Below are 72,089 nucleotides of genomic sequence, written 5' to 3'. Positions count from 1 at the left end.
TGTTTTCGGTGCATTTTCATTTTTGATTTGTGTGTGTGTGTGTTGGTACACGTTTGTGAACAAAATATCTGAAGAATGGCTGCACAAATGTGTGGCGCATTATGAAACGCAAAATATGACAACGGAGACCCCGAACTGTAGAACAACTGAAGTCGTACATCAAGCAAGAATGGGAAAGAATTCCACCTACAAATCTTCAACAATTAGTGTCCTCAGTTCCCAAACGCTAATTCACCCTATTGACGTTTCAAAACCCGGAAAACGTCAGAGAGGTCGCCGCGCTGCGAGATCTCAGTAACACTGAGATCTGCATTGAGACGCTCTGATCACGCTGCACTTTAACCGCTGCACACGGACAACACCATTAACATCGCAACATAAAACTATTTTTATATTGTGCCTAAAACTCTGATGAATATATTCTCTGGGTTTATAGACGTTGTTATTGTGTTTATTTTATGTAAACGTGAGAATCATAGTCTGTGTCTCTGTTATTTTCAATGGGAGCTGCTGTGAGCGACAATCACTTCCTGATCATGTCGTTCTGGGGGAAAGTGAAGTTTGCTCTTTAACGTCTTGATTATTGTTCTTTACAACACTGTTTGTCCTCTTTGTTCCAGACTAATATATATAATATGTCTGAAATTCGGTTTGCGTTTATTAAATTCCACGCAGATTAAACGTAACAGACACGGATTATTTGTTATAATTGTTTTAGCAGGTTTTCAGGGTATCATGCAGCAGTCTCTTATTAACGTGACGAAAAGCATAAAAAAAAAAAGACATTTTTGTAGTATAATAGTCGTTTACAACGGTCATCGTGTTGATTCTGTTGTTTCACTGCAGCGACTCTCTGGAACGCAAGGGATTATGGGATACGTCAATAGGGCGAAATGAGTGTTGTTAGAAGGAAAGGTGATGTAACACAGTAAACATACCACTGTCCCAGCTTTTTTGAAATGTGTTGCAGGCATCCATTTCAAAATGAGCAAATATTTTCACAAAAACAATAAAGTTTATCAGTTTGAACATTAAATATCTTGTGTTTGTGGTGTATTCAATTGAATATAAGTTGAAGAAGATATGCAAATCATTGGATTCTGTTTTTATTTACATTTTACACAACGTCTGAACTTCATTGGAACTGGGGTTGTAGTTCTGAAGCCGATTAGCTTTTAAGATACAAAGGTCAAAGGTCAAGGTCACCAATCTAATATTAGGGGTATATAGCGTATCTCCAAATCCCAGCTATTGAATTTCACCAAACTATAAGGGCTTGTAGTACTTAAGTAAACACAGAAAATGATATATAATGTTGAGCGAAAGGTCAACTCGAAGTCACAGGGGTCATTTAACTTCTCATTTAAATTCACTTAAACACTTAAATTGGCTCTTGCTTGCCTCTACTGGTGGTTGGCTCTCACTGCGGTATTGTATCACTTCCTGTTCCGGAGCACAGCGGTCTTTTTCTGTATCTGTTAGCCGTTTAATCTGCGCAGTTAGATTGATCTAGATAACTAGATAACGATTTGTTTCACAGTGTAATCTTCACGTGCCTTAACTAAAGCACTCCCTCTGCTGAATCACCTCTAAATTATTTACACATTATTCACTTTGTCTGTTTTTAGGAATCCGCTAGTTTAGCACAGCTACTAGCTCTTAGCCGGTTTAGCATGGCGGCTTCTCCTGTCTCTCCCGCACTTTTCTGCTCTGGGTGTGAAATGTTTAGTTATTCCTCAGCCTCCTTTAGCAGTAATGGTACTTATAAGGTTTTGAATAATCAGGTCCCATCTTATCTTAGGGACCTCGTAGTACCATATCACCCCAATAGAGCGCTTCGCTCTCAGACTGCAGGCTTACTTGTAGTTCCTAGGGTTTGTAAGAGTAGAATGGGAGGCAGAGCCTTCAGCTTTCAGGCTCCTCTCCTGTGGAACCAGCTCCCAATTCAGATCAGGGAGACAGACACCCTCTCTACTTTTAAGATTAGGCTTAAAACTTTCCTTTTTGCTAAAGCTTATAGTTAGGGCTGGATCAGGTGACCCTGAACCATCCCTTAGTTATGCTGCTATAGACGTAGACTGCTGGGGGGTTCCCATGATGCACTGAGTGTTTCTTTCTCTTTTTGCTCTGTATGCACCACTCTGCATTTAATCATTAGTGATTGATCTCTGCTCCCCTCCACAGCATGTCTTTTTCCTGGTTCTCTCCCTCAGCCCCAACCAGTCCCAGCAGAAGACTGCCCCTCCCTGAGCCTGGTTCTGCTGGAGGTTTCTTCCTGTTAAAAGGGAGTTTTTCCTTCCCACTGTCACCAAGTGCTTGCTCACAGGGGGTCGTTTTGACCGTTGGGGTTTTTCTGTAATTATTGTATGGCTTTTGCCTTACAATATAAAGCGCCTTGGGGCAACTGTTTGTTGTGATTTGGCGCTATATAAATAAAATTGATTTGATTTACTCTGTGTGCTTTTGATGGGCCTGTGAACAAAATATCTACAGAACGACTGCATGGAATTTCATGAAACTTTTCGGCTAAATGCCCTTATACTGGTTCTCAAGCTGGTTAACTTTCCAGACACAAAGTTCAGAGTCCAAATTTGTATTGTGGGTATATAGTGCATCTCAATTTCAGCAACTGAATTTCACAAAGGTCATTAATCTTTTATTGAAGGTATGTAAGTATCTTAACAACTCTTATATTGATTTTTATCAAACTAAGTAGGTTTGTGGTCATTTGGTTTAGTATTAGAAAACATCAATAAATATTGAATCAGTCTAGGACAAAGAGGTACAGAACAGGCTAGCGGCCGATCATTGTTCTTTTGACACCAATTTCTAGTTAGACTTTGATTTTAATTTGATGTGGTCCATGATGGATAAGCAGATTTATAATCCAGTCTTGTAATTTGGCTGGCTGGGTTCAAATCCCACCAGAAACAATCTGCATTTACATGGATAAATTTCCTTGGGCAAGAACTTGTGATTGCCTCTCTCAAATAATGAGTGCCTGATTGGATGAAAGCTATCTTTGTGTAATGAGAATAGTGCTGGGTGAGTATAAGTGCTGTGATGGCCTCAGGGTGAACTGTCCAGTTCTCTTCCAGGGGGTAAATTGTGACGTTGGTTGAGCTCATATAACAAGAATATATGTGAACTTTAACACCCTAAAAAAAAATCTAAATTGTGTAAGTTTTTTTCATGACGACATCATCAAATGATGTCATGACTTAAAACCTTTGCTATATTCTGGATCCTCTCATCAAGTCTTTTAATTTTATGTTTTACACATCATGTTTTATTGTAATCTGAAGTTTGACCTAACTTAGGTGACACTTGACCTCAAGCGAAACCCTGAAGGTCACGGTCAATCACTTGTCCCTGGTAATGGCTTATAAGCAAGGTCTATCACTATGTGCATGCCAAATTTGGAAGCAAAATTTCAAAAAATGTGACCAGGAAAGTTGTTTTGTTGAATTTAGTGTTTGACCTAGGAAGATACGAGGTCTGTTAGAAAAGTATCGAACCTTTTTATTTTTTCAAAAACCTGATGGATTTGAATCATGTGTGCTTGCATGAACCAACCTTGAACCTTTGTGCGCATGCGTGAACTTTTTCACGCCTGTCGATTGCGTCATTTGCTTGTAAGCAGCCTTTGTGTGAGGATGGGTGGAGTCTCTCGTCGTTTTTTCTTTGCAAAGAAATGGCGGAACGACTGCAGCAGCGCCGCATCAAATTTTGCCAGAAACTGGGCGACAGCCAGGTGGAAACCATTTGGATTATTCAGACGGCTTTCAGTGACGATCCTATGGGCATCACACAGATTAAGGAGCGGTACAACCGGTTTAAAGACGGCCACACAACGGTGGAGGGCGAGCCGCGCTCCGGTCGGCCATCAACATGCTGAAATGACCAGATCATTTCCAAAGTGAACGCTGTGGTGATGTGGGACCGTCGTGTGACTATCCGAGAAATTGGGAAGAGGTGGACATCAGCACATTCCACTGTGACAGAAGATTTGGCCATGAAAAGAGTTGCAGCGAAATTCATCGGCATGAAGCTGATGGCGCAGCAAAAGCGCCTCCGTGTTGAAGTCTCACAGGACATGCTGTGACATGCCCAGCTCGTCCACCATTCGGAAGATTCAGACGGCTTTCGGTGGCTTTTCAGTTGTGTGACTATCCGAGAAATTGTCAGGTTTTTGAATAAAATAAATAGGTCGAATACTTTTCTAACAGACCTCGTATACTAGGGGGAAAGATAAACTGTTACACCGGAAAGGATGCACAACAGGTTACGGTAGTAAAGGATTCAAATGGTCCAAATTCAGATCCAAATTATTAGAGTGTGTTAAGAAGGTCAAGGCGACATTTTGAGGAACTGATGAATGAAGAACATGAGAGAAAGAAGAGGGTGGATGATGTGGAGAGAGTAAATCAGGAAGTACAACAGATTAGTAAGGATTAAATAAGGGCAGCTATGAAGAGGATGAAGAGTGGAAAGGCAGTTTGTTCAGGTGGTATTCCAGTGGAGGCATGGAAATGTGTAGCAGAGATGGCAGTGGAGTTTCTAACCAGATTGTTTAGTAAAATCTTAGAAAGTGAGAGGATGCAATGTGCTGGATATGATTTTTAACAAGGAAGATGTGCAGTAGCATTGGCCACAGCACAAAGTTATGGGAAAGACTAGTAGAAGCTAGGCTTAGAAAATAGGTGAAGATCTGTGTGCAGAAATATAGTTTCATGCCGAGAAAAAGAACTACTGATCCAATGTTTACTCTGATAATACTGATGTAAAAGTATAGAGGACAGAAGGAGCTGCACTGTTTGTGGATTTAGAGACAGCTTACAACCAGGGTGCTTAGAGACGAGTTGGGATATTGCATGAGGACATCTGTAGTGGTAGGTAAGTATTTGAGGGTGGTGCAGTATATGTTCAAGAATAGTGTGACAGCAGTGAGATGTGCAGTGGGAATGACAGATTCATTCAAGGTGGAGGTGGGATTACACCAAGGATCAGCTCTGAGTCCTTTCTTGTTTGCAGTGGTGATGAACAGGTTAACACAAGATCAGATGGAGTCTTCATGGACTATGATGTTTGGAGATGACATTGTGATTTGTCGTGAGAGTAGAGAGCAAGTTGAGTTTAGACTGGAGATGTGGAGATATGCTTTGGAGAGCAGGGGAATGAAAGTTGGTAGGAGCGAGACTGAGTATGTGTGTGAATAAGAGGGAGCCCAGTGGAATAGTATAGTTGCAAGGAGTTTAAATACTTGGGGTCAACTGTCCAAAGTAATGGAAAGTCCACTGGACAGAGGAAGAAGAGAGTGCAGGCAGGGTGGAGTGAGTGGAGAAAGATAGAAGTGATTTGTGACTGAAGTATATCAACAAGAGTGAAAAGGAAAGTGTACAGAACAGTAGTGAGACCAGCTATGTTGGACGGCTTAGAGACAAAAAGACAGAAGGCAGAGCTGGAGGTGACAGAGCTGAAGATGTTGAGATTTTCATTGGGAATCACGAGGATGGGCAGGATTAGGAATTAACATCAGAGGGACAGCACATGTAGGATGTTATGGAGACAAAGTCAGAGGCAAGATTGGACATGTACAGAGGAGGGACCCAGGGTATATAGGGAGAAGGATGCTGAGGATGGAGCCACCAGGCAGGAGGAGAAGAGGGAGACCAAAGAGGAGGTTTATGGATGAAGGAGGACATGCAGGTGTTACAGAGGACAGGGCGAGATGAAAACACATGATCTGCAACAAGACGCTGTGAAGTTTGTTCAACTCCAACACTTAGTTTGAAGAAAATAAACAATTTCAGCTATTAAACACCTGCATTATAAATGTAACAGTGATTTGTGTTACATTAACTGCATTACAGTCACATCTTGTTTCACTTTAAGTCTGATGTACTCAGACAAAATAACACAAATGGTCACTGTCCAAATACTTGTGGACCCAACTGTATGTGCAAAAATGCATCAAGTCTGGAAGAAATAAAAGTCTTTTTTATTGTTTGGGTCATGATCAGCTCAAGATGACCTCTGTGTTCTCATCACCTTCACTTTTAAACCCCAGACATATATACAGATTGTGTTTTTAAACGTCACTTCACTCTTTGTTTTAACTTTTCTTTATAAAAATTCATTTGAGTGAGCTAGCACGTGTATTCTTCCCCCCGTCTCAACAACAAATAAACCAAATAAAGCAGCTTCGTAAGCAGGGTGCAGGCCTCAGAAAGACAGACGGTCGAGTCGGCAAATTAATTTGGGTGGTGAAGAACATTTACGGAGAAAAGTAGCTGTGTGGGGAAAAAGCTGTGAAACACTTGGTGTTTAGGAGGTAAAGTGCAGTTCATACTTGGCTCACTCACAGCAAACACACACACACACACACACACACACACACACACACACACACACACACACCCTGGAGACAGGCTGCACTGGTGATACAGCTGAGCTAAGCTGTTTGCACACATACCAACTCCTCACTAATGTGATTGTGTACGTCGCCAACATTAACAGAGAGTCACAGCAGCGACCTGCCAGGATATGAGCCCACAGCCACAATCAGATTACCAGGGTTATGAAACACGACGACAGACCACGAGTAAAAAGGCCAGCAGCACAGAGCGGCGCGGTAACAGTGACATGACCGCCGTGAGATCAATTTGATCGTGTTAGAAAACACTGCTGGTGAGGATAAATATTGATCTGATAAAACCATCGAGGCACAAATATGAGCCGACGTGAACACAAGCAGAGGAGATATGAGAGCTGCACAGACCACCTTTAACTTCCCATTTCACACATAAACATTAAAATCAAGCTGAAGCCTGAATGGATCCACTCATGAGCACGACCCACCCAAACCCACCCACACTTCAGAGCTCTTATCCTGCACAAGGTGGAGTGAAAAGTGGGCGTTTACATATAATCACACATTTATCATGGACATACCAATCAATCTATGAGACAGGAAGACTAACTTTATTAAAAATAAAAATTAAATTTGCAGCAATTTGATTTGGACTCATTTCCCCTCTTTTAGAAAATGCAGGTATCATGTACTTACCTTAAAAGGTACCATATTTTCTGTAATGTAAATCACTTTTTCTTTTACTAATTTAGAAAGTCCTGCAACTTGTACTCTGATGCAATATGTAACAAACAAACAAAAGTTTCTTAATAATGACTATATAAGGGTTTCCTATTTAGCTTAGTTAGTAAAGCAGCTTTATTAATGTTCCAAAGCTCAAGTTCAAGTCTGGCATAAAACAGTAAAAAATAAATAAATAAATAAAATAAATTACAAAAATAGTTATTTAAATAGGCCACTAACAGGAGGCAGAAAACTAAACAAACTGTCACATGTATTAAAAAAAAACTATAGGGTTTTCCCAGGAAATAAAGCACTAAACCCATGTTGTGATTTGATGCTACATAAATTGAATTAAACAGTTAAGTCAAATAATAAAAGAATAAATGACAATAAAAATAAGTACACAACAATGCACAAAAACATCAAATTTAAGAGCTGATACAAAAAAAGGTGCAACTTCGACACCAGTGGGAATGAAATTACACCCCCCCAACCCCCACACACAACCAGAGGCCTCTTTGACAGACGCAAAGTATACTTTTATATAAATAAAAAAAAATTAAAAAAAACATGGTACTCTGTCACTTCCGTGTGTGTGTTATTTCCCACGATCCGTTCACTTTGAAACCACCTCATCTTACAGGCTTAATGTGTCCGATTCAGTTGTCTGGTGTAGTTTTGGTTCAGTATGTTGGTAGGATCAGTGTGAGAGAAGTTACAATCTTGCACCTGTGCAAAACCTTGCAAACAAGAAGGAAGCTGGACATTCGTGGTCATAGAACAGATTGGAAGGTCAATAAGCAAACGAAAAAGTCTGAAATCGTGTTAAGAAAGGAGGCGCTCAGTTCCATCAGGGATACATCTGAAGTAGTGGTTGGAGGGGACTGAAGTTTTGTGCACTGACACGGATTTGAAGTTGTGTAGTTTGGATTTTGCTGCCAATTTAATGGATGCATGAGTACATGATCGAACCTGGTCAGGCAGGCCTTTGATTTGATTGTGGGTTTTTTTAAATACACACAGTATCACAATTGGACCTCAGACTAACTGGTGCACAATTCATTTAACGATTCCAAAAATTACATTACCACTAAAACCATAAACATGTTATACTGTAATTTATCAAACAAAACAATTACAAAATGCAGATCACAGACGTAGAAGCAGAAGAAGAGACCAGAACCACTGAAAGACAGATGACTGTTGCCACCAGATAGAGGGCGCAGTTTCTATTCTTGAGGCTGCCAATAATCGCACCCAGTGCAGCTTTTATCCCCACATTTGTGCAGGAGTAAACAAGTACTTTAAGACCAAAATCTTGGCAGATATATGTCCTGGAGAAAACAGTGCATGTTGTGTATACTTTATGTACCAAGAGATGGATTTGGGCATCAAGTCCAAGACAGGAAATTACTCTTAAACTACATTACAGAAGACCATCGTGAGACAGGTTAGTTTTACCCTACTGATGATGTGGTGTTTCAATAGTAATCCTGCTCAGTACAAGAGGAACCACAGATTCAGATATTTGGTGTATGTGCTTGGCTGAGGAGCCAGTGGTGCCAAAAAATTAGAGTGGAGAAGAAAACAACAGCACCACGGCGCAACCAAGCATGTCCAACCAGTTGGTACTCTCAGCCTGGAGGTGCGTGTGAAACGTGAGCCACAACGGTGGAGGTTGGGACCCCTGTCAACATCCTGCTGGCACGGGCCCAGGAGCCGGCACGGTCTGAGCATAATCGAACCAAAGGTGTCCCACCAGGTCTCGCTCTCGGCTGGGGGTTTGCACGCCTCCATAGAGCCTGGGGGAGAGCCCCAGCACTTGGGTGTGTGAGGACCCCATCGGAAGGCAGCACAGCTCTCTTACTCACAGAACCAGGGCAGAGGGTAGTTTGGCTCCAACAGACAGACTCCTTCACTCCCTTTCGCTTTCTGTGGGATTATGACTGAACGCCTCTGAGTCAGAATCCTGCCTAGACTAACTGATACCGAAGCAGCGTGGATTTTCGGTTGGCTCCTGATAGCTGGGCCCCAGGGGTCCCAGGGCCTGGTGAGCAGAGCCGCTGGTAACTGGACTGGGGCGCGGCCAGTTATGTGGCCGTCCCTCTCCTCCTTCACACTCCATGTTTGTGGAGAACCTGGTGCTAAATCACTTGCAGAAGACCTGATTACAAAATGCAGACATGCTTCCATTTGTATTAGACTTCTACATGTAGTTTTGCATAAGTGCTCAAAAACTGAAAACAGTCAAAAACAGAAAATAAATAAATAAAAAAAATTAATTCATTCCACATTCCAAGAAGTAAATGTCCCTCAGACAGCTCATGGACAAAGTGGCAAATGCACAGAACAGTCACACACCAAATTCTCCCAGTAAGCACGTACAAACGCCTGCTGCATACGAGGAAGAAAAAAAAAAAAAGAAGAAAAACTGACAGGCGAGATTCCCACAGGTCCATCAGCTCCCTCTCACACTTTGTGAGCACAAACTGCATCGCAACAGAAAAGTGTGGACGAGCAGCAAAATGCAATGTGTCTCCAGGACAAAAATCCATAAAAAAAAAAAAAAAAAGCCTCAGACTGATGTGAGCACAAACCCTGAAAGAAGGTAAGAAGTCAGGTTTTGGGCTGCAAAAGTTGTTTTATTTGTACAAACAAAGTGAAACACAAATATATTAAGAGCGTATCCTTGCCAAGCTGTGATCTGAATGATTTCTGCAGCATTTATTTTTTATTTTCCCTGAGCTGGAGGGAAAGCTTCATGCCTGAGCTGCAGCACAGATTTGAAGCTCGAAGCTCAGATCATTTTTCCAATGCCAGCAAGTATCTGCACAACATTCAGTTGTTTCTATTGTTCTAGACATGTTAAATATGTTGGAGGACCACAGCTAACCAATCAATCAATCAATTTTATTTATATAGCGCCAAATCACAACAAACAGTTGCCCCAAGGCGCTTTATATTGTAAGGCAAGGCCATACAATAATTATGTAAAACCCCAACGGTCAAAACGACCCCCTGTGAGCAAGCACTTGGCTACAGTGGGAAGGAAAAACTCCCTTTTAACAGGAAGAAACCTCCAGCAGAACCAGGCTCAGGGAGGGGCAGTCTTCTGCTGGGACTGGTTGGGGCTGAGGGAGAGAACCAGGAAAAAGACATGCTGTGGAGGGGAGCAGAGATCGATCACTAATGATTAAATGCAGAGTGGTGCATACAGAGCAAAAGAGAAAGAAACAGTGCATCATGGGAACCCCCCAGCAGTCTACGTCTATAGCAGCATAACTAAGGGATGGTTCAGGGTCACCTGATCCAGCCCTAACTATAAGCTTTAGCAAAAAGGAAAGTTTTAAGCCTAATCTTAAAAGTAGAGAGGGTGTCTGTCTCCCTGATCTGAATTGGGAGCTGGTTCCACAGGAGAGGAGCCTGAAAGCTGAAGGCTCTGCCTCCCATTCTACTCTTACAAACCCTAGGAACTACAAGTAAGCCTGCAGTCTGAGAGCGAAGCGCTCTATTGGGGTGATATGGTACTATGAGGTCCCTAAGATAAGATGGGATCTGATTATTCAAAACCTTATAAGTAAGAAGAATTTTAAATTCTATTCTAGAATTAACAGGAAGCCAATGAAGAGAGGCCAATATGGGTGAGATATGCTCTCTCCTTCTAGTCCCCGTTAGTACTCTAGCTGCAGCATTTTGAATTAACTGAAGGCTTTTAGGGAACTTTTAGGACAACCTGATAATAATGAATTACAATAGTCCAGCCTAGAGGAAATAAATGCATGAATTAGTTTTTCAGCATCACTCTGAGACAAGACCTTTCTCATTTTAGAGATATTGCGTAAATGCAAAAAAGCAGTCCTACATATTTGTTTAATATGCGCTTTGAATGACATATCCTGATCAAAAATGACTCCAAGATTTCTCACAGTATTACTAGAGGTCAGGGTAATGCCATCCAGAGTAAGGATCTGGTTAGACACCATGTTTCTAAGATTTGTGGGGCCAAGTACAATAACTTCAGTTTTATCTGAGTTTAAAAGCAGGAAATTAGAGGTCATCCATGTCTTTGTCTGTAAGACAATCCTGCAGTTTAGCTAATTGGTGTGTGTCCTCTGGCTTCATGGATAGATAAAGCTGGGTATCATCTGCGTAACAATGAAAATTTAAGCAATACCGTCTAATAATACTGCCTAAGGGAAGCATGTATAAAATGAATAAAATTGGTTCTAGCACAGAACCTTGTGGAACTCCATAATTAACTTTAGTCTGTGAAGAAGATTCCCCATTTACATGAACAAATTGTAATCTATTAGACAAATATGATTCAAACCACCGCAGCGCAGTGCCTTTAATACCTATGGCATGCTCTAATCTCTGTAATAAATTTTATGGTCAACAGTATCAAAGCAGCACTGAGGTCTAACAGAACAAGCACAGAGATGAGTCCACTGTCCGAGGCCATAAGAAGATCATTTGTAACCTTCACTAATGCTGTTCTGTACTATGATGAATTCTAAAACCTGACTGAAACTCTTCAAATAGACCATTCCTCTGCAGATGATCAGTTAGCTGTTTTACAACTACCCTTTCAAGAATTTTTGAGAGAAAAGGAAGGTTGGAGATTGGCCTATAATTAGCTAAGATAGCTGGGTCAAGTGATGGCTTTTTAAGTAATGGTTTAATTACTGCCACCTTAAAAGCCTGTGGTACATAGCCAACCAACAAAGATAGATGATCATATTTAAGATCGAAGCATTAAATAATGGTAGGGCTTCCTTGAGCAGCCTGGTAGGAATGGGGTCTAATAAACATGTTGATGGTTTGGATGAAGTAACTAATGAAATAACTCAGACAGAACAATCGGAGAGAAAGAGTCTAACCAAATACCGGCATCACTGAAAGCAGCCAAGATAACGATACGTCTTTGGGATGGTTATGAGTAATTTTTTCTCTAATAGTTAAAATTTTGTTAGCAAAGAAAGTCATGAAGTCATTACTAGTTAAAGTTAATGGAATACTCAGCTCAACAGAGCTCTGACTCTGTCAGCCTGGCTACAGTGCTGAAAAGAAACCTGGGGTTGTTCTTATTTTCTTCAATTAGTGATGAGTAGAAAGATGTCCTAGCTTTACGGAGGGCTTTTTTATAGAGCAACAGACTCTTTTTCCAGGCTAAGTGAAGATCTTCTAAATTAGTGAGACGCCATTTCCTCTCCAACTTACGGGTTATCTGCTATAAGCTACGAGTTTGTGAGTTATACCACGGAGTCAGGCACTTCTGATTTAAAGCTCTCTTTTTTAGAGGAGCTACAGCATCCAAAGTTGTCTTCAATGAGGATGTAAAACTATTGATGAGATACTCTATCTCACTTACAGAGTTTAGGTAGCTACTCTGCACTGTGTTGGTATATGGCATTAGAGAACATAAAGAAGGAATCATATCCTTAAACCTAGTTACAGCGCTTTCTGAAAGACTTCTAGTGTAATGAAACTTATTCCCTACTGCTGGGTAGTCCATCAGAGTAAATGTAAATGTTATTAAGAAATGATCAGACAGAAGGGAGTTTTCAGGGAATACTGTTAAGTCTTCTATTTCCATACCATAAGTCAGAACAAGATCTAAGATATGATTAAAGTGGTGGGTGGACTCATTTACTTTTTGAGCAAAGCCAATAGAGTCTAATAATAGATTAAATGCAGTGTTGAGGCTGTCATTCTCAGCATCTGTGTGGATGTTAAAATCGCCCACTATAATTATCTTATCTGAGCTAAGCACTAAGTCAGACAAAAGGTCTGAAAATTCACAGAGAACTCACAGTAATGACCAGGTGGACGATAGATAATAACAAATAAACTGGTTTTTGGGACTTCCAATTTGGATGGACAAGACTAAGAGTCAAGCTTTCAAATGAATTAAAGCTCTGTCTGGGTTTTTGATTAATTAATAAGCTGGAATGGAAGATTGCTGGTAATCCTCCGCCTCGGCCCGTGCTACGAGCATTCTGACAGTTAGTGTGACTCGGGGGTGTTGACTCATTTAAACTAACATATTCATCCTGCTGTAACCAGGTTTCTGTAAGGCAGAATAAATCAATATGTTGATCAATTATTATATCATTTACTAACAGGGACTTAGAAGAGAGAGACCTAATGTTTAATAGACCACATTTAACTGTTTTAGTCTGTGGTGCAGTTGAAGGTGCTATTATTTTTTCTTTTGAATTTTTATGCTTAAATAGATTTTTGCTGGTTATTGGTAGTCTGGGAGCAGGCACCGTCTCTACGGGGATGGGGTAATGAGGGGATGGCAGGGGGAGAGAAGCTGCAGAGAGGTGTGTAAGACTACAACTCTGCTTCCTGGTCCCAACCCTGGATAGTCACGGTTTGGAGGATTTAAGAAAATTGGCCAGATTTCTAGAAATGAGAGCTGCTCCATCCAAAGTGGGATGGATGCCGTCTCTCCTAACAAGACCAGGTTTTCCCCAGAAGCTTTGCCAATTATCTATGAAGCCCACCTCATTTTTTGGACACCACTCAGACAGCCAGCAATTCAAGGAGAACATGCGGCTAAACATGTCACTCCGGGTCTGATTGGGGAGGGGCCCAGAGAAAACTACAGAGTCCGACATTGTTTTTGCAAAGTTACACACCGATTTAATGTTAATTTTAGTGACCTCCGATTGGCGTAACCGGGTGTCATTACTGCCGACGTGAATTACAATCTTACCAAATTTACGCTTAGCCTTAGCCAGCAGTTTCAAATTTCCTTCAATGTCGCCTGCTCTGGCCCCCGGAAGACAATTGACTATGGTTGCTGGTGTCGCTAACTTCACATTTTGCAAAACAGAGTCGCCAATAACCAGAGTTTGATCCTCGGCGGGTGTGTCGCCGAGTGGGGAAAAACGGTTAGAGATGTGAACGGGTTTCGCGGTGTACACGGGGCTTCTGTTTAGGGCTACGCTTCCTCCTCACAGTCACCCAGTCGGCCTGCTTTCCTGGCTGCTCGGGATCTGCCAGGGGGTAACTAACGGCGGCTAAGCTACCTTGGTCCGCACCGACTACAGGGGCCTGGCTAGCTGTAGAATTTTCCACGGTGCGGAGCCGAGTCTCCAATTCGCCCAGCCTGGCCTCCAAAGCTACGAATAAGCTACACTTATTACAAGTACCATTACTGCTAAAGGAGGCCGAGGAATAACTAAACATTTCACACCCAGAGCAGAAAAGTGCGGGAGAGACAGGAGAAGCCGCCATGCTAAATCGGCTAAGAGCTAGTAGCTACGCTAAGCTAGCGGATTCCTAAAAACACGCAAAGTGAATAATGTGTAAATAATTTAGAGGTGATTCAAGCAGGAGTGCTTTAGTTAAGGCACATAAAGATTACACTGGGAAACAAATCGTAATCTAGATAACTAGATCAATCTAACTGCGCAGATTAAACAGCTAACAGATACAGAAAAACACCGCTGGCAACAAACTGTCAAACACAGTGCGCTTAAGTGTGGAGGAGATGCACACGTCTTTATCTTAAGAGATGCCTCTGGAGGTTTACACGCTTCTGATCGTCTGCAGGCAACTATGTTTGTATGAATGACAGCAAGAAAAGAACACTTCATATGATTTTGATCAAACTTGGCAGGTACATTGGCTCTATGGAAGAAGTGCTTTGATTTTTGTTTGGAGCCGTCATGGTCAGAGGTCAATGTCACATTTCCAGCCCTGTGCTTAAATAGAGGAAAATGTCTCATTTTATGGAAACACAGCTGAAACATTATATTACTTGTAACCTTGACTGTGGTGACATCACTGTACTTTGTGTACTTCTGGTCTACCTTTAATACTTTCTCTGTTCTAATGGTGTTTTTGAGCAGTTTAATAGAATGGAAAATGATCAAATTAGCAAGATCCAGCTGAAATTGAAATCAAGTGCAAACAAAGTCATGTTTAGTGCAAAAACCATTGCAAAGTCCCTTTTACACACGCCACTGCACCGGCACAAATCCCTGAACACAGATCAAGAACATTTGTTCTATATTAAGTGGTGTGGCTAATAATCAAATTCATTACCTTCTGAGGTGCTGTCAGTATTTTTTCAGAATATTTAAACAGTTTTTAACAACTGGTCATGATGTTATGTCATGTCGATGGAGGACTCACTGACATATAGTCTGGGTTTCTGACGTCCACGCATCCTAGGGACATCTTAGTAAATGCTGAACATGAGCAGAGCTCATTTCCTGGACTTGGGCAGATGAAGAAACTCAGAAGGGTGAACATCCTCAAATGATTCTCTCCTTTGTAATAACACGAGGCTGCCACAGAAATTCTGTACACATCTGAAAACATGAGCCTGGACACATTTCAATATTAAGTTCGAGGACTCCTATCCATCACCAGTGGTTTTTTCTACTCATCTCCATCTGTCCATCTGTTGTGCCGCAGTCTCACCGTCACACCTTCCTGCTCGTTTTCATCCCCGATGTGAAGTAGACGAGCTGCAGACTCAGTCTCTTCTGCAGAGACATAGTCTGGACAATACGTACAAATCACAGAGTCAGTTATTCAATACATGTGTTTAAAAGAAGTCAATAATCCAAACGAGTACCTCATAAAATGGGCATGACAAACATTATGTATGTACGAGGGCTGTCCATAAAGTATAGGTCCTTTTAATTTTTTTCAAAAACTATATGGATTTCATTCATATGTTTTTACATCAGACATGCATGAACCCTCGTGCGCATGCGTGAGTTTTTCCACGCCTGTCAGTGACGTCATTCGCCTGTGAGCACTCCTTGTGGGAGGAGTCATCCAGCCCCTCGTCGGAATTCCTTGTCTGAGAAGTTGCTGAGAGACTGGCGCTTTGTTTGATCAAACTTTTTTCTAAACCTGTGAGACACATCGAAGTGGACATGGTTCGAAAAATTAAGCTGGTTTTCAGTGAAAATTTTAACGGCTGATGAGAGATTTTGAGGTGACACTGTCGCTTTAAGGACTTCCCACAGTGCGAGACGGTCGTGCAGCGCTCTCAGGCGCCATCATCAGCCTGTTTCAAGCTGAAAACCTCCACATTTCAGGCTCTATTGATCCAGGACGTCATGAGAGAACAGAGAAGTTCAGAAGAAGTCGGTTTCAGCATTTATCCGGATATTCCACTGTTAAAGGAGATTTTTTTTAATGAAGACGTGCGGACGGGTCCGCGCGTCGGGACGCAGCCGACGCGGTGCGGCGGCACAGGAAAAACACCTCCGTGTTGATAACCATTTGTAAAATCCAGGCGTCTTTTGAGTGGCTTCAGTGGAGTGAGTATATGAGAAATTGTTTAACAGCTGGACATGTTCCAACTTGTCCTTAAGGCTTCCTAAGAGGTGTTTTTCCTGTGGCCGAGCGTCGCGGCGGCTGCGTCCCGACGCACGGACCCGTCCGCACGTCTTTCATTAAAAAAATCTCCTTTAACAGTGGAATATCCGGATAAAATGCTGAAACCGACTTCTTCTGAAACTTCTCTGTTCTCTCACGACATCCTGGATCAATAGATCCTGAAATGTGGAGGTTTAAGCTTGAAACAGGCTGATGACGCCGCCTGAGAGCGCTGCGCGAACGTCTCGCACTGTGGGAAGTCCTTAAAGCGACGTGTCACCTCAAATCTCTCATCAGCCATTAAAATTTTCACTGAAAACACTTAATTTTTCGAACCATGTCCACTTCGATGTGTCTCACAGGTTTAGAAAAAAAGTTTGATCAAACAAAGCGCCAGTCTCTCAGCAACTTCTCAGACAAAGGAATTTCCGACGAGGGGCTGGACGACTCCTCCCACAAGGAGTGCTCACAGGCGAATGACGTCACCGACAGGCGTGGAAAAACTCACGCATGCGCACGAGGGTTCAAGCATGTCTGACGTAAAAACATATGAATGAAATCCATATAGTTTTTGAAAAAAATAAAAAGGACCTATACTTTACGGACAGACCTCGTACGAGCCGTTTTTCTGTAAACGTACATGAGGAAGGCTGGCCATCTTCCTCATCATCACATGGTGCTCACTCTCATTGTAGACATTGTTGTCCTGGCCGGTGTCATCTTCTAAGATGTACAGCTCTCCAGCATGGACATCAGACATGTTGACCTACAACAGATTGGTGGAAGATGAATCTGATCAGTTATGGTCAAAACGGTTCTCACTGTATCTTCACAACAAACCAAACACTTGACAGAAGTCACGTTTATGTTGTGCAGGTACAAAACATATTTACAGGCTGAATTCCTACCTGAAATGTTTTGGGGTTGAATCCCAGCCAGAGAGTGTACCTGTAGTCCCAGGAGCGGATGGAGTAGCCCATGATTTTTATGTCCTTAAGGTCAGGAAGGTCAGAGTTTTCCTGATCCAAGAACATTACACTTTATTAGCAGATGCAAAAACCTCTGCGGTACTCTGAACATTTCACCTGCTCACTCATGCCTGCCAAGCTGCCGATGAGCCAATGTCAGGCTGCCAAGCTGTTCTGTACAGAGATTACACAGCAGGCTCAGTATTCATCTGGATATTTTAATTCAAAGACAGGGAGTGTTTCCACCTGCCAAAGTTAGTACAAGCCAAGTCCTGCAAAAGCCAGAGAGTCAAAGACTCTCAGTATGACGACAACCGCGCAAGTGGCTGCGTTGGTCATCATGACCTCGAAAACTATCCATTTAAAAGTTTTCCATGAAGAATGACCTTGTGCTCCTCCTGCTGGAAAAGGTCTTTGATTTACACAGAAGCCAGGCTAAAAGGAATAAACGTCTGCAGTGCACTGATGGCTTTAAGGACCTTGGTAAACTAGTGGACCTGAACAGAGAATCTTTTGGTCTAACTTCAAGGCAACAGCCACTAAAGTAAGCATTCAATAAAAACCCGTCACCACTGCCCCATACCTGTGGGGTGTCAGCAGGTCTCGGGTACTGGCTATAGGATATGGCTTCATGCAGCCTTTGGGTCTCTCTCTGCCAGAATGTGTGTGCCAGGTTTTTTCCCTCTGTGCACAGCTCCTTCTGAAAACAAAGGCAAGACATAAATGTCAGTCACATCACAGTCATGTCAGTCATGGAATAGATTTGAGGCTTGTTTCATTTTCCTGCAGTGACCTAACAGAATATACTGCATAAAAAAGCAAAAGTAAGGTGCAATCACATTATGAAAACTGCAGTAATTTGAAACAATACCTGGAAAGAAACTTCAGGACAATGTCTGGGTGTTCTTAGACCAGCTAAGTGGGACACGGTGGGAAAGACATCCACTAATTCTACAACATTTCTGATAACTTTGTCGTCTAGGAGAGAGAAGAGTCACAGTCAGTTATATTTATCTGCTTACTGAGAGAAAAATATCTGCAAAATGTTACCAGACATCCTGCACTTACATTTCATCATCCTTGCACAATTTGCATTTGAAGTGGATTTTTTTAAATAATGTCTAGATGCAAAATATCAGCATGTGATCCTGTCTAAGGGCTTCTGGGGTTCCCTACGTTTATCAAAGAGTTCATCTTGGCAAGTTGGCATAATAATAAATATGATTTATATCAGCAATCAAGAATAAAAATGTTAAATCAAACTTGAGTGCCACTTTATAACTTGGCATGCACTGTGCTTTAACAGAACATAATGTTTTACGTCAGCAGGTGGCAGTGTGGAGCTCTTACTCTGGAAGCTCTGCTGTGACCTGCTTAAGGCATCAACAAAAGGGAACGTTGACCCTCTCAGCCAAGTGCCATCGGTGGTGATGCCAGGAACATAGAAGATAAGAGGAACGCCTGTGGCAACGTCAAAATTAGAGTATTTTGCCCATTCACCGTGCTCACCTAAAGACCAACCTGCAACATTCACAGAGGAGCAGAAACAAACAAAACTGTAAAAATGACAGCCAACTGAAACAACTGTACTGTTTTAAGCCACATGGTCTCATCAAAAGTAAATCCTATATCAGGCCAGTGCTCATCTCCACATTCTGTAGCGTGAAGTGGAGAGTCTCCGACTTCCTGTGGCTCCAATGCCAGTATGACATGTTACTCCCCCCAGCCAAGGCAGGTACCCATTTTTACAGCTGGGTGGACTGAGGCATTGTAGATTAAGACTATTATCCAAGGACACATACAAGGAGCATGAGCAGGATTCAAACCCAGGTCTACAGATTGGCGAGCCAGCAATTTCTACACTAAAATACCTGCTCTACAATTATTCTCATGAGAAAGATTATTCTCATTAAATGGTGCCCAGGAATTAAGTGATGTCATTGATCAATCTTCATTCCTGGGTGAAAGTGCAAATAATTGTGCACAATATGCCCTTATTAATTGTGAAAACTGTGGTGTTTGAGTTGGCTTCACTAGATATAAATCAGTCAAGGATTCACACCGGTATTCTTAATTAAAGGAAGACTAGAAGAAAATTAGCTACAAAGCCACCAACTGAAAAAAGAAGAAAAAGGTTATTACAGAAACAGCAGCTGGGTCATTTCATCTCAAACTGTGGTTGGAATTACCAATATAATACTGGTACATCACTGCCATCTAGTGATGAAAGATAAGTTGCTGAATACCTGCATAAAGACTGAGCTTCCAATCTAATGATTTTACTAAATGTTGCCAAGAGAACCGCTTGAAGTGTGAACACAGTATAACACCATCAACCAAAGCCTGTACCTACTGACCATGATCTGATGTGAACACCACCATAGTGCTGTTGGCCAGACCGAGCTCATCCAGAGCACTGAGCAGCCGTCCAACCTGAGTGTCCACATAAGACACAGCAGAGTAGTAGTGTTGACGGATAAGCAGCTACAAAAAAGACAGAGTTACAGAATTTTGTTTAGTTTCTTCTGCTGCTCCACAATCCAATCCAAGCGTGACCACGTTCATACCTGGAAGTCTTTTGGAATAGGACCATATGGAAAGCTAATATTCAGTTTTTGGACATCATCTCGCTTCCTCACATCAGTCCAAGGGTTGTAAGCCACAGGTGGAAGACGTTTGGGAACATCTGGGTCAGGCACCAGAGTCATTTGTTCTATGGAATACAGGCTCAGGTACTCCTACAACATACAAACACGTCTCAGACAGGCTCCAAAGGAGGACAATCTGTGCAATAAATAAACAGTCCTTTTGTTTTAATTTTCCAGTCCTGAATCAAGGACTACATTAAATTATAAAGTGTTACCTTTACACACACACACACACACACACACTAGAGTTCTTGGGATGCTGATAATTAAATCTGATAAAGCACTTTCATACATTTCAAGTGCTTTACAATCAAAAACAGAATTCACATAAAAATTTACAGTCACATGCAAACAAGAAAAGTCAAAAGAAAACAACAGTAAATTTTAAGTCATGAACAAAATCAAATACTATAAAACAACAGAAAAAAGGTACTACTGGTAATGGTATAACATAAGCCAACTGGAGACCTTGGAAACAAATGCTCAGTAACAGAGTAGAGGGCATGACTCAATGTCTTACACTGACCTTAGACAGAGGAGGACTAAATCAGGAGACGCCAGTACGACATATGAATCATAAAACGGCCTGATGGGAACTCAAAGATTCATAGCTCTAACTAGGTGGCGTACCCGGTGCTGCCCAGGTTAACCTGTTTTAGACACCGGCCAAATGCCAATCATTTTAATCAAAGCAATTGCCCACCATTTGTTTTTGTAATGCTGATGTCTTACAAATGTAATATTTAATGGGCTAAAGTTTGTCCAGCTGAACTATAAGAGGTGGACTCCCCAAACTAAGTGGAAGTACTTTTTTTTTTCTTCTATTTATTTATCAAGGGACAGCGCATGTTAAAAAAGACAATGTACAGAGACACATCCATAACACACAGGATTATAGTCTAAGCTAATTTCCATCCTTAGTCCCCATATGGGCACATGGCCCGACATAAACATGGGAAAAGATATCCATAGTCACCCTATCTCTCTCTCTTACACTCCAGGCACACACACCCAGCAACACACTCCAGACCTACACACGCAGATGGACAAATAGTATTAAAAAGGTTAGGACAAGTCCTTGGTTAAAAGACAAACATATTTGAAGTCCTTTATGCAGACTTTGTTTTGGAATCAAATTTCTAACAAAATTACACACAAAAGATAGGTAACAGTAAATGTAAATATTAGTTAGTATTAATGGAGAAATATTCATTCATGAAATTCACTTAGTGTTTTCTGACCATTAGTTTTGAAGAGCCTCTTGATAGACAATGTTCCTTGTCATGCCACCTGGCGAGTGGATATACAGCTGTCCTGGGTTACCAACCCTGGAGCAGCCGACATACAACTGGCTGTGGAGGAACACAGGCTGTGCCAAATTCAGTCCAACCACCTTAAGGGACTGTCCCTGAGCCTTGTTGATGGACATTGCAAAGCTGGGTTTGACTGGGAACTGCAGACGCCTGAACTCAAATGGCAGGTCTGATGGGATAAGTGGAATCCTTGTTATAAAGACATCTTCTCCCTTGGCCTTGCCTGTCATTACTGTGGCCTGCAGGACTCTTGGCATCAACTTCTTAATTGTGAGTCGCGTTTCATTGCAGAGCTTGGGTGGGTCGAGATTCCACAGGAGCATGACTGGGGCACCAACTTTGAGCACCAAGCTGTGTGGTGGGCGGTCTGCTGGTGCCAGGCTGTTAAGGAATTCAACTGGGTAGTTAACCACCTCATCTGGATCGGGCACTGTGTCAATTGACATGTAGCTGGAGGCCTGTCCTGGAAGCAGGGCCAGAAGCTTAGCATTGGAGTCATCCACTGCCAAGTTCTTTGGAGCAAGGATAGCAAGAATAGCACGCTCACTCAGCCAGTTGTGGTTCTAGTAGTTACGGTGGAGGTTTGGAAAGACTTTGGCCACCAACTCACATATGTCATGAACAGTGTGACCAAAGGGCAGCTTGACCTGGTCATCCAGTGTCAGGGTGCCCAGTAACCATAAAAGAGAGAAAAAGCCATAAAAGAGTGAAATTGTAATTCTGACCGCTTTATAATTGTTGTACTCAGGCTTTCTTGATGACATCAAGTAACCATAAAAGATAAAGAGAATAGATTAAAGCATTAAATTATTGGTTGCCCAGAAGTTTTAAAAACAATGGTACCAGTTTGTTCCCCATGTCATGAAGACTCAGAATATATATAGTTTTTCTACATATTATAGTGAGGGAGTTTATCTCGGACGGACAGACAGAATTAGCCCTTTATGTATATAGATACAGTATTGAATTACGCAATCAACAACAGTGACCATCGTCTCAGTTTTTTGAGGATTCAAAAATAGATGTTAAAGCATTCAGCACAACAGGTCCCAGATATAACCACACAATATTGACAAGTCAACGTGGCAGTGAATGAACATTTATATATTTGACACCCATAACAACATTAGATAAATTCTGTAGAGAAACAAATTATGAAGTTTTGAGTCAACCCATAGTCTGGAGCAGACAATGATAAATATTTTTCCAATGCAGCAGAGGTGTATCTTATTTCTAATACAGTGTCCTCCAAAAGTATGGGGCTACTTCATATTTCACACATTTTAATTTCTTTATGCCATTTCAAATACAAAAAGTAAACTAGGCTTCTCAATATCTAAAATTTCTAAAATTATCTTCCTTAAACTCAAACTCAAAGCAAATCTCTACAACATGATGAAATTTAATAAAAAATCGAAAAGCCAATATGATGGATTGCACACGCAATGGGCTCCTTTGGCATAACACCTGTAAGTAATCACTTTTATTGTCAGTTTTCTTCAGATAATTCAGAGGGATGCATACATGAACATTTCCAAGTCACTGAATATGTCATGGACTTTATTTACATCAATTATGAAGAAATACAAACAGTATGGCACTCTATGATAAATGTGCATGGAATAGACAGTTCTCAAAAACTGAGTGACGGTGCAAGAAGGAGAAAAGTGAGGAAAGCCACCAAGACACCCAGACAACCAACAATTATTTACAGGTATTATACCAAAGTGGCACATTACTCATGCAACACATATTCTTGGCTTTGTGGAGATTTGCTTTGAGTTTAAGGAAAATAATTTTAGAAATTTTTATATTAAGAAGCTGATTTACTTTCTGTATGTGAAATAGCATAAACAAATTAAAATGTGTGAAATATCAAGCAGCCCAACACTTTTGGTGAGCAGTGTATCTTCAGTCCTCTCATTACAAATAAACACAACGTGGCAATCCCAACTTTAAAAGTAAATGATTACAAAAACCTGATGTGAGGGGAAGAACTACAACTACTTCTACACACCAAGTTACAATCAGGTTCAAGATATTGCCACTGCAGTGAGCAGGACTAGGAATAAACTGGTGAAAGCCAAAAGCATTTGACAGAGATGGAAAATCCCTGCACAAGGTCAATAAGCTCTTTCATAGGCATTTCAGAAGTCCACAACAACCAACAGTTCTGCAAGAAATTCACTCAACGAGGTACTTTGTAAGTTCAGGCATCCTGTGTATCATTGGTGCGATCATTTCCCCTCATTGTTGAATTTAGGAAAAATAAAGTTACGTATTCACAAAGTGCTAAATCTAAAACACCAAATTAAAAGCCAGCTAAAGTCACAGCCCCCTCTGGATACATATCTTGGCACAGCCGGGCAAAGTCAAGTCAAGTCTGGCAGCATGTGCTGGTGCTGCACCACACCACAGAACGGCCCCAGGTCCTGCACGGCAGACATTCCCACCCTCAGAGGTAACCATGTATTTGCCAAGCCTTAAAATACCCTTGCATTTACATGAATCCATGCTCTCAACACAGTCATATGAAGACACTGAATTAATTACTGCACAACACCTTTTAACCTCCCATCATTACAAATTTAAACAATGTGTACAAGTTTATACCAACTATATTAATTACCTGGTAGTGCTCAATTACTCAGCAGTAGAGACGCGTAACATGTAAAAACTCATCAGCTTTCCTCTGCACATACCTAAATCGTATTAGTGTATCAAGAAAATAGAAGCATTGTAATCTATTCATCTGATTGACTGACTGAAAATGATTACTACTGCAAATCTGCAGGCCACTGGAATTGCCCAGTTTTATTATCACACTTAAAATGGGGGATGCTAACTTAAAGCATGCTGAAAATGCAAAAACCAAACTCCTGGTCATGATCAAATTAGTTTGGCAAATGTGTTTTACATATCAAAGTATGACTTCTGTGATACTAGTTATTTCTGCAAAGACATCTGTGTTCACTCTGTCATAATCAACTTTTCAGGCCCTCGTCCTTCAAGTGACCTCATATTCATCCAGTCCTCACTAAACTTTGTTCACAGATGGCATATAATGAAGCTCTCTCAATTTCCTTTTCTTCAGGTTTCAGCCTTTTCCCGCACACATGTTCACAAATCAGTTTTTCCAACAGTCATGCTGTCCTCATCTCCTGACTCAGTCACAATTTTATTTTAGCTTTTAAGGGAACATATTCTTCTTGGAACTTGACCCTCATCCTTTTCTCTTTTGAGGGTCATCTGCTCTTTCCTTCTCCATGTCATACCCACACGTCATTTTGTAAAATTCCAGGGTCCACAATAATCAACAGTGTGTAGGAACATATATACATGTGAAACATGCTCACAACCTTTTCCAAACAAACTCTGGGATTTATCAGTTTGCACTCTTAGGCACACCTCTGCCCTGACCATATGAAAGCACAGCATCTTGTGGAACAAAAGTTCACCTCTTACTGAAAAACAAGCATCGTGCATGCTAGTGCATGTACAGATGCTACAGGGCCTTGAAAAACAATTCATCCAGTGGTAAGTCACAGTTTCATTTGTTTATGCCATTTCAAATACAAAAAGTAATTCAGGCTTCTCAATATAAAAATTTCTAAAGTTATCCTCAAACTCAAATCAAATGTCTACAACTTGATGTAAGTTAAATGGGCTGTTTTATAATCTGGGTACATTAGTGGATTTCAAAGATAAAGTTTGGTTTAAAGACAAGTTGGAAGTGACCAACAATGTTTAGTTTGACATACATGGATAACTACTACTGGTCTATCAGAAGCAATGGTCATTTACCAGCAGAGCTCTAATTATACCTGTTTTTACCCATTTTTTTTTACCTGTGTCATTTCCATGATGTCTAATTTTGATGGGCTGCCAGAACTATTATTTAATTAGTAGGTAACCACTAAATGGACTAATTTCCCTGTCAAAGCCTATTGTATAACAATCTAACTCCCAGGATCATTGCCCAGTGGGGAAATGACTTGAAACAGGCATTCAAAAATAAAATGTCTTGTCTGTCAAAAACTGTCCTCTCTAGAAAAAGACTATTTCAGACTCAATCATCAGTGTTATGTGAATAATAATTTTTTGTTTGAAAGAGGTAAACACTGTCTTTAATATTGGGGTGTAACTCTCCGTCTGTCAAAAACTGTCCTCTCCAAAAAATGCTTATAGTCCATCACTATATGAGAATGCAGAAACACAACAGCAGTTGTGTACTCTGAGTACATACTTACCATCAGCTGTTTTAGTAGATAGTATATATGGGTAGATTGCACTAATCTTAGTCTGCATAATTTACACAATTATTTTAGTCAAAACATATCCACTCTGGAAAGTATAGCAGATCACATCTGTGAGCTCATATCTGCAAACATCTGACAGGTCTGAGACTTTGGCCATTTAAGTACCCAGTTAGCGGTTAGATATGGATGAATTGGGCACCGCAGTCTCGTTTGAAGGCGGATGCTAAAGGGTAAAATACGACACATTTTCTTCATCTGGGGACAGCCTTCAACTGTCCCCATCAGAAACATGGCACTTTCTGAGTTTTTGGGGAAATTACATGACAAACAATGTGAAAATGCAAAGAAAAAGTGATGATACTGATGAAAGTGGACATGTGTTGTGGTTTGTTTATAACCCGGAGCTCAAACATGTCGAAGCAGTTGTGCAGGCGAAAGAATGCAGCTACTCTGGTTAGCTGTGTAAGCTAACACTTACCAACACAACGTCTCCCATTTGCCTACTCAACCCTTCTCCACTGGGAACCAAAAAAACTGCACATTTCACGACTGCTTCGGTGACTGCAGCTGAAAACAAAACAGTACACCATCTTTCTGTTACAAGTGATGCTGTTTGTGGGGAGAGACTAATCCCCGGGTGGAGTGTGGGAGTGTCAGCACAAACCATTCGGAGGATGGGGGTTTCAGCGGAAGCCATTTTAAAACGGCACGTTCACTAGGTGGTGGCGAGCATGCTTTTAAATTTAGTGAGCCAGGCCGAATAGTTTCAGCAGGCTGTCAACTGATGTGGTCAAATCCCACAATATCATGCAAGGGTTCAAATGAGACTGTGCTCCCCTATTACTTGAGCAAAGTAACCCCTTTAATTTCTTGGTGCCAGTGACACATGCTTGTGTACCCTGACTGTGAAACAGCCCAAATACAAATATAAAAACCAAGACAATGGGTTGCATAAATAACGGTCCTCTTTGGGATGACGCACCTACATAATAAGTAACTTCGGCTTCTCCCTTGTTTTCACTTGGGGTCACCACAGCAGATACGAGAACAACATGCAGATGCATGCTGATTTGGCACACGTTTTACGCTGGATGCAATTTCACATTACGTGGAGAACGGGCAGGGGTGGGGTTTGAACCTCAGACTTTCTGCACTGGAAACAAGTGCACTAACCACTTTGTCTTCCTTTTCACACAAACTCGAGGATAGTGTTGGAAAGACAGGCGTTTAAATTTAATTCAATTAAAAAAACATGGATTTTACTGGTATCCAAGCAGGTTATTTAGGTTAGTTCTGAAGGAGACACCAGACTGTTGGAGGTGTGAACTCTAATGCATGCATTATGATCATATCCAAAGATCCAGACATGTTGGAGAAGGGTACATGAGATTAACACTGAAAACACAAGCGTGAACTACAATTTTTGTTTCAGTCTGTACATATTCAGTAATCTAAACCTATGGCCCATATTACAAAACCTCTGACTAACTGGATTTAGACCAGTATAATGATTGGCAAACAGATGATAATGAGAAAATGGAAAGATCTGGAAGGCCCAGTGTTTCAAGAATGGCTTACAGAACTAACCAAAGTTACAGCATTTGAAAGAATATCTTGTAATATAGTAAACAATGCTGAAAAATATAATGAGAAATGGAGCATGTTCTTATGATGTGATTCCTGACAGGGCAGTTGAATCGCATGTTTGTGCACTCTGACTGTCTTGGTCTAAATGCTATAAAGTCAAGGAAATGAGTGGTTCCAGTGCAATATCAGATTACTAATTGAAATATTTTTGTCGACACTGAATTTCACATGAATGACAATGAACGGGCAATCTAAGGAAAAGCAGTCTGCTGAATCTAATAAATATAAAAGGCAATCTATGTATGTATGCGGCACAGTTTGTGTTCAGGGTGAACTGTGATGTGTGGCCTGAGACACGTTACGTTTGTTATGCCAGACCTTCACAGCAATAGGTATGTTTTAAGAAATACTTGCGCCACGTGAGTGGTGGTATTTTTTTTAGTTCATCTTCTTTAGAAGATTGGCAAAACATCGCCGATCTCCTTGACCCTCACCGTCATAGGGCATCTGGGTGCTTTTCTCTAAGAAAGCAGCACTCCTTGTGGTGTATAACTGCATTAGCATGAGCCAGGGAACCAGTGTATGGAATGTATGCCCTCCACAGCCAACCAAAAGTCAAGTGAAGTTGAGATGTCTACTTTGAAAAATACATATGTAAATATACATTTCGTCATTCATGGCAGAATGAATGGCACCATTTCATTGAAATATTGGCTTTTTGCCTGCTTATAAAGTATCTTTGACATGCAATCTACAACTGTTCAGTGGACATTCCCTACCCTACTCAATTTTTCTAAGAACCTGACTACTGTAATTGTTGTGTACAGAGTAGTGAGATGTTTCCAGGTGTTAAATATTTGTACTGTATATTTCCTATGGTGTTGGGGAAAAAAAAGGATTGGACCCATCGAAAAAAAGAAAAAGAAAGAAAGGAAAGGGATTCAATTGGGATTCAATTCGTGTAACACTTTTTTGGAGATATGCCTGACTTTTGGAATTCAGACTTCTTACATTTGTACAGTAAGATGACTATTTAGTGCAGCAGATAACTGAAACAATCCTTCACACGGTGATACAAGCATCAGATTTGGCATGAAGGTTCTTCATAAATCAGTGTTTGAGAAAAAAGCACTGGCCACGTGAAAACCCAATATGACGGCCAGGTAGGGGTCAATGAAGAATTACACAGGGGTCAAAATTTTAAAATGCTCCAATCATATTGAAAGACACACCACATTATGTGTCTGATCACAAATATTCCAAAAATGTATAGTTTGGGCTATCCATGACTGAATGTTATGGAGTTATGAGGTAAAAACAGCAAGAATGGTGACAAAGGTCAGTTTCAGTTTGTACAGGAGTCAAAAGTTAAAGCTGCTCCAATTTTGGTAAAAAGTGGTGCAAGTTATTGGTTGAACAAATAGGATTGATGAATGGAATAGTTTTGACTGTGTTGAATGCTTGGTTTGCAGAGTAAATGTCAAACAATGTTGACATACATTGGATTCTATGACATGTGACGTATGTTACCCTGTAATGTGACAACTAAGCATGACACATGGTGCAAACTATTCCTTTTTAAAACCCTATTAACTCAACCAATAATTTGCATCACATTTTACAAAAATTGGAGCAGCTTTAACTTTTGACCCCTGTACAAACTGACCTTTGTCACCATTTTTGCCATTTTTACCTCATAACTCCATAACATTCAATCATAGATAGTCCAAACTATACCTTTTTGGAATCTTTGTGATCAGACAAATAATGTGTTGTACTTTTCAATATGATTGGAGCATTTTTAAGTTTTGACCCCTGTGTAATTCTTCATTGACCCCTACCAGGCCACCATATTGGATTTTCACGTGGCCAGCACTTTTTTTCCTGAAACACTGATTTATGAAGAACATTCATGCCAAATCTGATGCTTGTATGACCAAGTGAACAATTCTGGCCAAAAGTCATACTTATCTGCTCCGCTAATTGTAATTGATATTACTACAACAACATGCTTTTGGAGGGCGGTATGCATTTTTAGAGACCTTCAGTCCATGCCCAGTTGCCCAAAATGACCGATACATGCCCGAGTTAGACGAGGGCGAATATTGAATATCTGTTACTGCCTGCAGCTACATTACATAGCTACAAGATGAATGGTTGTAGAATTGCGCTTTCACCACATGCACAAAACCATTTGAAACCTTAACCAGGCAACCTCAGTGCAGAGAGACACGGGCGTGCAGTATTACAGGGCCAAGGCATTACAGGTAACCTCCTTGCATAAGATGTATGGGTTTGGGACCCCCCAAAAAAAATCAATCCAGATTACAGCATGAGATTAAACTTTAAATGGTCTAGGAAAGGGACCACAAATTTCATTCGGATTATGGGAGGATCGGGATTATGGAAGGTTGCCTGTATTGCTCTTGTCGGCTCCTGCTGGACACAAAACCAACTTTCAAGCTTTATCCTATTTAATGGAAGAGATATTTTCTTGGAGTGTAGTTGCTTTGCAGTGGGTATACCTGCTAGTACAACCCCTGGCAAAAAATTATGGAATCACCGGCCTTGGAGGATGTTCATTCAGTTGTTTAATTTTGTAGAAAAAAAGCAGATCACAGACATGACACAAAACTAAAGTCATTTCAAATGGCAACTTTCTGGCTTTAAGAAACACTATATGAAATCAAGAAAAAAAGATTGTGGCAGTCAGTAACGGTTACTTTTTTAGACCAAGCAGAGGAAAAAAATATGGAATCACTCAATTCTGAGGAAAAAATTATGGAATCACCCTGTAAATTTTCATCCCCAAAACTAACACCTGCATCATATCAGATCTGCTCGTTAGTCTGCATCTAAAAAGGAGTGAACACACGTTGGAGAGCTGTTGCACCAAGTGGACTGACATGAATCATGGCTCCAACACGAGAGATGTCAATTGAAACAAAGGAGAGGATTATCAAACTCTTAAAAGAGAGTAAATCATCACATAATGTTGCAAAAGATGTTGGTTGTTCAGTCAGCTGTGTCTAAACTCTGGACCAAATACAAACAACATGGGAAGGTTGTTAAAGGCAAACATACTGGTAGACCAAGGAAGACATCAAGGCATCAAGACAGAAAACTTAAAGCAATATGTCTCAAAAATCGAAAATGCACAACAAAACAAATGAGGAACGAATGGGAGGAAACTGGAGTCAACGTCTGTGACCGAACTGTAAGAAACCGCCTAAAGGAAATGGGATTTACATACAGAAAAGCTAAACGAAAGCCATCATTAACACCTAAACAGAAAAAAACAAGCTTACAATGGGCTAAGGAAAAGCAATCATGGACTGTGGATGACTGGATGAAAGTCATATTCAGTGATGAATCTCGAATCTGCATTGGGAAAGGTGATGATGTAAATTTCCACAGTCATTGATGATATGGGGCTGCATGTCAGGTAAAGGCACTGGGGAGATGGCTGTCATTACATCATCAATAAATGCACAAGTTTATGTTGATATTTTGGACAATTGAAAGGATGTTTGGGGATGATGAAATCATTTTTCAAGATGATAATGCATCTTGCCATAGAGCAAAAACTGCAAAAATATTCCTTGCAAAAAGACACATAGGGTCAATGTCATGGCATAGGGTCAATGTCAATGAGCAGATCTGATTTGATGCAGGTGTTAATTTGGGGGATGAAAATTTACAGGGTGATTCCATAATTTTTTCCTCAGAATTGAGTGGTTCCATATTTTTTTCCTCTGCTTGGTCTAAAAAAGTAACCGTTACTGACTGCCACAATTTTTTTTCCTGATTTCTTTTAGTGTTTCTTAAAGCCAGAAAGTTGCCATTTGAAATGACTTTAGTTTTGTGTCATGTCTGTGATCTGCTTTTTTTCTACAAAATTAAACAACTGAATGAACATCCTCTGAGGCCGGTGATTCCATAATTTTTGCCAGGGGTTGTATATAAATATATATAAATAAAAATGACTGCAAGTGTATGTGTGTGTTTTCACTATGCACAGCCATAGTAATTAAGCAATCAATACCAAACTTGCTATGGTGAGTGGGGGCCCGTAGGTTGAAAGTGTAGGTGTGCTTTAATTACGCGCACGACCCGCTCAGTGGAGCCCTTATCTTTGCAGTTCAAGTGGTACTCAGGTCAGGTAGCAAGTATGACTCTTTACTTAGTATGTAGCAGCGGCTGGCTAGGGTGCACTTTAATTAGAATCTGAGCGGGCCAGTGCACGCGGCGTGCAGGTTAAAGTGAGCCTTTTTCCAATTATGCTTCCCAAGAAGTCACAAGGACAGTCACTGAAAATGGTTGGGCTAAATACACCTTCTCACATGGTGAGCTATCTGTAGGATGCTCCTGAGTTGGTCATCCTGGCGGACCTTTCATTGGCGCACCTCAGGGTCACACTAAGAACATTATACATGCCAGGGCACTGCAGTGATATATGACCTGCTGTCACCTTTCATCATCATTCACTTGAGTCTCATGAATGACACAAATTACTCTGTGAAAATTAATGACAACATACACGCAATGCAGTGCAACTTACTACACCTTAACTAAAGTGACATGAAATACACAATGCCTCTTCATGCCAGTTGAGATGGAGAATCAGACTAAATTGCCTACCCAGCAATATTTTTGCCCTCCAAGCCTAACATTATTAAAAGTGCAGGTGAAAAACCTTCATCTACTATTTTTAAAAGAATAGATAACATCTGCAAAATGAAGAAAGGACTGACACACTGGACTAAATCATAATACATTATTAAATTCATGAGTCTCACAGGTCATCATGGACATTCAAAACATAATCAAATCATTCTGCTCACAAAGTCTTTTTCTTCACAGGTGAAAGTCCATTCTGTGTGAGGGCTCCCAATCCTACAGTACTAAAAAAATTGGCTGCTTGTACTTGTGATCTAGTTCTTCCAGTCATGACTCAATCCTCGTGGCCATAGGTGTGAGTAGGATCGAAGACTGAGCGTGAGATTGGGAGCTGCACCTTTTGGCTCACCTCCATTTTGTCACAACAGTACGGTAAAGCAAATGCAATACCACCTCTGCTGCACCGATTCCCCAGCCGGCCTCATGCTCCACTTGTTAACAAGATCCCGAGGTACTTGAACGCCTTTACTTGAGCAAAGACCTCATTCCCTATACCCAAAGTGGGCAATCCATCAGTTTCCCGCTGAGCACCGTGGCCTTGGGTTTAGATATGCTGATCCTCATCCCAGCCACTGCACACTTGACTGTGAACCGACTCAGTGGGTGCAGGACGTCAGGCACATCATCTGCAAAAAGCAGTGATACGACCCTGAGCCCACCAAACTGAAGACCCTCCTCCCTGATTGCTGCCTGCACTGTAATATGGTGTTACGTTTCACACAGATATCCCTGGGTGTAGCGAACCAAAAACAACCACTTTAGATCAGAGCCCTCTGCGTGGCTGCAAACCCTACCTGGAGCCTGACGCGCACCTGCTTTAACAACGGAGGGCACGAGGGCTGCGATTGGTCACTTTTACTCCTTCCTCTCCCATCATATTTTAAAAGTTTTTGCAGTGCACACACTGATTACATTTCAATCATGGATCAAATAGAGGAACGTTTGGCAGCAAAGTCCACAAATATGAGCAAATTTACAACACAGAGTCTAAAAACTACAAAGACACTCAAACGAGATGCAATTAATGGAGGGAAACTTCACATGCCGTACTCAGGCTGCAGCTATCGAATATGTTTGGAATCGAGTATTCTTGAGATTATCTTATCGATTAACCGAACAATTGGACAAAAAGTACTTTTGTGTTTTTAAACAGCATCAGTAGTGGAAGGGCTCTCCCTAAGTAATGGCACAATGTCACTGTGCCTTCATGCACATTTTTAAGTTTAGGGTGTTCCCTCTCTCTCTGTTCCCGGGTAAAAAATTTTTTCCCCATTGTTAAGACTTTTGGAGCCATAAGCCCAGGCGCTCTGTGAAATCTTCAGTCTGCAGACAGGACATTCTTTTTTTTTTTTACTCTTATTGCACATTTCATTTGCACTTTTTATTACTGAGACCTATTCAGTGTTTTAGTGTATATTTCTACATGCCGTACAGAGCAGCTCAAACCAAAGTCAAACTCCTTGTTTTCTGTGGATACTTGGAGAATAACACAGCCTTTGAAGAAGGGCTGTGGAGTGCAGCGTTTCCACAAAAGCTGCAACTGTACAACTGTACAGTCCTGTTGATAAAAACTCATCAAATCTAAATAAAAGTTTTTTGTTTTCAATCGTTAAACATGATTCACTTAAAGTGCATGTCCTTTTGCTTCATCTGCGGAGGTGGATAACGGCCAGTGGACCACACCGTGTTTTTTTTTTGTTTTTTTTCTTAAATAGGAACACATTGCTTCACTTTAAATGCACAATAAGTCCATTTCAGACTATCAGTGGTGACCTGCTTTCGCTTAAAAGGCTTTATTTTACTCAGCGTGTGGCTTTGTAAAGTTGTAGCATCGCCTGCTACATTGATTAGCTCTTACATTAGTTATGCACATTACTTATGGACTTCATTTTTTGTGGGAGCGTTACAGCGCCACACACAGGCCTGGTGTATATAATACAGTATTAAATGAAGCCTCAAGGCAAAGAATTTGCCTCAAACATTTTTTGTAATTGAATTATTTGAGTTACTCAATTAATCATTTCAGCCAGATACTGTACCATTGGTTTGGAGGTTGATGATTATATAACGTGGAAGTCATTGAGAGAAACTGATCCAGAAAAAAAAAAAAAAAAAAAAAAAAAAAAACACTACTGCCTGTGGTAAAATGCATTGACACCCACCAACATGACAGAGAACTTTAAAAGGGTCACGTGCCATCAATGGCCATGGAGTTACGGAGTTGTAGAAGCATAAATCAGGCTTTATGATTTTAAAGGGACCACTCTGCAGTGCACTTTTTAATGCACATAATGGCCAACGCTTATTTAAGGCAGGCATTTATTTTTTTCAGACAAAGTTTTGGACTGGCCATTAAATGAAGGCAGGGCCCTACTCAAGGACACACTTTAAACAAGGAAATACAAAGCCTAGTTGGTGCTGGAGATTCCCCGTATACAGTTTGGTGCCTCCTGACTGTAACCAATCTGTTGTTACATATAACGGATTTTGGTCATATATATATATATATATATATATATATATATATATATATATATATATATATATATATATATATATATATATCACATTCTGTCTGTTTTATACATATAACAGATTTCGATTATGTGGGACAAAATTCACTTGCCCACCTGAATCCATTACATGGGAGTTTTACTGTTTTTACTGCCGTTCAGTGCATACAGACAAACAACAGAGTCCCCCCCCCCCCCCCCCCCCCCCCCCCCCACACACACACACAGAAAGCGCAGCAAGGTGACCACCTCATCTAGCGGGGTAAACTCCGACTCAGCGGCGCTCAGCTGGGGACTCATTTTTGCTGACTTGTCAGAGCCAAACTGCACAATAACCTCTGTCAGTCTTAAATTTAGCAGCACTTTAAAACTCTGTTAAACACTTATGCAAGTAGTGCACTGAAGGCTGTGATATTTGTGGCAGTTTGATAAATGCAGCTGATCAATGTTAGATTTACTATGTGCTGGTTTTCATAATTACTACTTCCGTGAAGCCGATGACTAAAGCATATTAAACGCCGACGACTAAAGCATATTAAACTGTACATTCTCTTGAGTGTCTCGTGGAGGATTCAGGTGTATGTGGACAAACCACTGTGTACCTGTGGTATCCTGAAAGGTATGTGTGGTTTGTGAAAACCCACAGCCAGGAAGAAGGGGGTGTCATTATGGGTCCGGCTCTTCAATATCCTCACTGCCTCCTCTGTGCTCTCCAGGTCTGGGAGGGTTCCCCCAGGCTGCTCCGTTACGTTCACTGCACACAGTAAATTGGCGTGCAGTTTACCATCCTCTCCTCTACACATCTGAGGGGGAGAGAACCAGAGTTAGTATCACTAATAGCCCAGTCTGTTACTTTTACCACATGGAATGAGAGGAACCTGACGTATAATCATATATTTCCAGACTACAAGTCACCTTTTTATTTACTTATTTACTTACTAGTTTGGGAAGTCCTGCAACTTATAATCTGGAGCAGTTTATTTCAGAAAAAAAAAGCTACATTAGCTATGACCTCAGTCTACACACGACAAGCTGCTCGTGTGTACTGAATGAGGTACTATGATTCACATTCCGGAACAGAAGGGGGCAGTAATGCAACATTAAGCTGGATGCCAACTAAAACAAGAAGAAGACTGTCTGCATGAGAAAAATATACATTGTCTTCTAGAACAAGCAGATTTAATAAATCAAGCTATCGATGAAGAGCTACACAGCACATGGTTTGATTTGGGGTTTCAGTTACTTTAAGATAATAGGGTTTAAAAGGAATAGTTGCCACCACGTGTCATTCTTAGTTTTGTTACAAGGTAACATATGTTTGGTGTATGCCGGGTACCCCAGGAGACACTGCGGGAGTCTTTCTCAGGGCCATCCAATCTCTGCACTCACAGAGCGAGAGCTGTGTTTGGGTTCTCGGCAGCAAGTCAGACTCATTCACGGGGGTGTTGGCCTCTAGCAAGTAAAGGCCCCCTCTGATTCATGCACTTGCACGACCTGTGTCATGAGGGAGAGTAAACCCGTCTAACGGGTGTACACTGAACATGAGAGGGGTGCAGGTGCGTGCTATTGCACAAAGAGAATTTTAAAATGTTCAAAAAATCCTGCACACATAAATGTCGTGCTACGTGGCGCGAGCTAATCTCCAACACGACATGCAGCTCATCAAGTCAAGTAAAGAAGAAGTGAACAGAGTGAGTGGTGACGTCAGCGGATCACAACAGAGCGCAGCTCGTCTGAAGGATTATTACAAGACGTTAAATCTGTTATAAACATACTTTAACAGCTGCACACAAGGAGGAAAGAATACACAGCTGTTTTACCAAGCCATGACAATGTAAACATGTCAAATAATTACCTTTTAAGACAACTCAAAATGCTTTCTCCAGCTTGTTCAGCGTGCGCGAACAGCTCCGGCTGCAGCCTCCTCTGTGATACAGGAAGTGATCAGAGCTGTTTACAGTGCCAAATTTGCAGAGAAAATGATTAATCGGCCATGAAATAATTATTTTATATACGCAGCGTCCAGCACAGCGCACGTGGCAGGCGGTAGAACAAAGCACGGCAGCCAGTTGGGATCACAGCGGGTGAGATCGTCACAATGACGGGCATGCAAGTGCGTGAGTCAAAATCATACTCATGTCAGGGGGCCTTAAGTAAGTAAAGTTTATTTATATAGCACCTTTCAAGATAAAATCAAAATGTTTCACATAAGAACAAAAATTAAAAACAGCAGAAACATAAAACAGATAAAGCTAGGTAAAAGCCAGCCTAAACAAATGCGTCTTGCGCTTCACTTTAAACACTTCTGAGTCCACAGAACATAGGTCTAAAGGTAATGAATTCCACATTTTAGGAGCCACCACCTCGAAAGCACAGTCTTCCCCCGGTCTTCAGTCTTGTCCTAGGCACAACCAACAGGCCCAGAGCCGAAGACCTAAGAGGCCTGCTTGTCATGTACGGATGTAGTAGTTTGGCGATATCAAGTGGCATTTGACCATTGAGTGCTATAAAAGTCAGGACCAAAATTTTAAATACAAGTCTAAAATAGATGGGGAGATGTGCAAAGTGGAAATAATTGGCGTTACATGTGTCCTCTTTGATGACCCCATAAGAAGCCTCGCAGCCACATTCTGGGCCATTTGTAAGTGGTCCAGAGAGGAATTGCAAAGACAAAAACAGCCAGTTACGATAATCCAGATGTGATGAGACAAACGCATGAATGATCATCTCCATCTCAGCCCGAGATACAATCCTGCACCAATGGCCAATATTATGCAGATGAAAAAAACAAGATTGTGCCAGGGGGGTAACATACGCTTATTTCATAAGACGGTGGGCCGATCAGAGCACACAGCAGCTGCTGCGGCGCCTATGTCATTTCAGAGCGCCAGTAACGACTCGCCCATTATCACCTCATTTTCTGCTTAAAACTGCCTTGTTTCTGCTTAAAAGTGACTTTAGAATGATTTAAGAGGTTTTACTTTGTCATCTGATGGATTATAATCCCATTAATCCATTTGATTGCTTTGGGTGTAGAGAGTTCGTCTCAGATGAGCTGCTGTGGTCCCAAATGACACATGCGCAGTGAAGGTAGGGTGGACCAATATTTTTGGGGGGGGGAGGGGACCATTCGGTCTGCAACACCAGCCCAGGGCAGACCCAGAAATGCACACCCAAGTCTTTAATTTATCATTTAAAACCCCCTGATCAACCATATCAAAAGCTGCAGAGAGATCCAAAGGACAAGTACGGAATACGAGGTCTATTAGAAAAGAAATCGGTGCCGCACAGCAACGCCATGATGAAGCCTCACGGGACATGTTCTGGCATGTCCAGGCACATCCACAATTTCGCGGATAATCACTCGATGGAAAAACCACCGACAGCTGTCTGAACGCCATCTCAAAGTTGTCCTGTGAGACCAAAACAGACGTGGTTTTGTCTCGCTCCAGTAGCGAATCCATTGTGACGCGCGAAGCCTCCTCTCGGCTTTCCATGACAAAATCTCTTGTTAAAAGTGAAATCTGCCGGAAAATGGCTGATGTCCAGCTCTTGTGATAACCAGAGAAAGTGCACACTATGGTCTCGGATCCACAGAGCCATCCGTTTAGAAATGATCCGGTGGTTTGTGGCTCTCGATGGCGGCACAGAGCGCAGTGCGCCGAGCGTCCTTAAAGCTGTAGTAACAGTCCTTATTCTCTATGAAGCCCGTAAAATTTTCACCGAAAGCCAGATAAATTTTTCTAATGGTTTCCAGCTGCCAGTCTCTAACAGTTTTCCAGACAATGAAAATCCGACGAGGGGGCAGAACCACTCCTCACTCAAAGCCTGCTCACAGGCGAATGACGCAACCGACAGGTGTGGAAAAACTCACGCATGCGCACGAGGGTTCAAGCTTGTCTGATGCAATCACACGTGATTCAAATCCATATAGTTTTTGAAAAAAATAATAAGGTCGGATACTTTTCTAATAGACCTCGTATTTACTTGCATCTCTGCACATTAAGATACTGTTTAAAACTCTGAGGAGGACAGTTTCCGTAGAATGCAAGTGACCAAACACAGATTGGAACTTATCCAAAATATTATGTTGAGTTAAAACCTCATTTAGCTGTTTGACCACCACTTTTTTCACTTTTCTACCAGGGTTGCGCCGTGTCACCGATCTAATTTGTGATATTCATGGACAGGATATCGAGGTGTAGCTGAGGGGGAGGAGGGTCTTCAGTTTGGTGAGCCCAGGGTCTTATCACTGCTTTTTTCAGATGATGTGGTCCTGTTGGCTTCACTGGCCTGTGACCTTCAGCACTCACTGGATCAGTTAGCAGCCGAGGCCATGGTTCTCAGCAGGAAACCAATGGATTGCCTACTCCAGGTAGGGAATGAGGTCTTACCTCAAGTGAAGGAGTTCAAGGATCTCGGGGTCTTGTTTATGAGTGAGGGGACAATGGAGCGTGAGATTGGCCGGAGAATCAGCACAGCAGGGGCAGTACTGGATTCGCTCTACTGTACTGTACCTTTTCATCACTGTACTGTGATGAAAAGGGAGGTGACCGAAAAGGCGAAGCTCTCAATCTACTGGTCAATCTTCATTCCTACTCTCACCTATGGTCATGAGGGTTGGGTCACAATTGAAAGAACTATATCATGGGTACAAGCAGCCAAAATGGGTTTCCTCAGGAGGGTGACTGGTGTCTCCCTTGGAGACAGGGTGAGGAGCTTGGTCATCTGTGAGGAGCTCAGAGCAGAGCTGCTGCTCCGTTGCAATGAAAGGAGCCAACTGAAGTGGTTCAGGCATCTGGTAAGAGTGCCTCGCTAGGCAGGTGTTCCAGACATGTCCAGCTGGGAGGAGGCCCAGCACTAAGTGGAGAGCTGATCTCAACACTGACCTGGGAACGCCTTGGTATTTCCCAGGCAGAGGTGGTTAATATGGCCCGGGAAAGGGAATTTTGGGGTCCCCTGCTGAAGCTGTTGCCCACACGACGTCGACATTATTTGACCTTTACTTTGGACATCAAACATTCAACACTGTAAAAATGACTCCATTTATTAATCATTTTAGCTCAACCAATAACTTGCATCACTTTTTACCAAAAGTGGAGCAAGTTTAACTTTTGACCCCATTTTTGCTGTTTTTACCCCATAACCCCATAGAATTCAGTCACAGATATACTATACATTTTTGGAATCTTAATGACCAGACAAACAGCGTGGTATGCTTTTCAATATGATTGGAGCATTTATAAATTTTGACCTCTGTGTAATTCTTCATTGACCCCTACTTGGCCGCCTATTGAATATTTAAGTGGTCCGTCTAAGGAGTATTTGTACCAGGTCTGGTGCTTGTACCACCATTTGAAAGACTGTTTCAGTTATCTACTGCACTAACAACTCTATTTAACAGCATGTTGATAACTCATACAAATATATAGGGAGAAATTCTGCATCTCAAAGTCTACGTCTTTTTCATATTTGTTGCATCTTTAAATAGAAGGAGAGTGAAAAATTAAACCCTGGAAGATATTATGATGGCAACCTGGTGGCTTATTGGTTAGCACTGTTGTCTCACAGTGAAAAGGTCCCAGGTTCATCACTGACCTGGTCCTTTCTGTGTGGTGTTTTATGTCATTCCTGTGTTTGCGCGAGTTCCCTCCAGGTGATCAGTCATCCTCCCACTTCCATAGACATGAAGGTTAGACTGGCGGCCAGTCCAAAGTGTACCCTGCCTCATGCTCAACAACCAGTGGGCTCCTGCAACCCCCCCACCCCCCCCAAAAAATCTACTGGAATAAACAGTTTCAGAAAATGGATTAATAAAGGGGAGGTGTAGTGTACAGTTTTGTTTTGGGTTTTTTGCTTTTATTTGTTTGTTTGCTTTTTAGACACTTTTTCAATTCAATTTAAATTTTTCAATAGCTAAACCCAGATTTATTCCAACTTGTGGGTAACTTGCAGATGGTTTGTGGTTTATTGGCATTTGTTTTAACATTTCTGAACCTTGACGATAACCTTGCAGCTGTTTTGACTTTAATGTGATGCAGATAATTTCCTCCATTTAGCAACTTGCTGATATTTACGGCATGTTTCCCTCAGCTATAAAACACAAGATTTCTTACTGAACCAGTCATTGGGACAGTAGGGTTACTGTTTAATACATTAGGAGAAACTATAGGTCGAGTGGCAGACAGATTAGTCTTCTTACTGTTTGAAGTCAGGAAAAACAACCATGATCAGAGATGAAGAGAAGAGTTCTGAGCTTCTTTTCTCTCTTTCTTTACCTTTTCTTTCTCAAATTTGTTGGAGGGAGGGTGGTACGGAGGAACAGACCAGCTGAAGGGGTAGTCATCAGTGTGGTTAGATGCTATGCCTACACACAGAAAGCATAAGCTATTGTTACCACAATATAACAGAAATATAAAGACACTTTCTAAAATACAGCCAACTCCTCTACAAAGGCTATTTAAAGTTAAAAACCTTTACAGTCCAGGATAAAAATATTCTGTGGTAATCATTCTGTGACAGTTGCAAGGTTGCCATTCTGCAAAGCAATAAACCAAAATGAAATTACATTTCTATAAATGTACCTGGATGAAACACCTTCCCCAAAGACATGGTGAAGTACCCATTAGATTTAAAGTACTGTGGCAGGGTAGTGTAGTTTCCAGCATGGGCTCTCCAGTACGAGTTGAAATCATAAAGTCTGGTTGTGTCTGGTCTGCGACTTGTTAACATTGATGTACGACTGGGAGCACAGACTGCTTGCTGGAAGAGAGAAATTACACATAAAAAAAAAACTCTTATAAAACATATCTGTCTTGTTCTTGTAGATACAACCACTTAGTTGGCTGAATAAACAATCAAATCAATTTTATTTATATAGCGCCAAATCACAACAAACAGTTGCCCCAAGGCGCTTTATATTGTAAAACAAAAGCCATACAATAATTACGGAAAAACTCCAACGGTCAAAACAACCCCCTGTGAGCAAGCACTTGACGACAGTAAGAAGGAAAAACTCCCTTTTAACAGGAAGAAACCTCCAGCAGAACCAGGCTCAGCGAGGGGCAGTCTTCTGCTGGGACTGGTTGGGGCTGAGGGAGAGAACCAGGAAAAAGACATGCTGTGGAGGGGAGCAGAGATCAATCACTAATGATTAAATGCAGAGTGGTGCATACAGAGCAAAAAGAGAAAGAAAGAAACAGTGCATCATGGGAACCCCCCAGCAGTCTAAGTCTATAGCAGCATAACTAAGGGATGGTTCAGGGTCACCTGATCCAGCCCTAACTATAAGCTTTAGCAAAAAGGAAAGTTTTAAGCCTAATCTTAAAAGTAGAGAGGGTGTCTGTCTCCCTGATCTGAATTGGGAGCTGGTTCCACAGGAGAGGAGCCTGAAAGCTGAAGGCTCTGCCTCCAATTCTACTCTTACAAACCCTAGGAACTACAAGTAAGCCTGCAGTCTAAGAGCGAAGCGCTCTATTGGGGTGATATGGTACTATGAGGTCCCTAAGATAAGATGGGACCTGATTATTCAAAACCTTATAAGTAAGAAGAAGAATTTTAAATTCTATTCTAGAATTAACAGGAAGCCAATGAAGAGAGGCCAATATGGGTGAGATATGCTCTCTCCTTCTAGTCCCTGTCAGTACTCTAGCTGCAGCATTTTGAATTAACTGAAGGCTTTTCAGGGAATTTTTAGGACAACCTGATAATAATGAATTACAATAGTCCAGCCGAGAAGAAATACATGCATGAATTAGTTTTTCAGCATCACTCTGAGACAAGACCTTTCTAATTTTAGAGATATTGCGCAAATGTAAAAAAGCAGTCCTACATATTTGTTTAATATGCGCATTGAATGACATATCCTGATCAAAAATGACTCCAAGATTTCTCACAGTATTCCTAGAGGTCAGGGTAATGCCATCCAGAATAAGGATCTGGTTAGACACCATGTTTCTAAGATTTGTGGGGCCAAGTACAGTAACTTCAGTTTTATCTGAGTTTAAAAGCAGGAAATTAGAGGTCATCCATGTCTTTATGTCTGTAAGACAATCCTGCAGTTTAGCTAATTGGTGTGTGTCCTCTGGCTTCATGGATAGATAAAGCTGGGTATCATCTGCGTAACAATGAAAATTTAAGCAATGCTGTCTAATAATACTGCCTAAGGGAAACATGTATAAAGTGAATAAAATTGGTCCAAGCACAGAACCTTGTGGAACTCCATAATTAACCTTAGTCTGTGAAGAAGATTCCCCATTTACATGAACAAATTGTAATCTATTAGATAAATATGATTCAAACCACTGCAGCACAGTGCCTTTAATACCTATGGCATGCTCTAATCTCTGTAATAAAATTTTATGGTCAACAGTATCAAAAGCAGCACTGAGGTCTAACAGAACAAGCACAGAGATGAGTCCACTGTCTGAGGCCATAAGAAGATCATTTGTAACCTTCACTAATGCTGTTTCTGTACTATGATGAATTCTAAACCCTGACTGAAACTCTTCGAATAGACCATTCCTCTGCAATGCAAAGACACTGCTGGAAATTGTGTCATTAGGTACTTTATCCAGGAGAGGGCGCTCCAATTACACCTTTTGTCAAGTATACTCTTGGCAGACTGGCAAAAGGACTAAATGAGCCTGGTTAAAGTGTGCATGTGTAAGTAAGTGTGTGTGTGTGTGTGTGTGTGTGTGTGTTTCAAAACGACAGGCTTCCAAACACGGCATGTTACAGAAAGGTTGCAGCAAAGGTTCATGTTTTCATTTGTTATTACTGTTGAATGTTCAGGTTTTTACAATAATCAAGATGATGCTTACAAAGATGTTTACAGTGCAGAGAAGACATACTTATGTAACACCCATCCATCCATCCATCCATCCATCCATTTTCTTCCGCTTTATCCGGAGTCGGGTCGCGGGGGCAGCAGCTCAAGCAAAGCCGCCCAGACCTCCCGATCCACACACACCTCCCCCAGTCCTCCCAGAGGACAAGTTGGGACATGTCTATCTCGGCTTTCAGTGCTTACCAGTCCAGTGAGTATAAGAGAACTTGTGGAGAGTTGGACATGTCCCAACTTGTCCTCTAACACTCCGAAACGGAGGTGTTCCTTTGTCTCGCTTCATCAGCGAATCGGTCGTGACACACAAAGCCTCCGCGCGGCTTTCCATGACAAAATCTCTTGTTAAAAGTGAAATCTGCTGGAAAATGGCTGATGTCCAGCTCTTGTGATAACCAGAGAAAGAGCACACGATGGTCTCATATCCACAGAGCCATCCGTTTAGAAATGATCCAGTGGTTTGTGCCTTGTCGTCGCAGCTCAGAGCGCGGCGCACCGACCGTCCTTAAAGCAGTCCTGAAAGCTGTAGTAAAAGTCCTTATCGTCTGTGAAGCCTGTAAAATTTTCACCGAAAGCCAGATAAATTTTTCGAATGGTTTCCAGGTGCCAGTCTCTAACAGCTTCTGAAAAAATTCAGATGGAAAAAAAGTCCTTTTCATTCCGCCATTTCCAGAAAATGAAAATCCGACGAGGGGGCGGGACCACTTCTTCCCAAGGCGTGCTCACAGGCGTGGAAAAACTCACGCATGCGAACGAGGGTTCAAGCATGTCTGACGTAAAAACATATGAATGAAATCCATATAGTTTTTGAAAAAAATAAAAAGGTACGATACTTTATTGACAGACCTTGTATTCTTAACTGTACATATTTTGTGGTTTTTCCATTATATGTACAGTTATTTATACTAAAATTCATGTTTAAACTGTAAAACATCAAGTCTCAACCACATTTGTTTGTCTTGGGGCGGAGTGGGGGGGGGGGGGGGGGGCAGACACAGTTAGTGTGCCTTAATTGAAAGACGGCACCATTTTGGAGCCAACTGCACTGAACTACTGAATGAACCTTTTATGTTTTCAACAGTTTTTAAGATCACTGAACCACATACAGCAACACATCCAGGTACAGGTGCTATCAAAATAAATATAAAAATAGATAAGCTATCAAATTTACAATTTATGATGATTTATTTAATTAATTTAAAGCCTGATTTATGCAGCTGCAGCTCTGTAACTCCATGTCATGCAATGACGTGGGTGACAGTTTTAAAGTTCTCTGTCTCTGGATTATACTTTATTCTGGACTAATTTGACTCTCAAGCTTTTCTTTCTACAATTATCACGTCCAAATCAAGGTAAGGCTGGACAATTTCATCTTTTATCGACTATGTGCTGTAAAGTTGCGGACTTCTCTGACCCTTCTGTAATCAGCATGCTCACTGCCAATGAGCATAATATGATGACAGACAAAGGAGTGAAAGCACCAAAGTGTCAAATTACAGGAGGCTATGATTTGACACTTTGCTGCTTTCACTGTGCAGCCTGCAGCAGCCTGACACGCACGTCCAGGCTGTGGATCTGAGTCTGAGCACAGTGTGAAAAAAATAAGCAGTTGCACTTTTAATCACGAAAATGACTCAGGTCCCACATGTGAGGGGCTTAATGGAGATACATTGTGATTGGACGGGACATTTTATCTGATGTGAGGGAAAAATCTGTTGTACAAAATCCGTTATATACAGTGTTTATTACATGGAAATCAAGACTTTTTTGTCCAGTGACTGTGAATATCTGGTTTATATGATGATGGTTTAGGTGAGTTTTACTGAATATGGGACTGAACAATAAATTTACCTCTCAAAGCTTTGACAATGAAGTTGCTTCGATCCCGCACAGCTGACTTTATTTTCCCCAAATGTTTCTTCTGTTCGGATCTGAAGAGAACCTGTACATCTTGAAGCCCTTGTTGTGTCTATTTGTGCCAACAAATGCACAACAACACAACATTTTCAGTGAATAAATAAATAAATTAAAAAAAGCTAGATTTACATGCAGATAAACAGCGAGTGCTATTTTGAACCCAAGATGGCACCATGAGTCACATGACCTTTTTTTTTTTCCTCAACTCGTCATGTTGCCACTCTATCTAGGCACACTAGGTGCAGTGACTTAGGGGCAGTGAACCACTGTATACTGACCTGTGCATAGGCATTGAGAAAAACTTGGCTTTTGGATGCCAGTTGGTCAATGTTTGGTGACACTACCAGAGGGTCTCCATAGCAGCCCAGTGATGTCCGTAGATCATCAACCATAATGAACAGAACATTTTTCCTCTCTGAAAGACAGCCACAACCACAGGGAGAAAGTACGTCATTTGGATGTTAATGCAAATAAGGACAGTCAATATCACCCCCCCTCCCTGAAGTGACTGCTTCCTTAAGGAATGTCATTCAGTAGTGAGGACTAATGGACCGAGTTAACTGCCATGTGGTAGATATCTTTTTAACATTTGATGTTTCAAACCACTTCTGAGGGAACATGTTAGAAATGTTAGCATTAGTGCTCTACTTCCCCAGTTAGCTGCCAACATTAGCCTAAGCTTCAGTGTTTTACCCTTTCAAAATACAACGTGGCTCGATTTCCAGCACACCGGAACAATTAAACTGGTTCTATTTTTTCTGACACTAGAAATAGTGTCAGATGGACATTATGATCACGAGACTCGCGTTTGAATTCTGCTGGAAATGACATCGCACTGTGTTTTCGTTCGGGTTGTCTGTATTTCCAGGTGTGAAAACATAATTGGTCACACGACCAATGTAGAAGCTGGTCAAGTGACAGCAGACGAAAACACAGACAGATGATTATTGTTCCAGCATCCGGAAAGGCAGCCACTGCGTTCAAAATAAAGATCTTTTTTAATGTTCTGGGTAACGATGATACTGGGCGAACATAAAAAAAGCTTTTATTTTGAAATAAATTTAATGTAATCCTGGGCAGTAGTTCATAGTAACATGTCCTATACAATCCACGTGGACAAATGATTGACATAAAACCCATTCCAACATTCCCATTTCCACTCCGTGATGGTGTTAATAAAAGACATGGACAGTGTGATGGCAAACATTTGAAATTTTTGGTGTGAGCTCCTCTGCGGATTATACGTACAATTAACACATTACTGGACTGTCAAGAAATGCCAGAAAGCTGTTTTTTTGTTTTTTTTTTAAAACTAAAGGCACATTAAACAGACTGCATAGCTTGCCAATGCACAAGAGGTCCTTCAAACACATCAAAGCCAGACCATATTTGAACCCGTCACCTTAATTCCTACCCAGATTTGACATTCATGCATTGATATCTCTGCCAAAGAGGGTGTTTCTGCTGATGTCATTTTTTATGTTTGTTTATCTGCCACAAAGATTACTCAAAAACAGGAACCACTTTTCATGAAATGTATCCATCAGATCCTGTGTTAAGGTTTTAGTGACTACAGGACATGTCAGCCATCAGATTGGAGAAATACAGCCACTTAAAAGGAAATAATGTAAAGTAGTACAGAAGGTCTTTAACAGTACGGCTTTGAGACTGACATAACAAAAAGGAGGTGGAGCTACAGGCTGAAGAGCTGAAGATACTGAAATGTATTTATAACCAGTTGTGCACGATGTCCAACAGGGCCACTGCACTATCCAGTCATGTCACACACAAAGTCCAATTTATCCAGTTGTTTTGCATTCAATGTCCACATTTTATCCACTTACATGTGATGCCCAACTGCACGGCTGAGCTATACAGTTTGGTTGAACATGATGTCCAATTTATCCAGTTTGGTCACACTCGATGTCCAACTAGACAGCTGCACTATGCAGTCTGATTGCAAGCAATGTCCATTTTATCAAGTCAAGCCATGCAAAATGTCCAGTTTGTCCAGCCGCTTCACACAATGTCCAGTGTGTCCATTTGCATTGTTTGTGTTGTCCATTTAGACAGCAGTGGAATTCTTATTGTGTTAGTAACAGTGATAAAAGATCAGATTTTAAGGTTCTGCTATTAACCTATAAAATTGTTCACGGACTGGCACCTCCCTACTTAGCTGATCTAATTAAACCCTATGTACCGGCGTGGGCTTTGCGTTCTCAGGGTGCAGGACTACTTTGTGTCCCTAAGGTGAATAAGAAGTCTGTGGGTCACAGAGCTTTCTCTTCTCGTGCCCCTGTTCTGTGGAATGATCTCCCTGCGTCAATAAAACAGTCAGATTCTGTGGAGACTTTCAAGTCCAGACTTAAGATGCACTTATTTTCCTTTTCGTATATCTAACATACTGATACAGTATGTTACTGTGCTTTCTACCTTTTTAAATTAATTTTATTAGTAAAGAGAGTGGGCAGCAAAGTGGCTTAGTGGTTAGCACTGTTGCCTCACAGAGAGAGGTCATGGGTTCAACTCCCGCCTGTGGCCTTTCTGTGTGGAGTTTGCATGTTCTCCCCATGTTTGCGTGGGTTTCCTCCAGGTGTGCCAGTTTCCTCCCACATCCAAAGACATGCGGGTTAGGTGGACTGGCGTCTTTAAATTGTCGGTAGGTGTGCGAGTGGGTGTGAGTAGGGATGGGTATTGATAAGATTTTAATCGATAGATGCCATTATCGATTCTGCTTATCGATCCGATTCCTTATCGATTCCCTTATCGATACCTCGTGAATTTTGTATTAAAAGTAGGCTTTACGGATTTTCTATGTATTTCATTGAGACTTAAAGTAAATAAATATGAAATTGGTCACTGTATCCTTGATCTCTGGACATAAATAAAAATAAACAAAACGGTGTTTTGCTTTGAAGTTATTAATTCCGACTGGATTCTATCGTTCTAACTTGACTCGGCAGAGAGCCGCACAGCGTTTGGAGCTGTGTGAACAGAACGGAGGACGATTCTTGTTTCTTTCTCGCAACGAGACAGGAGTCCCAGTTAGTAACTTTAATCTGCACAAAAGTGACACGATTTCATGTATTCAGGGATGAAAAACAAAAAAGCTGAAACCCAAAATTACCCCCCAACACCACCTGCACGAAAATGTTTGAATTCAAGAAGCTCTGAAATGCAAACTGGGACTATTCCAGACAATAAACTGCAGTGAGTGCAGCATCCATTTAGTGAGAAAAAAAAACAACTTTCCTAATTCAAATTCATTCCAGTAGTATTCTGCTCTTACTAGGATGCAGCAGTTTTCTAGGTTGTCAGATAGTTCTGGAGGAAATAACTGAAGAAATTAACAAACTGAAAATATGGTTTGACCGAAACAAACTCTCATTAAACTTAAATAAGACAGGGATGAAATGGAGGTGTGAGAGTCACTAGGTGTTCACAGGAAACACTTATTTATTTCTGTATGTATGTATTTATTTATTTATGTTCATTGTTAGTTGGTTTTATATTTTCTGTTGTGTTTCTATTCAGGTTATTTTTGTCTCTTTCTCTAAAATTGTATATAATAAGTATATATTGTATATAATAATCATTAGATTATTAATATATAAACAAAAATAAATTTAAGAAATATTACAATTTGAAAACAAATGCACCCGAACGTGATGACAGCTGCAACTGCTTAAAGCTAACTTTTAACATTGAAAATGCCATAGACACGCTAACGCGTTAGCATCGCTCCCGTTTTAAAGTTATAAAATACATCTACATATCAACTGTTTCAGAAGACCATAACAGGTCGGTTTAACATAAAAAAGGTAAATAATACTCACAGACGTATGCTCTTTAGGGTTTTAGCGGGGGAAAATTAAGTGAAAGAAAGAAAGAATAAATGAAGCAATAGATTGAAGCACTGTTTCAAGCTGCGAACCACTGCTTCAATTGGTTCAAGGTTCAAAGCAAAGCCGCGCTGCAGAAAAGTTGATTACGAACCCGCTGCAGGGTCTGTAATCAATATAGAGAAATGATTATTTTCCTGACAAACACCCCTCTCGCCTCGGACTCTGTGACAGGCTCCAGCCCCCTGCGACCCTTAATTGGCCTAAGCGGTTGAAGAAGTGTGTGTGTGTGTGTGTGTGTGTGAGTGAGTGAGAGAGAGAGTGTAAAGACAGTGAGCTGCAGCCTCAACTTTATCTACAGTCTGGGACTTTTAGTGAAGTTTAGGGCTAGTGGCCGGCGATCACTTTAGTTTTCTGTTTTTCTTCTTCCTTAATGTTGACACATTATACAGTATTTGTTGTCTTTCTGATGCATGATTCTGTTTTTTCTCTGAGGTGTGGTTCTATCCAGAGATGGGAGTGGGCGTCTTTTTCTCCAAGCCTCCCATCCTGTGCACCAGCATGGACTCCCAAAATTTACTGTATATTTGTATTGTCAGTTATTGTCGAAGCGCCTTGAGGCAACTTTGTTGTGATATGGTGCTATATAAATGAAATAAATTGAATTAAATTATTATTCTGCGTTACAACTAACAGTCGATGGCAGCAGTGGTTTTGATCTGTTCTTGATTCACAGAGGAACATGTCAGACATCGACAATGGTATGTTGTATGTCTTCCTTCCGTGACCTATATTGACCAACAGACACTATGTACCAATAGAACTTCACTATACGAATACGGCTACTTACGTATAGCCACAGCTTTTATATTACTGGTAAGAAAAGCGACTTCTGTGTCCCTTAAACATGAACTCATGTTCTTGTAAAATCTGTCAAGCACAGTTCATTTGAAATAACACAGAAATTCACAAATTTACAAAGTAGCAAGTTGAAATATGGCATTTTTCTTCTGTTGACAAAGTCTGAAAATAAAAACAATTACCAAAAAATAATTTTAAATCAAATATTCCATATTCCAATATTACACATGATGTTGGAAAGGTTTAAGAGAAACCAAATTTCAGTAAAAACAACCCTGAACAACTGATTTCAACATCAAACTAACATAAATGTAATGTGAACAAAGAAAACTTCAACAGCAGTAAATAAATTTCTAAGAACAAAAATAATAACACAAGAATAATTTTTACAACATGAAGTTTGACAGCACAGGTTAATTAAATAACAATACAACCATATAAAGTCATTTACGGGTATTTGGTTAATATTTGGAGAGTAAAACTTTACCTCTACTTTTTTCAGCCTGAAGAAGTAGAAGTTGAAACCACATGAGGACAAATAAACGCATCTTTGTGAAGTCAAACTAAAGCAAATTCTGCTGACCTCTGAGCGCCTTAAACAACTTCCGGGCTACTTTCACGCGACGCTCTCATTGGTCCGTGTCGCAGTCACCCCGCCCACAAACACGAATCCTATTAGTTAAATAAAGAGTCAATTATTTTTAATAGCAAACCAACAACGAGATACAAAATATTAATGATTAGAAAAATAACCATGATTACGAAAGCTGCGTAGTTTGTGCAGATTTTTTTTCTTGATTCTTTCCACTAAATCTTTGATTTCAGTACGAAATAACATACAGATGTGGTCCCAGAAAAAACTATAAAAATGAGTGTTTCATGAGTGCCTATATTTTGAAGTGGGGGTGTCGTCACAAAACGTTTCTTTCTTTCTTTCTTTTTAAAATATGTACAATATTATTGTGCACATTTTGTTTCTTTTTGATTATTCAGCACCCAGAAGTAAAACTCTGATCACTCTTGCCTTTATTTGTCCAAAGACGTCTCTTGACTTATCTTATTGCATCTTATCCTGTATCATCTCATCCTTACTTCTCTACTCCTTATCCTATCTTGTCTTATTGCATCATATCTTATCTCATCTTATCCTGTCTCATCTTATCTTGTCTTACTGCATCTCATTCTGTCTCATCTCCTCTTTATCTTCTCTTATCTTGTCTTACTGCATCTCATTCTGTCTCATCTTCTTTTCTCCTTATCTTCTCTTATCTTATCTTATTGCATCATATCTTATCTCATCTTATCCTGCGTTATCTTATCTTGTGTTATTGCATCATATCTTATTAAGGTAGTCAGTACATGTAAAAGTAAAAAGTCATCGGATCATAATGATGTACATATGTCCTCAGTAAAGCAAATAATTACAGAAATTGCTAAACCATTAACATATATTTAATAAATCATTTCAAACTGGAATTGTCCAAAATGGTATGAAAGTAGCAAAAGTGATACCTTTATTCAAACCTGGTGACAAACATCCTTCTATTAACTATAGGCCTGTGTCTTTACTGTCACAATTTTCAAAGATATTGGAAAAAATTTACAATAACAGATTGGATAAATTTATTGAATGACACAATGACAGTCAGTATGGGTTTAGAAAAAAGGTCCACAGCACTGATTTTGTTCAATGTTATAGAAGAGATCAATAAACATGTGGAACAAAGGAAAATAGTAATAGGATTATTTATTGACTTAAGAAAGGCTTTTGACACAATCAATCACAACATATTATTTCAAAAGATGGAGCTTTATGGTATCAGAGGAGTGGCTCTGAATTGGATTAAAAGCTATTTACAAAACCGGAAACAGTTTGTTAAACTTTGGGACTGCTGTTTTTCATATCTGGACATCATTTGTGGGGTTCCCCAGGGTTCTGTGTTGGCACCAAAATTATTTATTTTGTATATCAATGATTTATGTAAAGTTTCGGATGTGTTTAAAGCAGTTCTCTCAGGAGATAATTTGCAACAATTATTAGTTGATTTGGGATCTGAAATGATATAGTTGAAGAGTTGGTTTGATATGAACAAATTGTCATTAAATTGGTCTAAAACTAAAATAATGTTATTTGGAAATCATAAAAAGGATGGACATATACAGTTAAATATACTTTGGGTAAACATAGCATGTGTCAAAGAGAACAAGTTGTTAGGTTTGATCATGGATGATAGAATTAACTGGAAAGCTCATGTTCAACATATTCAAAAGAAAGTAGCAAAAAGTATTAGTATTAAATAGGGCAAAGCACATCCTTGATGGAAAATCACTACATACTCTGTATTGTGCATTGATTGCACCTTACTTGACTTACTGTGCTGAAGTCTGGGGCAATAACTATAAAACTACAGTGCAACCATTATTTATCCTTCAAAAAAAGAGCATTAAGAATAATCCACAATGCAGGGTATCAGGATCATACTCATCTATTGTTCATTAAACCGAAGATTTTAAAACTCTATGATGATTTCATTTAAGACAGTTCAATTGATGTATAAAGTAAAAAAAAAATAAACATGTTGTGTGGGCCGCTGAAGAGGAGGTACTGCTGGCCCACCACCACCAGAGGGCGCCCTGCTTGAAGTGCGGGCTTCAAGCACGAGAGGGCGTCGGAGCAACAGAGTGACAGCTGTCACTCATCAACAGCACCAGCTGTCACTCATTCTACTGTCTTCATCCACATCACCATAAAAGCCGGACTGCAACTCCACCTCCCCCGCCGAGAAATCAGCTACCACTCAGGTAACCTTCTCTGCTGTGATTTACTGAATATCGTTCTGTGTGCAGCCGTTTGTCCTGTGGATACAGTCTTCTGCTGGATTGGCGAACAGTGTGGGTTTGCGACGTCTTCGCCTCTCACTCCTTTCAGAGAAGTGACTGACAGGAGCTGCACGGGTGTTTCTGTTTCTGGAGGTGGAGGTTCTCCCTCCTGGAGGAACTGAGTACGGAGAGGTTACTGGGTGTGTATCCACACACCCACCATTAACTGTTTCTGTTTCTGCCAGCAATACCAGGTCTGACAGCTGGAGACGGTGGCCACCTGGGATCCAAGACTTGGCGGCTCCGGTGTTCTTCAGATCCGTTGGCAGTGGAAGCTGTGTGGGACCCGGCTCTTCTCTGGACAGACGTCTTCTATCCTCGAGCCTGCCCACACGTCACCTTGTGTATGATTGACTGTACTCCTCAACTGCAATTGTCTGTATTTCGTTGTGCAATTCATAACATTGAATTGTTACTTTTTTTTGGCTTAATCCATTGTCCATTCATTACCGCCCCCTGTTGTGGGTCCGTGTCACTACACTTTCCCAACAAAGCAATTACATTTAGAATCCAAGGATATTTCACGCAAAGAGAAGGAATATATAATTTAAGGGGTTTGTATCATTTTAAAATTGCTGGCGCTCGGACGACCAGGAAATGCTTCTGTGTCTCTATTTGTGGCCCAAAAAAATGGAATAAGCTACCTGAGAAACTCAAACGATGCCCAAATATCAACCAGATTAAATATTTATTCAAAGAAATGGTGTTTTCTGGATATGTATCTAATGGACAAGGTTGAGTTTGTGTTGTATGATGAATCTGCTTCATTTGAAATCTTACTATTGAATATGAAACGAAATAAGAGTTACTCACTTCCCTCGGCTGTAGTTATGAGCTCCTACTGTTCAGACTTTGTCGTAAATGAGCGTGTATGAACTGGCACATAGCTTGGGTAGATTTGACTGTATGGGTGGGTGTAGGCATTGATAAGTGTTGCTTCTGCCTACACCTTTTGGGCACCATGTACATTGCTTTCTTGTTCTGTCTTTCCTGTAACTGTTTTGTTTTGTGTTGTTTTTTGTATTGATTTTGTTATCTGTAAATGAGTGAGTTTTTTGTAAACATTGGTGCCTAATATATTCAAATTCAAATATCTTATTTCATCTTGTCTTGTGTTGCATCTCATTCTGTCTCATCTTCTCTTCTTATCTTATTGCATCTTATCCTGTCTCATCTCATCCTCACTTCTCTTCTTATGTTATATTGTCTTATTGCATCATGTCTTATCTCAGCTTATCCTGTCTTGTCTTATTGCATCTTATCCTGTCTCATCTCATCTTGTCTTATTGCATCATCTTATCTCATCTCATCCTGTCTTATCTTGTCTTATTGCATCATATCTTATCTCATCCTGTCTCATCTTATCTTGTCTTATTGCATCTCATTCTGTCTCATCTTCTCTTCTTATCTTATCTTATGCATCTTATCCTGTCTCATCTTATCATATCTTTTCTTACTGCATCATATTCTGTCTCATCTTCTTATCTTATCTTGTTGCATCTTATCCTGTCTTATCTCATCTTATCTTCTCCTTAGCCCTAGATTAAAAGTCCACATTTGAAGACACTTTTTCCTACTATTACTTATAAGAATAATAATTTCAACAACTAAAATGTTTAGAAAGAATTTAAATGTTAGAAAAATGTTAGAAAAAATTTAAAGTTACATTTATAAACGTTGGTTAGAAATTGTAAGTTTTACTGTTACAGTACTGTCAACAATTAAATATGAGGTCAAGAAAGATGTCTTTATTTTTTTTATTTAAAAAGTATTTATGTTCATTGAAGTCAAGAAAGGGTTCAATTTAAATTTCAATTTATTTTCATTTATATAGCACCAAATCACAACAAGGTTGCCTCAAGGTGCTTCACACAAGTAAGCAGTCTCTTATTAACGTGATAAAAACATTAACATATATATATATATACTCAACAAAAATATAAACGCAACACTTTTGGTTTTGCTCCCATTTTGTATGAGATGAACTCAAAGATCTAAAACTTTTTCCACATACACAATATCACCATTTCCCTCAAATATTGTTCACAAACCAGTCTAAATCTGTGATAGTGGGCACTTCTCCTTTGCTGAGATAATCCATCCCACCTCACAGGTGTGCCATACCAAGATGCTGATTAGACACCATGATTAGTGCACAGACGTGCCTTAGACTGGTTACACGTGGTCTGCGGTTGTGAGGCTGGTTGGATGTACTGCCAAATTCTCTGAAACGCCTTTGGAGACGGCTTATGGTAGAGAAATGAACATTCAATACACGAGCAACAGCTCTGGTTGACATTCCTGCTGTCAGCATGCCAATTGCACGCTCCCTCAAATCTTGTGACATCTGTGGCATTGTGCTGTGTGATAAAACTGCACCTTTCAGAGTGGCCTTTTATTGTGGGCAGTCTAAGGCACACCTGTGCACTAATCATGGTGTCTACTCAGCATCTTGATATGGCACACCTGTGAGGTGGGATGGATTATCTCAGCAAAGGAGAAGTGCTCACTATCACAGATTTAGACTGGTTTGTGAACAATATTTGAGGGAAATGGTGATATTGTGTATGTGGAAAAAGTTTTAGATCTTTGAGTTCATCTCATACAAAATGGGAGCAAAACCAAAAGTGTTGCATTTCTATTTTTGTTGAGTGTATATATATATATATATATACATAGACACACACACATTTTGGTAAAATGTTCATTTACAATTGTTGTCATGTAGTTTCTCTATACAGAGTGGCTATACGCCCAACCGTTGGTTCAATAAAGTAAATACGTAAGCATATACGCCCAACCACAACCGACCAATGAGCACATTTGTAAGTTCACTTCCGGTTTCAACGCGGGGAAAAAAGGGCAGATATTTTCTCGCTGGTTGCGGGAGGGTTTGCAGCCCGCGGAGGAGCTATGATCTAAAGTGGTTCTGTTTGGCTCATCACACCCAGGGAACTGTGTGAAATTAACACCATCTTACAGGCAACAAGCAGCATTTTGTTCATAAAAACTGTTAAGTCATCGTTGACAGGCTTCCGTTCAAAATGCTTATGAAATTTGTCTGCTTTCATCCATTGCGGTGGTTTTTTTTTTTTTTTGCAGTAATTAAAGACAATCCTGTTAAATGTGTCAAACATATGCCGCTTTTCACGCCGCAATAGAGCCTTAAAAAGGTGGTGTAAAAAAATGTAGTTTAGATGCACAAAATGTGTCAAAATAATAAGGAAGACATTTTTCTGCCCAGTGGTTGGGTGTGTAATGTTCAATGTATGACTTATCAGAACTAGCACTACTCGGCTCGACTGTTTTTTTGTTTTTGCTTTTCCATTAGGCATAGTACTTGGTACTTATGTTGTTTAGACTGCAGCGACTTTCTTGCGTGCAAGGTATAATGGGATGTCTCAATAGGGCCAATAAGCAGTATGATTTATACACTGCTTTTATTTGAATGAAACAAGATCTTGCAGTCATTTCATTGTGAAGAGACTTTATATCAGCCATTTCCGTTTACGACTGTGCCATTTTTGTTGGAACGAACGATATGGCAAACATCCTTACAGTAATTCAATATCTTTCTTCCGGTGCTTACAAAAACAAGAGAGAGAAATGACGATGTCAGCTTGAAATGTATTCACCGTAGATATCGGTTTAGGTCACCATTGACAGGCCAAAGCGTGTCAACACCATTCAAGTAATAAACGTGTAATTTCCGACAACCACCCAGACACATAACTCAGGCTACAACAAATTTTAGTATGACATATAGTTGAAATTTCAACATAATTAATGTGCAGTTTAGCCACGTGGAACTGTAAGGGTTACACTAACATTAGCCAGCTAGTTAGCTTTTTCAGACTTACTAGGGTGACTATAAAGTGAATATTGTCAAAACGGGTTATCATTTTCATGTTGAGGTGGCAGGGGGGGAGGGTGTTGTGGACAGCTGCTAAACTAATAAAGTAACTAGTACTTACTGGGATATTTTGGGGGTCCCCTGTGACCTCCTCTTATGCCGTGCGTCCGCTGATTTGAAAGAAGGTATTAACCAGTCATTTAAATTTGAACACAATTACTCTGAGGGCTCGTCCACCACTCAGAGATTTATTGAACAGGATTTAAATGTCACAAATTTTGACAGAATTTAAGTTTTACAGAATGAGTGAGATAAACAAAAACATACCCAGAAGTTCTGAGGGTCCGAGGAGCTGCGAGCTTCCAACCAGCAATCTGGTGTCCCAGCAAGCTGATAGCAAAGAGGAACCCTGAACAGTGTGCTGGCATTTAAATTTATACCCTATGCTACTACAACGTCTTTCTGCTAATGTTGGGCGTTGTGCTTCGTCTGGGTGGTCTTGATCCCTCTTTTTTGTGGCATGGTCCTACCACACACGCTGTGAAGTCTTCTGATAAGGTTTTCAGGCAACAACTGCTGAAAAACTGTCAGCAAGTTACATCACAAGAATGTTTACACATTTCAAAAACAGCATTCAAACATATAACCCAAGAGTATTTGAATATATAGATATCATGTAATTAATCTTAACTATTGTTTACATGTGTAATAAGCTTTGATAAATACTGACCACTATGAGCATATGAGTAATATATTCTTCAGCAACAAGCTCTAGCTTTAATCATTAGTGATCGATCTCTGCTCCCCTCCACAGCATGTCTTTTTCCTGGTTCTCTCCCTCAGCCCCAACCAGTCCCAGCAGAAGACTGCCCCTCCCTGAGCCTGGTTCTGCTGGAGGTTTCTTCCTGTTAAAAGGGAGTTTTTCCTTCCCACTGTAGCCAAGTGCTTGCTCACAGGGGGTCGTTTTGACCGTTGGGGTTTTACATAATTATTGTATGGCCTTGCCTTACAATATAAAGCGCCTTGGGGCAACTGTTTGTTGTGATTTGGCGCTATATAAATAAAATTGATTGATTGATAGTAATATATAAATGATGACTTCTAAACATTAAAACACACTCATGTAACAATATATTGTTAGCTCAATAAAAGATAAATAATATTATGATGATACTGAATGGGGAAAAAGCACAAAAGGTTAATGCATAGTTTAAGCACATTGATATATTCCTTTATACTCTAACTTAGTTACTTTTAAAATTGAGTAATCAGTAAAGTAACTAAGTTACTTTTTCAAGAAGTGATCAGTAATCAGTAATAGGAATACGTTTTCAAAGTAACTGGCAACACTGACCACACGTCTAGTTGAAAAGAGCCATTTTGAAATCAGACATGTATTGACTGCGAGGTTCCTCCTGTCCAGTAGTTGGTGCTGTGTGCCACAAAAAGTTCTAATCCACCTTACTAGAAGAAGAAAAATGTTTGAGCCAGTTTTGAATTTGAATGTATTTGCAAACAGCAGTTTTATAATGTCTAAAATGATTTTCTTTGAACTCATACTGATAGCATATCTCTTCAACTTGGTATAAATTTAATAAAAAAAATATAAAATACAGCTTCCTTATAAAGTGGTGGAGAGGTTTTTCTTAAAAAGAAGACCTGAAAGTTCAGCTACTTTGGCCGTATTGTGCAGCCCTACTGTAGGTGGTAAAATCACAAGTCAGAATTTCAATACATCCACTTGGGAAATGATTCACAATATTAATATCAGCATTTTGACATCAAAATTAATCCTATATCTTGAAAATAACCCCCCCCACCCCTTGAATGTAACAAAATATGGTCTATTTTCAATTATCTAGCTATTCCGCTATGTGTAAAGTTTGTCCATGCGCTTCAAAAGCTTTATAAACACAATTCTTTCACAAAGGTTTTATTTCAGTAACACTGTGTGAATAACAGAACTTAGGAGGCGGCCATGCTCTTCAAAAACTTTAAAAACATTAACCATTGTCAAAGGTTTTATCAAATTCTTTAGCCTGAGATCTTGTTTTTGGCTTGGCCATGATACTTGATTTACTACAACTTGCTATGCTGTGACTTGAAATTACATGTGTAATTGCACTGTAATAATATCAGTACTTATGTAGCTTTTGTGACTTCTCTAAAACAAGTTCTACTAAGTCAGGAGCATTATGTATCATAAACTTGAATGTTGTGTTCCATGCAGGGTTCATCAAAATTAATCATGAAGTCAAAACAATTACGAGGTCTGTTAGAAAAGTATCCGACCTTTTTATTTTTTTTTTCAAAAACCTGATGGATTTGAATCACGTGTGCTTGCATGAGCCAACCTTGAACCTTCGTGCGCATGCATAATTTTTTTCACACCTGTCGGTTGCGTCATTTGCTTGTAAACAGCCTTTGTGTGAGGATGGGTGGAGTCTCTCGTCGTTTTTTTTCTTTGCAAGGAAATGGTGGAACAACTGGAGCAGCGCCGCATCAAATTTTGCCAGAAACTGGGCGACAGCCAGGTGGAAACCATTCGGATTATTCAGATGGCTTTCGGTGATGATCCTCTGGGCATCATACAGATTAAGGAGCGGTACAACCGGTTTAAAGACGGCCACACAACGGTGGAGAGCAAGCCGCGCTCCGGGCGGCATCAACATGCTGAAACGACCAGATCATTTCCAAAGTGAACGCTGTGATGATGTGGGACCATCGTGTGATTATCCGAGAAATTGTGGAAGAGATGGACATCAGCACTTTTTTGGCACATTCCACTGTGACAGAAGATTTGGCCATGAAAAGAGTTGCAGCGAAATTCATGCCGATGGCTTTGGCACGAAGCTGATGGCAGAACAAAAGCGCCACCGTGTTGAAGTCTCACAGGACATGTTGTGACATGCCCACCTCTTCCACCATTCGGAAGATTCAGACGGCTTTCGGTGGCTTTTCAGTCATGTGACTATCCAAGAAATTGTGGACGAGGTGGGCATGTCACAACATGTCCTGTGAGGCTTCAACATGGTGGCGCTTTTGCTCCATCATCAGCTTTGTGCCGATGAATTTCGCTGCAACTCTTTTCATGGAAAAATCTTAAGAATATTCCCCAGCCTCCGAAATCTTCAACTTCATCTGCAAAGCACGCATCAACTCCAAGATATCATCAATTTGCATCTGAGTTCAAGAGTCATCACAGTCTGAGAATGCACTGCCTTGCTTCGGTAATCGTGACGGACAAGCGAGGGGCTGTGGTTCTTGATACCGCCGTCCTGCAAATTTTCCAATAGATCAGGGCAGCACATAAGCCAAAAAGTACCAGCCCTGCTACCATAAGACCAAATATGAATAAATCCTTGACGTCCTCAATGGAGAAAGGCACCAAGCATGCAATACGCCAAGACCCCCAGGAGTCGAGAACATAGCCCACAGGATGCATTCCATCTGGGCAGGTAGGATCCCCTGGTCCTGACCTTCTTGTAGAAAAAATGGTGTCAATAGCGTTCAGAGACCAGCTGATCAATTCCATGGTTAATCCAATAGTAGTCCAATAGATCCAGAATCCAATATAATTTGAGGAATTCACAGTCTGGTGAAGTAGGGACTTGAAGGTTAAAGCAGAGAGCAGAGATAAGGGAGAGTGGAGGAGATGCAATTGCCCTCGTTGGAGTCCCAAGCATATGCTCCCAGCATATTTACTGAAAATAAAGTGTGACGGACCTAAATGAGATGGTGAGGACTCTTTTTCCAGGTACGTGAAATGCAAATAAAGAAAATGCTTAAAATCGGGGGGCATTAGCCATGCTAATGCTCCCCAGAAGCATTTAGTGAAAAATCTCAAGAACCTAAATAACGTGAGATGCTGAAGAGCTTTGCTTGTTCATGTCTGCGACATATACATATTATTATTAGTAGTAGTAGTAGTATTAATAATAATAATTTTATTATTGTTGTTGTTGTTATGATTATACAGTGTTCACCAAATGATCTGAGCCTATGTGTGTGTTTGAATTATTTTTTAATACAGATATCATTCAAGTGTATAGTACGGTGGAAACATTTGAGGCACATTTAATTTGGCTTTAAGCTTTAAAAATAAAAAAAAAGCTGCTTAATGTTTACGTAGTTTTTAATAAATAAATATGTGTAAGTTAAATGTTTGATGATTCAGCACTTTTAAAAATATTTTTTAGGAAAATTAAATAATATTTAGATTAGGTAGTTTGAAAATTTGAAGTTAATTGGGTTGTACTTAATCACATTATTCTAAACATTTTATTATTAAATGATCACCTGTATATGTTCTACCGTATATCTACAAATAAATCTTATTTGTATTTGTCCAGTTTAAAATTATTTTTTTAACATAGCAATTGTTTAACTTCTTTAAAGAAATGTATTATAGGTAATTTTAGGTGTTTTGTTCCTGACATCATCAACTGGACCTATAGACTAAATTTTATTTTGTGTATCTGTCTCGATTAATGAAAATTAATCTTTCATATGTAATCCGTTCAATGGGTGAGAAAAGGGAGCCAGAATCACAATTCACTTCCCGAATAATAGTTTGTCTGACAAACCACACGTTAACTAACAAACAAACAAATAAAAAGGGGAGTCCTGAGAAGGTTGTTCCGTGGCTTCGGCGTTTCGCGCTGAGAGTGACTCATCTTCGTTTACCAAGACGATCTTTGCCCACTGAAACACGTTCACGAGCGCCACCAGCTGAGTTTATGACAAGCTAAAAGTGAGAGCGGCTCTCTGAGCGGGTGACTACGACGGCGTATTAGGGCCATTCAAAGACAGGAAGAGAAAAAAAATGGAGATTACATTTTCGAGTTTAAAGTCACAAATATACGAGAATAAACATGCAAATGTACAAGAAATAACACGCAAATTTGCGAGATTAAAAACATGCAAATGTGCAAGAAAAAAGTAGCACATTTGCCACAATTAAACACGAAATTTTCGAGATTATAAACATGCAAATATGTGAGAAAAAAGCAGCAAATTTGCAAGAAAAATGTAGCAAATTTGCCAGATTAAACACGCAAGTTTTCGAGATTCTAAACATGCAAATCTGTGAGGATGTTTTATTTGTAAGACTTGGCGGAAACGGAAATGACACTATGGGAAGTTGGTTTGTTTTGGCGAGCGTGGGAATGGCTGCGTTGGAAGATCTGATCAAACTCTACTTTTCCTTAGGGTTTTCTAACAAGGAGATACTTGCGGTATTAGTCCAGAATGACCATGCCATTATTAGTATTCGCACTCTGAAGAGGGACTGTCAAAGATTGCACCTGTTTCCTCGATAAAATCATGCTGCCTTAGATGACGTGTTTACATTTGTGTACCAGGAGCTGCAACAGCACGGACAGATGCAAGGTTACCGCTGGCTTCATCAACGAGCTGTGCAACAGCAGAACACAGTACGCCAGCTGGTTAAGTGAATTGATCCACTCGGTGTTGATATTAGAAAATCACAACGCCGTCAATATCAATCAATCAATCAATTTTTTTATATAGCGCCAAATCACAACAAACAGTTGCCCCAAGGCGCTTTATATTGTAAGGCAAGGCCATACAATAATTATGTAAAACCCCAACGGTCAAAACGACCCCCTGTGAGCAAGCACTTGGCTACAGTGGGAAGGAAAAACTCCCTTTTAACAGGAAGAAACCTCCAGCAGAACCAGGCTCAGGGAGGGGCAGTCTTCTGCTGGGACTGGTTGGGGCTGAGGGAGAGAACCAGGAAAAAGACATGCTGTGGAGGGGAGCAGAGATCAATCACTAATGATTAAATGCAGAGTGGTGCATACAGAGCAAAAAGGAGAAAGAAACCAGTGCATCATGGGAACCCCCCAGCAGTCTACGTCTATAGCAGCATAACTAAGGGATGGTTCAGGGTCACCTGATCCAGCCCTAACTATAAGCTTTAGCAAAAAGGAAAGTTTTAAGCCTAATCTTAAAAGTAGAGAGGGTGTCTGTCTCCCTGATCTGAATTGGGAGCTGGTTCCACAGGAGAGGAGCCTGAAAGCTGAAGGCTCTGCCTCCCATTCTACTCTTACAATCAATCAATCAATCAATTTTTTTTTTATATAGCGCCAAATCACAACAAACAGTTGCCCCAAGGCGCTTTATATTGTAAGGCAAGGCCATACAATACAAACCCTAGGAACTACAAGTAAGCCTGCAGTCTGAGAGCGAAGCGCTCTATTGGGGTGATATGGTACTACGAGGTCCCTAAGATAAGATGGGACCTGATTATTCAAAACCTTATAAGTAAGAAGAAGAATTTTAAATTCTATTCTAGAATTAACAGGAAGCCAATGAAGAGAGGCCAATATGGGTGAGATATGCTCTCTCCTTCTAGTCCCCGTCAGTACTCTAGCTGCAGCATTTTGAATTAACTGAAGGCTTTTTAGGGAACTTTTAGGACAACCTGATAATAATGAATTACAATAGTCCAGCCTAGAGGAAATAAATGCATGAATTAGTTTTTCAGCATCACTCTGAGACAAGACCTTTCTGATTTTAGAGATATTGCGTAAATGCAAAAAAGCAGTCCTACATATTTGCTTAATATGCGCTTTGAATGACATATCCTGATCAAAAATGACTCCAAGATTTCTCACAGTATTACTAGAGGTCAGGGTAATGCCATCCAGAGTAAGGATCTGGTTAGACACCATGTTTCTAAGATTTGTGGGGCCAAGTACAATAACTTCAGTTTTATCTGAAGTTTAAAAGCAGGAAATTAGAGGTCATCCATGTCTTTATGTCTGTAAGACAATCCTGCAGTTTAGCTAATTGGTGTGTGTCCTCTGGCTTCATGGATAGATAAAGCTGGGTATCATCTGCGTAACAATGAAAATTTAAGCAATACCGTCTAATAATACTGCCTAAGGGAAGCATGTATAAAGTAAATAAAATTGGTCCTAGCACAGAACCTTGTGGAACTCCATAATTAACTTTAGTCTGTGAAGAAGATTCCCCATTTACATGAACAAATTGTAATCTATTAGACTAAATATGATTCAAACCACCGCAGCGCAGTGCCTTTAATACCTATGGCATGCTCTAATCTCTGTAATAAAATTTTATGGTCAACAGTATCAAAAGCAGCACTGAGGTCTAACAGAACAAGCACAGAGATGAGTCCACTGTCCGAGGCCATAAGAAGATCATTTGTAACCTTCACTAATGCTGTTTCTGTACTATGATGAATTCTAAAACCTGACTGAAACTCTTCAAATAGACCATTCCTCTGCAGATGATCAGTTAGCTGTTTTACAACTACCCTTTCAAGAATTTTTGAGAGAAAAGGAAGGTTGGAGATTGGCCTATAATTAGCTAAGATAGCTGGGTCAAGTGATGGCTTTTTAAGTAATGGTTTAATTACTGCCACCTTAAAAGCCTGTGGTACATAGCCAACTAACAAAGATAGATTGATCATATTTCAGATCGAAGCATTAAATAATGGTAGGGCTTCCTTGAGCAGCCTGGTAGGAATGGGGTCTAATAAACATGTTGATGGTTTGGATGAAGTAACTAATGAGAATAACTCAGACAGAACAATCGGAGAGAAAGAGTCTAACCAAATACCGGCATCACTGAAAGCAGCCAAAGATAACGATACGTCTTTGGGATGGTTATGAGTAATTTTTTCTCTAATAGTTAAAATTTTGTTAGCAAAGAAAGTCATGAAGTCATTACTAGTTAAAGTTAATGGAATACTCAGCTCAATAGAGCTCTGACTCTTTGTCAGCCTGGCTACAGTGCTGAAAAGAAACCTGGGGTTGTTCTTATTTTCTTCAATTAGTGATGAGTAGAAAGATGTCCTAGCTTTACGGAGGGCTTTTTTATAGAGCAACAGACTCTTTTTCCAGGCTAAGTGAAGATCTTCTAAATTAGTGAGACGCCATTTCCTCTCCAACTTACGGGTTATCTGCTTTAAGCTACGAGTTTGTGAGTTATACCACGGAGTCAGACACTTCTGATTTAAAGCTCTCTTTTTCAGAGGAGCTACAGCATCCAAAGTTGTCTTCAATGAGGATGTAAAACTATTGACGAGATACTCTATCTCCCTTACAGAGTTTAGGTAGCTACTCTGCACTGTGTTGGTATATGGCATTAGAGAACATAAAGAAGGAATCATATCCTTAAACCTAGTTACAGCGCTTTCTGAAAGACTTCTAGTGTAATGAAACTTATTCCCCACTGCTGGGTAGTCCATCAGAGTAAATGTAAATGTTATTAAGAAATGATCAGACAGAAGGGAGTTTTCAGGGAATACTGTTAAGTCTTCTATTTCCATACCATAAGTCAGAACAAGAACTAAGATATGATTAAAGTGGTGGGTGGACTCATTTACTTTTTGAGCAAAGCCAATAGAGTCTAATAATAGATTAAATGCAGTGTTGAGGCTGTCATTCTCAGCATCTGTGCGGATGTTAAAATCGCCCACTATAATTATCTTATCTGAGCTAAGCACTAAGTCAGACAAAAGGTCTGAAAATTCAGAGAAACTCACAGTAACGACCAGGTGGACGATGGATAATAACAAATAAAACTGGTTTTTGGGACTTCCAATTTGGATGGACAAGACTAAGAGACAAGCTTTCAAATGAATTAAAGCTCTGTCTGGGTTTTTGATTAATTAATAAGCTGGAATGGAAGATTGCTGCTAATCCTCCGCCTCGGCCCGTGCTACGAGCATTCTGGCAGTTAGTGTGACTCGGGGGTGTTGACTCATTTAAACTAACATATTCATCCTGCTGTAACCAGGTTTCTGTAAGGCAGAATAAATCAATATGTTGATCAATTATTATATCATTTACCAACAGGGACTTAGAAGAGAGAGACCTAATGTTTAATAGACCACATTTAACTGTTTTAGTCTGTGGTGCAGTTGAAGGTGCTATATTATTTTTTCTTTTTGAGTTTTTATGCTTAAATAGATTTTTGCTGGTTATTGGTAGTCTGGGAGCAGGCACCGTCTCTACGGGGATGGGGTAATGAGGGGATGGCAGGGGGAGAGAAGCTGCAGAGAGGTGTGTAAGACTACAACTCTGCTTCCTGGTCCCAACCCTGGATAGTCACGGTTTGCAGGATTTAAGAAAATTGGCCAGATTTCTAGAAATGAGAGCTGCTCCATCCAAAGTGGGATGGATGCCGTCTCTCCTAACAAGACCAGGTTTTCCCCAGAAGCTTTGCCAATTATCTATGAAGCCCACCTCATTTTTTGGACACCACTCAGACAGCCAGCAATTCAAGGAGAACATGCGGCTAAACATGTCACTCCCGGTCCGATCAGGGAGGGGCCCAGAGAAAACTACAGAGTCCGACATTGTTTTTGCAAAGTTACACACCGATTTAATGTTAATTTTAGTGACCTCCGATTGGCGTAACCGGGTGTCATTACTGCCGACGTGAATTACAATCTTACCAAATTTACGCTTAGCCTTAGCCAGCAGTTTCAAATTTCCTTCAATGTCGCCTGCTCTGGCCCCCGGAAGACAATTGACTATGGTTGCTGGTGTCGCTAACTTCACATTTCGCAAAACAGAGTCGCCAATAACCAGAGTTTGATCCTTGGCGGGTGTGTCGTCGAGTGGGGAAAAACGGTTAGAGATGTGAACGGGTTAGCGGTGTACACGGGGCTTCTGTTTAGGGCTACGCTTCCTCCTCACAGTCACCCAGTCGGCCTGCTTTCCCGGCTGCTCGGGATCTGCCAGGGGGTAACTAACGGCGGCTAAGCTACCTTGGTCCGCACCGACTACAGGGGCCTGGCTAGCTGTAGAATTTTCCACGGTGCGGAGCCGAGTCTCCAATTCGCCCAGCCTGGCCTCCAAAGCTACGAATAAGCTACACTTATTACAAGTACCGTTACTGCTAAAGGAGGCCGAGGAATAACTAAACATTTCACACCCAGAGCAGAAAAGTGCGGGAGAGACAGGAGAAGCCGCCATGCTAAATCGGCTAAGAGCTAGTAGCTACGCTAAGCTAGCGGATTCCTAAAAACACGCAAAGTGAATAATGTGTAAATAATTTAGAGGTGATTCAGCAGAAGGAGTGCTTTAGTTAAGGCACGTAAAGATTACACTGGGAAACAAATCGTAATCTAGATAACTAGATCAATCTAACTGCGCAGATTAAACAGCTAACAGATACAGAAAAACACTGCTGTGCTCCGGAACAGAAAGTGATACAATACCGCAGTGAGAGCCAACCACCAGTAGAGGCAAGCAAGAGTCGTATATATAGCACAAGGGGCCTAATGCTGTTTGGCACATGGACTCATACGATAAGGTCTAGCCATTAACGGATGCATCGATGGGTTCAGTCGTTTTATTGTGTGGATGGAAGCTTACATGACCAACAATGACCCAAAGGTTGTAGCTGATTACTACATACAAAATGTAACACAATCGGGTGGGTGTCCAGAAAGGATACGCGCAGATCACGGCACAGAAAATGGACATGTAGCCAATATGCAAGTGTTTCTTAGAAGAAACCATGATGACTCGTTTGCAGGAGACAACAGTTTTGTGTATGGAAGAAGCACAGGGAATCAGCGTATTGAGTCTTGGTGGGGGGTTTTAAGGAAACAAAGTGTCCAATTCTGGATGAACATATTCAAAACCCTTCAAGATGATGGACAGTTTTCTGGGGACTTTTTGGATAAAAACTTGGTACAGTTTTCTTGGCCTTGTTCAGGTAAGTTTATTACATACCCATTTATATCTGAATTCAAAATCATTTTTATTAATCATGCTTTTTTTTCTATTCTTTTTTTTGTAGGAGTTGGATGAGGTAGTGCAGACGTGGAATACCCACAAGATCAGACTGCGACCTGGCCAAGATGTGCATAGTGGTCATCCTGTTCTGATGTACACAGTCCCAAGTTTGTATGGTGCAGAGGATAAGCTTAAACTAGTGGACCCTGAAGAAGTAGCTGTGTGTAAGGAAGAGTGCACACCGAAGAGCCAGATCCCTTGTGATGAGACTGTTTACGATCTCTCTGTGTTACTCATGCAGGAGAATCAATGGGGCCATCCTTCAGATGAGCTACATCACTTAGAACAGTGTTACTGGAAAATATCTAACAGCATTGCCATAGAACGTGTTAGTGTGGTATCGTAGTCTGTCAATGAAACAGGTCCTGTAGGATTTTTGTGCTAAAATGGATTTTTTGCTTTTTACTTGAAGCAGTATAGGCTCACAATGGTTCAAGGTTATCCTGGGGTAAAACTGACCAGATGCTCAGATTTTGTTGAAACTGGTGAAAAGTTGTTTGTATTATGTCATAGGGTCACCAAAAAAAGCTATTTTACAGTGTATGGCATTTGATTGGATAATTAAATGGCAGAGTGTATCAAGGTTCTACATGGTCTATGGGGGCCACCAAGACTTCCTGGATGTTGGAAATGGTGCCATCACCAAATCAGTTAAAATTCATTTTCTGCTTCAGTATGACAAGAGGAATCATTTGACACCACTTTCAATAACATCTGAGCATTTACCCCAGGATGACCTTGAAGCTTTAAAGCCTTATACCTGTGTAAATATTGGTCAGAACCTAGACAAACTATATTTATTTATTACTATTATTATAATCCTCTCAATAAGACAGATATATTGATGTATATTTGAAATTGATTAACTTGATTTTCAATTTACCTGTGTACTAACATTTGTCCCCTTGCCGGAGAGATGTAGGGGTCTGAAAATTTGAACTCCGTCATTTTATAACAGTCTAGGCCCTGTTGAAACCCAAGCAGCAACAAAATCAATTTTAGCATGAAAATCCTCACTATGTTTTGATGGATTTATTTCTTTTTGTTTTGGAATGATATAAACACTGTTCTTGTGTGTGATTATAGTAACAGCTAAACTTAAATGTGTTAAACATGTGGAAGTGCTTTACACAATTGTTTTGGTAAAAAAAAAAAAAAAAAAAAAGTTCAAAATACTTCACAATTGGTTTACAAACTATTCCTTTTTGCACACCTACCCATGAACTGGTATCCCACTTAGGTGCTCAACTTTACATTTTATAGTTTTTATACAGTTCAGAACACTAAAATTAAGATGCAGCGTTCATCTGTAGATGATTTGCTCAACATCATCTCTAAACAATTAGTGAACAGTGAATACTTTACTCTTTAAGACCACTACATGTGACTATGTAAATGTCTGACAAACACAGAACAGATGGTAAAATAAAAGTGCAGAATGGAAATAGGGAAAAAAGTTTTCTCTTATTTCTTTGTATCTAACAAACTTAACTTTACTACATTTTTAGTCTGCCTTTAAATTATCTGTTCCATCCACATGAACTACACAATGTCCATGATCCATATGTTGCTCTCTAAGACGGCATTAAACTCGGATTGGAAATCAGGAAATCCATCATAACAGTCAGCTATTTCCAGAATACATCCACATGTTCTTCCAATAGGTCTTCTTGTAAATGCTGACATATTTGAAAACATGACTTCTATTTTTTGAAATATTGGGACATCACTTCCTGTTGTGAATCTCAGGAACCTTCCCAGTTTGTCTTCATTTAATTCTCTTTTAAGGTGGTTGTGGACCTCCCTTTGGCTACCTGCCATTGATTCTGGGAATTGAAGTAATCCCACTACTTTTTTAGGAGTTGGTTTATAGTTTTCAAACATCCTCAAAAGCTCATCATGTGTGAAAGAGACATTTGGTATCACTACGTCCTTCCAACAGTCTTTCACAAACATAGGCTTTTGCACCAACTCCTTGTGTACAATCTCTTGCAGGATGTTTCTCAGTTTCTCTGGTGTAACTCTTGTGCGGCATTCGTAGTTTGACAGAACCTCAAGAAGTTCATCCAACTCAACTGATGCAAAATCATCGAAGGCCTGCTGCAAAATATTGCGATCATGAGAACTTACAAAATGCATAAAGGTTTCAAGTAAATTAGTTAACACTTCTCCATATAAAATTAACTCCAGAAGAGGTAGAGCCAGTTTGATTGGCAGATACTGGCACGTGTGGTAACCTTGGACAACCTTGGACGTAGAAGGCACCTGTGGTGTGGGGCGTGGAGTGGGCACACTGGAGGTAGAAGGCACTTGTGTGAGGCTTGGAGTGGGCACACTGGAGGTAGAAGGCACCTGTGGTGTGGGGCGTGGAGTGGGCACACTGGAGGTAGAAGGCACCTGTGGTGTGGGGCGGGAGTGGGCACACTGGAGGTAGAAAGGTCACCTGTGGTGTGGGCTGCGTGGATTGTGCAACACGGATGGTTATAAGGCACTTGTGTGAGGCTTGGAGTGGGTACACTGGGGGTAGAAGGCAACCAGTGGTGTGGGGACGTGGGTGGGCACACTGGATGATAAGGCAACTGTGGTGTGTGGCGTGGAGTGGGCCACTGGAGGGTAATAAGCACTTGTGTGGGCTTGGATGGGTACACGGAGGTAGAAGCCACCAGTGGGTGGGGGCGTGGGTGGGTCCCGGGAGGTAGAAGGCGCCAGTGGTGTGGGGCGTGGAGTGGGCACACTGGCTGGGTAGAAGGCACCTGTGGTGTGGGGCGTGGAGTGGGCACACTGGAGGTAGAAGGCACTTGTGTGAGGCTTGGAGTGGGTACACTGGAGGTAGAAGGCACCTGTAGTGTGGGGCGTGGAGTGGGCACACTGGAGGTAGAAGGCACCTGTGGTGTGGGGCGTGGAGTGGGCACACTGGAGGTAGAAGACACCTGTGGTGTGGGGCGTGGAGTGGGCACACTGGACGTAGAAGGCACCTGTGGTGTGGGGTGTGGAGTGGGCACACTGGAGGTAGAAGGCACCTGTGGTGTGGGGCGTGGAGTGGGCACACTGGAGGTAGAAGGCACTTGTGTGAGGCTTCGAGTGGGTACACTGGAGGTAGAAGGCACCTGTGGTGTGGGGCGTGGAGTGGGCACACTGGAGGTAGAAGGCACTTGTGGTGTGGGGCATGGAGTGGGCACACTGGAGGTAGAAGACACCTGTGGTGTGGGGCGTGGAGTGGGTACACTGGAGGTAGAAGGCACTTGTGGTGTGGGGCATGGAGTGGGCACACTGGAGGTAGAAGACACCTGTGGTGTGGGTACACTGGAGGTAGAATGCACCTGTGGTGTGTGGCGTGGAGTGGGCACACTGGAGGTAGAAGGCACTTGTGGTGTGGGGCGTGGAGTGGGCACACTGCTGGGTAGAAGGCACTTGTGTGAGGCTTGGAGTGGGTACACTGGAGGTAGAAGGCACCTGTGGTGTGGGGCGTGGAGTGGGAACATGAGGTAGAAGACACCTTTTGTGTGGGGCATGGAGTGGGCACACTGGAGGTGGAAGGCGGCTGTTGCAACATGAATTCAAAGTCATATGTCTCTGTGTCGTTCTCATCTGATGAATATTCTGCAGTATCAACATATGAGCCAAATGTGACTTCATCATCAGATGAGGAGGTGAAGTCCACAAGCTCTGTGTTGTGTTTAGGATCTTGGGCATAGCTGTGGTCAATGACTGAGGAGAAATCTATGTCTGCATTAGGTAAGGCTGGGTGGCTAAGTGTGCCGCCTTCAACATGATCATGAACTAACAGGTCACCAACTTCTGATGAATCATCATCTGTGTAGCTTCCAGTCGAAATCAGTTAGCCCGGACTGATGGTTTAAGGGTTTTATTGATTTTTTTGCCGTTCTCAAGCCAACGTAAGAGCTTGTAGCCACTTTCGACTGAAACTAAACTTTCTCTCCCCGTTTGAGCTCCATCACGTTTCTCCTTGCGTTTGCTCACCCTCGTTTTTTACCTTGTGTCAAGTTACCTTCCGACACTGTCCTTTTCGATACACTTCTGGGTTGAAAGGAAGTACAAAAATAAAAGCACAATAAAACATATAATGGAAATAAACTTTACCCTTGGGTCATCACACTCCCACCAAATAATTTGGTGTTTTAACACACTTTAACTTAACACACAAATTATTTCCTTACATGAAATGACCCTTTTACAGAAAATTATGAACTTATAAACCTTCCTGCGTTTTATATTGAACTTTATCTCTAACAAGCTTCTAATAGCAGAATCAACTTGTGAACTGGGCGTTCTACCACAGATACCTTACTCACGCGTTCACCTCTTTTGCTCAGATTTTTATCTCCAAGCAATACCTTCACCCGTCTTACGAGCCCATCTTTGTCTGTTACAGTTTCTGAGACTCTTCCGAGCCTCCACATAGATCGTGGTTGTGTTTTGTCCATGTCCATTATTATATCACCTACTTGAATGTTTCTCTTAGGCTTGTGCCATCGTTGTCTGACCATGATGTTGTGGAGGTACTCCTTCCTCCAACGGCTCCAGAACTGCTCTGCCAGATACTGCACTTGGCGCCATCTCTTTTGTCCATACAGGTCCTCCCGAACAAACCTTCCAGGGGGGGTAAAGCGGTGGTAGCCTTCATGGTGATGAGGTGATTAGGAGTCAGTG

General features: G+C 40.8%; 1 protein-coding gene across 1 annotated transcript; it reads right to left on the bottom strand.

Annotated features, from left to right (window-relative positions):
• Nucleotides 1–15,496: 15,496 nt before the first annotated feature.
• ids (iduronate 2-sulfatase) lies at nucleotides 15,497–50,488 on the bottom strand. The gene is made up of 13 exons (XM_034181789.1): nucleotides 50,368–50,488; nucleotides 45,456–45,592; nucleotides 41,003–41,180; nucleotides 40,697–40,785; nucleotides 35,021–35,221; nucleotides 19,986–20,156; nucleotides 19,776–19,902; nucleotides 18,769–18,939; nucleotides 18,290–18,396; nucleotides 18,002–18,118; nucleotides 17,359–17,469; nucleotides 17,091–17,216; nucleotides 15,497–15,618 (listed from the first exon to the last, which is right to left on the bottom strand). The coding sequence occupies exons 1-13, from the start codon at nucleotides 50,426–50,428 to the stop codon at nucleotides 15,541–15,543; spliced, it is 1,674 nt and encodes a 557-aa protein (XP_034037680.1). The 5' UTR covers nucleotides 50,429–50,488; the 3' UTR covers nucleotides 15,497–15,540.
• Nucleotides 50,489–72,089: the final 21,601 nt, after the last annotated feature.

This window comes from Thalassophryne amazonica, chromosome 11, assembly GCF_902500255.1.
Source record: "Thalassophryne amazonica chromosome 11, fThaAma1.1, whole genome shotgun sequence".
In the NCBI taxonomy this organism is placed as follows: domain Eukaryota; kingdom Metazoa; phylum Chordata; class Actinopteri; order Batrachoidiformes; family Batrachoididae; genus Thalassophryne; species Thalassophryne amazonica.
The sequence above is the reverse complement of the archived record's forward strand: the minus strand, read 5'-3'. Positions and strand labels throughout refer to the sequence as shown.

What these genes read in the sequence shown, in the direction of transcription:
- ids (XM_034181789.1), bottom strand. Translation starts at nt 50,428, where the DNA reads ATGCGTTTATTTGTCCTCATGTGGTTTCAACTTCTACTTCTTCAGGCT. An exon ending in TCAGGCTGAAAAAAGTAGAG is followed by an intron (nt 45,593 to 50,367) that starts GTAAAGTTTTAC and finishes GCTGTCTTTCAG; the next exon opens with AGAGGAAAAATGTTCTGTTC. An exon ending in GGGGAAGGTGTTTCATCCAG is followed by an intron (nt 40,786 to 41,002) that starts GTACATTTATAG and finishes TTCTGTGTGTAG; the next exon opens with GCATAGCATCTAACCACACT.